Source organism: Carassius carassius, chromosome 1 (genome assembly GCF_963082965.1).
Source record: "Carassius carassius chromosome 1, fCarCar2.1, whole genome shotgun sequence".
In the NCBI taxonomy this organism is placed as follows: domain Eukaryota; kingdom Metazoa; phylum Chordata; class Actinopteri; order Cypriniformes; family Cyprinidae; genus Carassius; species Carassius carassius.
The window spans coordinates 5,592,731-5,664,819 of NC_081755.1; the positions used below are offsets into that span (position 1 = coordinate 5,592,731).

Genomic DNA, 72,089 nt, shown 5'->3' on the forward strand with positions numbered 1-72,089 from the left:
TTTTAATAATTAAGGTGGATGCGTCTTCAACCTAAATCTAAATGAATTTTCATGACTTTTCATTTGTTTTTGTGATTTGCATTTTGGGTTATTAATCAGTACTACAAAAGCTTTTGTTCAGAAACAACTTTTGGTTACTTCTGTTTTATTTAAATAAACAAAGTTACAAAATGATTACTTCACAAATATAAAAAATGTAAAAACAAATTCTCTTTTCAAGTAGCATGTTAAAAAAAAATGTTTCTCCTCTTTAGTGCACTTCTTTTCAGGATTTTTTTTTCTTAAATAAACAAAGTCACAAAGTTTTACTTCACAATAAATATAAAAAATGTAAAACAAATTCTCCTTGTAATATGATATAATGAGAACAAAATAACGTTTCTCCTCTTTACAAAATTCCTGAAGCCGACATCTTCCACTATGGAAAGAGGCTGCAGGTTCTTCACAATCATTTCTGATAGGCGCCTTGTAATATCCACTGCTCTTGGAGAATCAGATATTGATAAAATAATAAATAATAAAAAATAATTAAGTCTTGTGCACATCTACGTGTAGTTTAAATATAGAAACTAGTATCCCTTTCACAGCTAACACAAAAAGGGTAATTATATTCAAATATCAAATATGACTTACATTATATTCAGTATATTTGTTTCAGTTCCAGTAAATGTATTCATTTAAATAACACGCTTCAATGGAATTAATGTATTACTTCTAGGTCTTAGCATAATTCTTAAGTTGACTAAAGTAACAAATGACCAGTTATTAATTATTATTAACTAATGCTGAAGATGACTAAAATATGTCTTTCATCACTCTTATCTACCTGGATATTCTCTGCCAAACTGAAATGCCTCTGGCAGTGACTTCTGCCTCTGAGTCGCGGGTCTGTCGGCGCCAGGGGGTGGGGTAGGGGGATTTTTCTCCTCCTCTCTCCGTTTCTGCAGCTCTGCATTTACTGGTCCGTGATTTTTCATATGTTTGTACAAATTAGTTGTATTGCCACTGTATTTTAAAGACTTTCTAAAAATGGTACAAGTCGCTGTTGTCTCATTTTCGGCCTTAAAATACAGCCATACAACGCTCCTCTTTCTCTCTGCTGCCATTCTCCGCCTCTGACTGACTGCTGTTAGAAATGCACGGCTGAGCGGAGCGCGCGCCTGACTGCTGGTGGTAGTGCTATTGGGTGAGTCACGTGACGGTACAACACAGGAGAGGGGGAGGAGAGCAGTGTCGAGCACGAGCAGCAGTGAGAGCTTGCTCTGCTCTGTGACAGCAGCAGCATTTTGACAAGCACGGCCAGGTCGCAAAACGAGAGAAACTGAAACTTAAATATCGATATTTTCACGTTGGTATCGATCAATACCGATACCAACGTTGGTATCGATATTATCGATATTAGTATCGATCTGCCCACCTCTAACAAGTGAGTTTTGCAACAGAATACCGCAAAAAGAGTAGCAAAAGTCAGAGCGCTAGGATTTGAACTTGTACTTCCAGATCTGAGAGGTTGTAAGTGCCGACTTGACGTTGTGCAGCGAAACTGAAGTAAAGTGCAAAAGTAAATATGTCGTAAACATGTGTGTATGTCATTTTCTTTGTGTGAATGTCATTCTACACATTTGTGACTATTAATCTACAACTTCCAATTCAAAACACGGGTGTTTTGATCATTGTCTGTGTGTGTAAATTGAAAGATTCAGCTTTTCACATCAGAGCTGTGAGTGTAAATTTTAACTTACAAATACAAATATTAATATGACAAGTTCTCACATTCAGATCTTCAACCTCTCGAGTTTTGCTACTGATTTACCTCCATACGGAGCTGTCAGAACGACTAAAAATAATGTATAACCAGTTTCAAATTGGTTAAACATAATCTGACGTGGTATCAGCCATTATTAAATAATATTTAGAAAAAAATCACTTGTGAAAAACTTAAATTAGACTTAAAACATCAGTTAAGCCCTTTAGAAATCCATTAGCCCAACCAATACGCACGCGAAACAACTTGGTATAACGTTACTCGCTGATTAACAAACAGGTGATAGTCATCATACACAACGTAATTTGAAAGTTATTATAAAACCGATCGCTGGCACAACGCGATTAGTTTTAAAATCTACACGTACCTTAAGCAAATCTTCTCTTGCAACTAATCTAGACGTGTATTCTGCACGGCACATGGTTAGGCTGAATGATGCGGGAAGAGCTTTGAGGCGCGCACCCTAAATCACGTGCATAGTTCACGTGCTGTCTCCTTGTTTTTTTTTATGTTGGCGTCCAGCAGCTTAAATTATTTGTTCTTTATGCTATTTAGATAACTTTGTCCGATTTATACAGACGAACCAGATAAAGAAAAAAATATCTAACGTTCATTTCAATGTAAGTATTTTTTACATTTTTGTAATTGTTTCTTATAATATACAGCTTCAGCTATGAGGAACCCCGTCCTTCTGTCTCCAACCGAAGCAGACGCGGAAAAATTTATAAAAGATTTCCTACGCTTGGCCCCAGGGAGGATTTAATTTTTTTTTTGAATGCCTGTATATATGTTACAAATAGTGTATTGTTGTTTGCATAAACTTGTTTTGTATAAATTAAATGTTTTTTTTTGCCGGTTATATATATTTAATAAAATCAACAAATGTATGTTCTTTAGTTGATCGTTTGGTTTATTTGTTCATTATTATGTTTGGTAATTGTAACATGTATGACGGAAGATTATTTAAAACCTCGCAAGAGTATTTTATTAAAATAATTGGAGGGGAAAGTTTTGATAAAAGGACGTCAGTCCTACATCGATCAGACATCAGGCAGACGTATGAACATCTGATTAACATCGTTTAAAGAGCTAATTCTAGACGTTCTAATTCATTTACGTCTGTAACACATCGGCTAGGTGTCATCTTAACAGCTGGCAGGGACGTCTCGGCGACATATGCCAGATGAGCAAACGCCCTAAAATATACATCTGCCAGATGCAAAAGACAACGTCGCACAGACGTCTCCGCGACGTACGTGTGCTATCTGGGTACACCTTTGTTTGAAATGTGAGATTATTGGAAATTTTAATATAGCTTTTGGACCACATTTACACTTTAGATTTATTACATAACCTGGTCTCCCATGCATACTATGAATGCTGACATATTTTCCAGTGTGGCTATAAAGATTGTCTTTGTTGTTGTTTTTGATTATCTGAAGGGTATTCTGTCATACCTGCCATAACCTGAATAAATATGTATTATATATGTCAGTCTTTTTAATAGTTTGAGTTTAATCGTTTGAGAGCTTTACTGTTCCTACATCTCTATTTCCTGTTTGATTCTGGCCATTGTTCAAGTGACGGTTGAAAAGTAGTCACTTCAAAACTGAAAGTACATTATGGGTGTGGTTCCTGAACCAGAGAACAAAACATTGCACGATCTCAGACTGCTTCTAAGGTAAGATTCATCTCCTCAAGAAAAATCTGTTTATTGGAAATATAAGATGTAAGGTATTTCAGGGCCAATGGGTATAGTTGCAAAATGATTTTGAATAACGGTCAATAAAAAAAAATATTTAATTTATTAAGTGATAACAGCAAAAGTGTTATAAATGACTGTTACAAAGAGTTTCTTTTGTTTGAATGATGAATAATGTTATTTGTGAAAATGTTGTTGTGTCAAAAAATTAATGTTACAGCGCGGAATATTATTTAAAATACAAAATTATGAGTAATCACGAGTAATCAACACTTCAAATAACAAACAGATATAATCACCTCCTCCAATCTCTTCTTTTTCAGTTACTTTAAGGGTTGAAATTAAATGTTCTATTCCTCAAAGTATTTAAGTGACAGAAAATATTTGATATTGCTTTGATTACATTTCCTAACATTGTCCAAATTAAGCCTAACACCTAAAAATCTGCATAGATAAGTTGTTTTGAAATGAGTTTGTCATTATAGGTGACAAAACAATTACAAAATATACAAAATATGTAGATCTAACTTTGAGTCTATTATTAAAAACTTTGAACAGGAAGAGGAAAACAACCATATATATTCTTGCTATAGGAGGTATTGTGTCACATTTCTGGTAAAGGGAAGCCACACAAAGATGAAGACTAGCATTTGACATTTAATATAGATCTAGAGATGAAGATGACAGGGTATCCACAAGCTGTTTACACAAATAATACTGGACAACTCAACTGAACAAAGGATAGTCCTTATTTAGGTGACTAGATGAGGGTAGCACATTTGAGAGTTAATGAGCTAATGAGACAAATGAACTAAACAAACTGATGAAATAAACAGAACGTGAACAAAAACATTACATAACATTACTTAAATTTTTCACACACACACATATATATATACACATATATATATGTATTCATTTTGCATGTATACAATGAACAAAATAAATGAAGGGGAAGAGGTGTTCAGGTAGGATGAATCTGGGATGAACATACAAAATGTATAAATACCACATGCAGACTGTGGTATTTTATTATATTTTTAGCTGCATTTTGATAACTTGAATTTCTAGCTAATGTCTTTATTTCAAAATAAGGACAAAAGTGTTGCTGGGATGTGGCTATTTAAAAAAACCAAACAACCCACTCCATCTCCAGGTACAGTGAAACAAATAGGCATAATTCATCTTGATCACTTCAGCAAAATATATATAGTGTAAAACCTACTATATAGAAAAAAATAAAATGATTAAATATAACAAAAATGTAACTGACTAAATATTTGTTTTGATTAAACAGAGTTTCAAAAACCCTGGAGGTCCTTGGACTGGAAGTAAGCTCTGAAAACGACCTTTTCTATTACAACAGAATATGCTGATTGCTCGACTCTTGAATGCTTTATTTTTATTGGGCATTTCATAGCATTACTATATTTTTTTTGCAATGACCATGACCGCTGTCTTAGGCCGGGTTCATACCGCAAGCTGCAGCAGAGCGGAAGCAGCGCGTTAGCAGCAGGTAGGCAGAGCAGAAGCAGCGCGCGCCTATTTTGCTTTCACACCGGCAGCGGAGGCAGCGCGCAACTGAACAGCGGATTTTGGTCAGAGTACTCCATAATGGGTACGTTCGCATTGCTTTATTTCCATTTAAATAAAAAGACTTGGCAAGAAGCTTTTTTAATTAATAATTTCATTGTTACTTTTGTTGCATCTTTGTTTTGCTGTCTTTGTTTTCCGTGCAGTACGTGTTATTGATAGAAGAAAGGCCATCGCGCTATATTTGTTATTAAGGAGACTATGAAAAAGACGCATACTTTGGGTTCATCCCATTAACCGACGAGAGAACATGGTGCATATTACCATCTTGTCACTGGGTTTGTTTGCAATCAAATTTACCAAAGGACACCGTGAAAACCAATTTAATAAACGGTTTTAAATTATGTGTATATTGTAAATGGTTCACAGCCTTGACTTCCTGCTCATCTTGAAATCAGCATTTACTTGTTTATTATATGTATCACCTGCTTTTGTTATTTGTGTGCTTATGTGTAAATTAGAAATTGTAAATAAATGGTTCCAATTGAATCAATTTTTAATCAAATAGGAGTTGTTCGCTCGTGTGCCAGCGAAAGCATCAAAAACACTATAAAATTACTTATCATCTGCAATAAGAGCCGCTGCAACTTCATCCCATGCTTTTTCCTTCTCCTGCTTCTTTGTAAAGTACATTGTGTGGATCATAAACGGGCGTCATGCATTCATGATTTTTGAGGGGGCACATTTTTTGGGGGGGGGGGGGGGGGGGTCGGGGGTATAAGTCATTCTATGAAAGCACTGTATAACTGATATAGGCTTATTTTTTTATTATTTTTTTTCCTTTTTATTCAAAACAATTCCAAACATGCTTAATATATCAGGAAATATCTCGTTTCTCAAATATGTGTAGGTAAACGCGTTTTGCACCTTTATAGATTGTTATTTGATCAATTTATGGAAATGTAGTGTAATCTATTAACTACACATAAAAACCTGACTTTTTACTTAAGTGCCATATCATGCCATAAAATATTTTTAATACGACTGAATTTGCATTTAATGTAAATTTTAATAACAATATTGTAAGATACTTATTTTAACACTTTCATTTTACAGAGAGTAAAGAACATTTACATTATCAAAAAACATTTTCATTCAGTCTAGCCAGAGTTCAGGCACTCTCAAAAACTCCCATTAAAATCACTGAAGCACTTTACATTATGAAACGAATATCTTACTTACATTCGTACGCACATCTACACTTTTTGTTGTTTCTGATGAGAGAATTCGCTAAATAATTCAGTCAGCGAGCAAGTGAACAAAACACCGCGTTTCAGTGATGACTCTTCTGGACGTCTCTGATTGGCCATTGCATCCATAAGCGCAACAGAATAGTTTCTGATTGGTTATCATGAAGCGTTGTACGAACGCGTTTGTCTCTGGCTCAGCGCCAGCCAGCGAACGCAGATTTGAATTTAGCAGCTGATGCTGTGCACTGAACGATCTAATCACACCGCTGTGATTGTATCAAATATATAAAAAATATTATTCTGCAATTTTTTTTTTTCGTTTGGAAGCTGCATTTAAAATCCACTTGGCTCAGAAATCTGAGGGGGCACGTGCCCCCTCACTTCGAATGGGCACGACGCCTCTGATCATAAAGAACTTGATATTTCTCAACTTTCACGATGAGACGAGTGTCGTCCTTTATTGTCTTTCCAGGTGAACTCTGTAGACCACCGCCTGTGACACCACGTGCTGTTGTTTATGATTGTCAGCACGACATCCGTTTTTCTGCCATTAGTTATAAGAATACGACTACTACTAATAATAAATAAATCTCCAAGGCTAAACTAGCAATATAAATTATTTAAAGTTGTTTTTGTATTTGTATTTTGGCAAAAAAAATATTTTTGGATAGAACTGTAAGTACTTTAACAGATTTTGTAAAAAAAAAAAAAAAAAAAAACAATTATAAAATAATAATAAAAATAAAAATTATAATAAAAAATAGAAAAATGTGTTTTTAAATATCATAAATTTTTTATGTAATTTGCTAAAAAACACAGTAGATATCATTAATTAATATTAATCCTTTTTCGTTTCTGTACATGTGTATTTTGGCCATGATCATTGTTACTTTATCTTCTATACATATTTTTTTATATTAATTTTCTTTCCTAACATACTCCAGTTCTTGTTAAAACACCCTATATGTGCTTTTTTGTGCATTTAGAGCACTTTTTGTGTGAAATCATATTTATTTTGTCCATCAAATGTGTACTTTCACTTTAACTGAGTGTCAGCAGCGCAGCAAAAATAGACCCAGCGCCGAAACGATCGCGGCACTGCTGCTTCTGCTCTGCTTCTGCTACGCTCTGCCGCGCAGCCTCTGAGTGCGGTGTGAACGCTCTCATCTGTTAACATAGGCACCGAAAAAAATATGCGCTGCTTCTGCTCTGCTGCAGCTTGCGGTGTGAACCCGGCCTTAGGCAGCAGTTTTCTTACATGCTGGTTTCATGTCTCTCATAGCACAATGAGAGAATTTTTTTTTTTTAAGAGACATTGAGTTTCCAAATTTGGTTAAGATTCAGTGCAATTCTATTGAATTCTTAATCATACATTCATAACATAAATTTCTAAACCTATAGTATAATGTTTCTAATTACTTTTTAAACTCCCTTTCTAGTGAAGATAAACAAAATCTACTGACAGCAATAAAGATCTTCAAACCTACGAACTCAGAAGTTGGCACTCTGAGAATTCTTCTGCATGGGCCACAAGGTGCTGGAAAATCTAGCTTTTACAACTCTGTGTATAGTGCTCTACAGGGCAGAATCACTACCAGAGCCCTGGCACATGCAGTAGAAACTAATCAGAGTTTCACTGTGAAAGTAAGTTTAATCTATGTATCCTTACAGTATAAATATGTAAGTAAGATGATTTTAAATCTTTGCTTTATTCTCAGTCCAAAACATATAAAGTGAAGAAGGACAGCCCTGACTCCTCCTACTTTCCTTTTAATTTCACCGACATTGCTGGAATGCACAAAGAAGATAGAGGAATACGTAGAGACGACATCATCAAATTATTAAACGGTCACATCAAAAGTGGTTACACTGTAAGTGTATTAATACTGAATTTAATTTGAGATCTTTAACCCTTGTGCATTCTTCACTAACCTTTCCTTATGTTCAGGATGAAAACATTCACAAAATTAAACTGCTGTAAAAATGTATCAGATAAATATTTTTTTTCTATCTTTTCTTGCATACATCTATTCATCAACCTCAGTCCTGATCGAACCAACTAAATGTTAAAAAAAAATAAAAAGATTTTTACACTTTAAATGCAAGTTCATAAATGATGTCACTGATTTGGGGGGAAAAACACACAAAATGACTTATTTTCAATATAAAAAGTGGACTGGATATTTTTTACCTTTTAGCGAAGTCTTGAGCATGCCAAAGATTAGTAACAACATTGGCTTTGATGCATTGTTAGTTTTTGTTCAGCAATAGATTTAAAAAAAAAAAAAAACTTCTCCCTCATTTACTGTTTGTGGCTGTTTTTGCCCCATTGACTTCCATTATAATGAAATTTTTTGTTTGCAAAGCCATTACACCATAACGTCATGCATTCTTGAGGTTGGTTGTTGTCCCTGTTGGGAAGAGGTAAAATTGTAAATTTTTACAGTTGATCACTAGGTGGGACCATTAACCCTTTAGACATGCCTGTGCAAAAAAAAGCTTTCAACATTACGTCAGTGACTGACGAAATTGGGATCTTGCTATAGAGATGAATCACCTTCGAGTGTTAACAAAACAAAACCAAACCAAACCAAAACAAGCCAATGAATATTGGTGTGCGAGATTTGCATCGTCCTGCCCCGCAGCGTGGGTATAAAAGGAGATTGCGTGCAGTAGCACACCAGTTGGTTTCAGAGCCGTGACTTCAGCTTCCTGAGCAAAGTGTCATCAAGACAGCCTTTTGACGAGTGTTGGCATTACGCCGCGTTAGCGGGGGTTGCCAGCGCTGCTGCTTTTTCTCAGCGTGCTGCAGCTTCCCATTCTGCAGTCACGCTGCAACTCCTCCTGGGCGCTTCAACACTTCTGTGTTTTTACAAAACTAAAAGAGCAAATTCTAAAAGAACTCCACGAGTGACAGGCTGCCTTTTTAAAGATGTCTTTCCACTTGTGCGTTTCTGGATGTGGTCGCTTCCTGGCACCATCTGATGGTCACAATCGCTGCATCTCATGCCTGGGCCGCTTTCGTGGATGAGTCATGTTCTCCTTGTGGGAACATGACCATCGCAATGTTCCGTTCAAGGCTCCTCTATATAAAATGAGAAGGAGTCCCCTCCCCATGCCCCATTCTATTTCCTCCTTCAAGAGGAGGGCTACTTCAGCTCATGGCCAGGGTGAATTGAGGATTGCAGTGAGGTCTTCCTCGTCAAGCGAGTCTCCACGGGCCCCTCACTCCTCCAGCACATCGTGCCCCCTGGTGTACCGCAATGCGGATGCATTTTTGTTATCACTGCATTGGGGGACAAGCTAGGCTCTGGAAATGAGGATTCGGCTGCGTTGCCTCCTTCTGGGAGAGTGTCGTTGCCCATGTCAGATCCAGAGCTGACTCCTATGCTTGCCTGGGCTGCCGAGACCGCCTGGCTGCCATGGAAGGTACCTACATCTCCCGAACGTTCAAGGCTGCACGCCAATCGTTGGATGCCACCTCTGGTTCCATTCTTCCCGGACGTGCATGTGGAGGTCACTAGAACCTGGAGGGCACCTTTTTCTGCCCGAAACAGATCTAGTGCCTCCTCCGTCCTCACTACCCTCGATGGCGGGGTGGCTAAGGGGTATGTGGAGATCCCCCCAGTTGAGTGCGTTATTGCGATACAGCTTTGCCCGCAAAGCGCTGCTGCCTGGTGGGGTAATCCACGCCTCCGGTCCAGGGCCTGTAAGTTCCGATCCGCACAATCCTGGACCTGCGTGTCCTGAACCGGGCCCTTCACAAGTTCCCTTTCAGGATGTTAATGTAGAACAAAATGTTAACACGACAGCCTGCCCTTCCGGGAGAATGGCGACTTCGGGGATGCTCAGGTAGATCTGTTTACCTACCCGGACAAGTCCCACTGCCAGCTGTTCTACTCCCTGTCCAAGGGGACCCTCGGCACGGATGCACTAGCACACAGCTGGCCTTGGGGTCTACGTAAGTATGCGTTTCCCCCATTGAGCCTTCTCGCACAGACACTGTGCAATATAAGGGAGGAAGTGGAGCAGGTCCTCTTAGTAATGCCATACTGGCCCAGTCGTACTTGGTTCCCAGAACTGATGCGCCTCATGACAACCCCTCCTTGGCGTATACCGCTGAGGATGGATCTCCTTTCACAGAGAGGGGGCACCCTCTGGCACCCATACCCAGACCTGTGGAATCTCACGTGTGGTCTCTGGATGGGTGGCATAGGTTCTAGGTGGTTTACCTCCAGTGGTTGTAAACACTATCACTTCAACTAGAGCACCTTCTACAAGGCACACCTACGTGCTGAAGTGGAACCTGTTTGTTGATTGGTGTTCTTCCTGCCGGGAAGACCCCCGTAGATGCCCGATCATGGTTGTGCTCTCTTTTCCGTTGGGAAGCACGACCTGGTCATCAGGTTCATTAGGGGGGCAAGGAGGTTGAACCCTCCGCGCCTTCAACTGGTACCCTCTTGGGACCTTCCCTTGGTCCTGACAGCCTTGAAGCAGGAGCCCTTCGAGCCTCTGCAGTCAGTAGAGCTTAAGCTTCTTTTGCTGAAAACAGCTCTCCTCACTGCATTGGCTTCAGTCAAGAGGGCCAGGGACCTGCAGGCATTTTCGGTAGACAATACGTGCTTTGAATTCTTTGAAAATTGAAGTTCCTCCCACACCCTTAAGCAGTCAGGCGTGGTGTAGCGCCAGGCACCAGGTCCAGCACTCGTATGTATGCCCAAGGTCAGCCCTTGTGCTGGGCTAGGTGCCCGTGTGTAGTGATTCCTTTGGGTGATCCCACATGTGTATTTTTCCACGGTACAGCTTCCCTCACAGTGAGCCTGTGTCTTTCCCTTGCAGAGATCTCTCTGCCGTCTCTGCTGTGTAGTGATCTCACCCCAGGTGGGCTGAGTCTAGATGTGGATTCTGTAGTGGTCTCTTACTTGGGTACACTTTCCCAATGTTATCCATTTGTAGCGTATCAGACCTGAACCAGAAAAATTAAATAGTCAATCAGGACCATTGTTGAAACATGAGCCGAATTCCTCAGAAAGGCAACAAGATGTTGTAAATCAAGTCCTAGTGCCACAAGTCAGAAGCAAGATAACCAACCAACTAACTCTTTCACAGAACAGCTTTAAACATTAACACCACTAGAACAATTATTGACAATTTCAATTCGGAGAAGAGATTGTCAAATTTGGGGAAAGTAATCAAAGAGATTAACAGTCTGACCCTCACATGTAAAGCAATGAAAGTAAACAAGATTGTTGGATTGACTTCCCCCCGCCTAGCAGAACTATACTGGAATTCCTAAGGGGACCTTTTAACCTCTGGTCCCCACAGAACAGCTTTATGTCAGAGAATGGCACAAGAACTTCTTTTAATGAACTCAAAAAGACTTTTAAATTAATATCAGTCCATTGGTTAGCTCCATATTAATTTATATGTAACCCACACATTTGAATATCATGTTTATAATCACTTATTGTGTATGTCTTTTAATAACTATTGGATAGCTTAAGGATTCATATGTATGTGTTTCAATCTGCTCACTTGAAATGTTTCTGACGATCAGTTAATTGTCAAATGTATCATATTCTTTTTATGGGAATCATGTCCAAAATTATACCCTGCAAGAGCGGGAAAATTTGGACCACGTGCTTGATAAGATAACATATGATTAATGATACCCCGATCAAAGACAATATCTAATTGGTCAAGACAACATTTGAGTTGTGGCCAAAAAGCCAGTTTAAATACTCAGGACACCATCAAATTCTGCTTTTAGCATTTGCTTTTCAGCTGCTGCTTTTAATCATCACTGTTAGCGTTCTTTGAGCACTGTTCCAGCGTGCTTTGGCCTGCTCGCCTGCTGCTACTTCGCCAAGATGAGAAGAAACACCACCTAGTCTCGTCAAACTTTACTTCTGTTCTTTTACTTTCGTTTCTTTTCTTTTCCGTTTGAGAGTTTCGTGTTCTGAGTTTTGTAATGCCGTGTTTCCGAGTCTGACCTTGAGTGACCGTTCAACTTCAACCAGCCCACACAACTCCGCATGTTCAGACGACGCCCAACCACGGGCTTCCCAAGACATCACTTAAACGACTACTGAACGTCCAGCCAATCAGCAACCTCGGGAAACCCCCTTTTCAACGACAACAAAGGGAACCCCCCTTTACACAGGAGACGCAAGTAACTACCTCCAGACTCACATTTGTACTGGTGTATCTGAGGTTAAAATTATATTCAATGAATCGCTGGCCGTTTCAGTGATCAGCCGTGAAACAGTGATTCTGTCCAAATTCCCTTTAAAATCTTAAATGATTCCCTTTGAGCTAAATTTACCTGTTTCCCTTACACAATTCTCACTGTATGGAACAGCAGTGCGGGTTCCTCTGCCTAAGAACTGTCCTATCTTTCACCCCAACTGGTGTGGGGGACTTGCCGGCTTTCGCAGGGCACTGAAGGGGTCAGCAATAGTGGCGTTTTCCATACGGATCCCAATTTCGTCAATCACTATAACGTTGAACGTGACCGACTGAAAGGGAACATCTCAGTTACATATATAACCCTCGTTCCCTGAAAGAGGGAAAGTTCCCAACACACCTTTCAGGGATCAGGTGGTGAACTTGCAAGCACTGCCCTGGGAGGAGACAGACCCAGCATTTACGTGGACCGCACGCAGAGCTTCAGGACCTCAAACCAGCTCTTTGTCTGCTTCGGAGGAGAGTAGAAGGGAAAGGCTAGTAGTGATTATGATGCACTTTGTGTCATGATGATTTATGACTTTGACCTTTTGAACTTCCGGTGACCTTATGATGGATGGGTTGAACTTCCGGAATGAGTTCATGGGTTAACCTTTGACCATTTCCCACGCATCGATCATGTAATTTTGACAAAAAGTTTTACCCTATTGACCTAGTTAGTTCTAAATCATGGTTTTGTGATGGGTAGTTTAAACGGTATAGGAAACCCTCCCCTACGCTGTTTGAACTTTGTGTCAGTTAGCTTGTTTGAAGTTTGTGCCAGTTAGCTTGTTTGAAGTTTGTGTCAGTTAGCTTGTTTGAAGTTTATCCCAGTTATACGGTTATGTGTGTGTGTGTGTGTGTGTGTGTCTCCCCCTCCCATTACATTCCTGAGCAGTGTATAAATGGGATCGGTGTGTTCTACATTTATATAAAACATTCATATATAAAACATAATCTAAAACAATTAAAGGTTGAAAAACATTTCAGTTATATAATTTATATAATATAATAATTATCATGATAAAGTTGAAAAAAAAACATTTAAGTTATTTCACATTTATATATAAAACATTCTATAATTTATATAATATTTATATAATTTATATAATATAATTAATTATCATGCTAAATGTTGATGCGGTTGGTGCGTGGCTACCAGCTCCTGTAACGTTACCCCTCTCTCTCCCTCTCCCTCTCATTCATTCATTCGTCTCCAAGTCTTATTTTCTTCTTTTAATGAATATAAACACATTATACATTCGCAAACAATATAAAACAAAACATTTACATTAGTTTTAGTCATCAATAAAAATATACATTTTACCAGGATCGGGGAAAAAATATATAATTGAGCAGAATGAAGAATATGGTCTAATTTTTTACAGTCTATGTTACGGTGTCTTTAAACCATATTACATTTCATTCCTGTAATTTTCTTCATCTTATGCAGATTATGCAGTCATCTGCTGATAGAGATATTTTTTAACACTATTTTCATAAAGTATGTGTTATTTGACTTAATATCAACGCGTCTAATGTCCCATCCACCGCAACAGTGTTAGTATGAAAAAATACTTTTATTTTGAAAATATGAGGATATCCTGTTGAAAATACTTTTATTTTTGAAAATATGAGGATATCCTGTTGAAAATATGACGATGTCCTGTTGACATGTGCTTAGCTTTAGCTTGACAAATTCAGTTTACTATGTATATGATTTCAGAAAAACAATTCTGCTCCGTTAAATTGACGTTTTGCCACCGCGTTATCCGTTTGTCATCTATGAACGCGACATCGCGGGGGTGGAAGCGCTCCCGGTTAGGAATGCACGGTTCTACCGGTCTTAGTGAAACGGCTTCCTCCTGTGGAATTCGTACGCACGGCATATTAATGATTATTGTATCAGCCCTAAACACTGTATTCTGATAAACCATATAAACAAGCGGACATACGCATGAACATATCAAGTTAAAAAGAGACTTATCTCTATTTTAAACAATATGAAAAAAATAAATAAAATATAAAATTATATATGACAACGTGTTACTAAACCAGAACATACGTTTTAAACAAGTATTCATCATGTTTATAAAACACATCGCAGTAACAGACATGTTACTAAACCAAACCAAATCATTTATCATACATTTTTAATCATGTATTCAACATATACTTATACAACATATACAAACACATTTTAAACATATTTTAAATAAAAACTAATCATAAACGCCGCCTTCTCAAAATTACAGACATGTACAATCATGCTGATCACATATTATGGATATTCAGACTTTTAGCCATTAATACGTTTTAGGATAATGAAAAAAAACCAACGTCTGGGGGCTGCCAAAATATCTCCAGTCCCCCAAAACCCACTCAGACTCCAGGGGTTAAAGAATATGGAAAAAATAATTATATAATGACATCATCATCCTAAAGCAATTCATTAAGCAAAAAAAAGTATAACTTAAAAAAAAAAAGATAACTTATTTTAAATGTGTTAGCATAGTATATAAAATAAACATTTCTGATGATACATATAAAAAAAATCCCTTACATTTTTTAGACCGGTGAGAGATGTCCAAACATGAATGAAATATCCCCAAAATAAAATAATACGACTTAAAAAATAAAGTAAAATGTTTAAATCATAAACAGAATCTCACAGGTCCTAGTCCGGGTATTCTCCTGTATGTGAGACCTGAGGGGGTGCTTCAGACCGCATGATCTAAGCCAGAGGGGTACATTATTTCAAAGTTAACATTAATGTAATGTTTGAATAATCAGTACCCTCACTACATCTGATGTAATTCATTACATCTGTTTAAATGTTTCTTAATTCAACAAAATGATGATATATATTACCTAAAATATTTATATTTTTATATAATATTATATAATAAATAATTATTTATATCATATCATATATATAATTATATTATATTATATTAGATGCGTTATGCATTAATCACTTTAGATTCTTTAAATTTCTTATTTTTTCACGATCTTCAAAGTTTTTAATACCATCTTTCTCTCTCCCTCTCCCTCTCTCTCACACGCACACGCACACACACACACACAGACAATGAAACATGATGCCAAAGTCTTTCTGTATGTTTTAAAAATAAAGGTAAAAATATTGATTTTGCTTTAAATGTATGCTACATTTGTTTGTCACAGCATAGACTGTGAAGTTTAGATGAAGTTGATTGATCTTTTAGAAGAATTCTTTCAGAGAAAGACCCTCGATCGTATTCACCCATTAAAGATGGTTCAGGAGAGATGGGTTTCTGGACCCACGCATCCTAGAGATGTAATTTATGCGCGTAGCTACGTTCGTAAACCTTTCACATATCTACGGTACTTTCAGACACAGAACAGGAAAGACATTTGCAGGGCCTCTGTTTAACCGTTCCAAAATACCTCCATTTAAAAGCAAAATTAAAATATAAAAATGACCGCCTGTACATCTAACGGCTTTAAAAGTATCCTTACTATCCATATTATATTCTTTATTTAAAACGATATATTTAACCGGCAGTATCCCCCAACGTGTGTTTTCCATCAGTTGTTTTGCCTTCGGGATTTTTACGTAGTGCTTTTCAGTTACTGTAAGATCGCTTTACACTAGTGTAATGAAAGTTAACTTTTCTTAAAGTTTATAGTTGTATTTTACTGTATCCGCATCCTTCTATCCTGTAGATTGTATGTGTACTGTAAAATAACAAATATACATTTTGCTTAAAGTCAGTAAAATAATTACACATACAATTTGAAACCTGTTTAAACACATTGTGTGTCACTAAAGCAAGGCACAGCGTCTATCGTCTTATTTTTTAAATAACCTGATGACCGGCATCGTCTCTTCATATAATTTATGCACCCGAGTGCTTTTCTCACACGAGTAGAAAACCCTTTCTCTTTGGATGTGTTTGGCAGAAACATAATTTCTACATCAGAATTTTTTTTTTTTAATGTACGACTGAACTTTTCTCGTTCGACAGAAATACTATTTTCAAATTATTTACCCGGCCTATGACACTCGGTGTAAATGTTCTTACCTAGAACAGAAAACATACGCTTTGACTATTTTGTAGGCATTGTGTAATGTTAAATAGTTTACTAAAAAAAATTAAAGCACCGGCAGCTGTGATTTTCAAAATGAAGGAAATGTACGAGCTAAGGATGTGTCAACTATTATCATCATTTCCTTTTGACCCAGATAAACCGGTAATTCATTTTCTATGCGAGTGACACAATATACAGTTCTCATACTATTGGTGTAAATAGCCGTGCTAAAACATTTATGACTATTTTGCAGGCCAGCAGATCATGTCAAGGGTGTTTCACATCTAAGAGTCACAATGTTTTGTAAATGACATTTTTCTTACACCTCGAGATTTAACCGTATCAAGATTTTGGACGGCCGTTCGCAATTTGTTTGCCGGACCGTCCGTTTTTAGGCCATCTTTGTGCGGCGTCATCGTAATAGGAATAAATGAAAATTAAGAAATTAAGTTACAGTTTTTCTCTTCGAGATATTTCTTTTAGCGCAACTTTGTGTCTGTCCAAAAAGTGTGATCGCATTAAGCATCGACGCAAAAATGAAGTCTAGCTGTTTTACACTTAAAACTATTACAACATCAAACGGTACACTCATTTAAGTTTGAGCGTGTTAAAGTTTCCACACTCTTGTTGAGATACATTTTTTATCCATAACCTTTCGTGTATTCGAGCGACCAAATCACTAAGAAAGACAGTATAGCGAAACTAACGTTAACAACGCATATAGAATTCAGAATACAATTGTTAAAGTTTTTTTTTTTTTTTTTGTTAAATGTTGATTTGTAAATTAAATTTTTATTACTCCGTTAGATTTAGTCATTGTGTTCGGATAGCTGAGGACACAATTCGCATTTTGTTTTAAGACTCCTGTAAGTTCATGCTAACTCTCGCGTGGGAAAGAGAGCGGGGTGAGCGCATTCTATTCATTTAAGAAAAAATATTAAACATTTGCCCAAACTTTTTTTATTATTTTGACAAAACACAACTCGATGACATTAAAGAATGTTATCAGTTCCTACGGTCATCTTCTTTGATTCAAATAAAGCAACATCTCTGGTGTACGTGTGTATGTGCTAAACATCTTTGCTTCTCCACTTCTCCAGATTTGTTAGATGGGCTACCGTTGTAATACAATCACATTTGAGAACTACGATGTTCTCACTTATGTAACGGTTATAGAAAAATGCCGTACACACTTTTGCATTTCATAATTCAGTGATTTTAGCTGTAATGAGCACATGAGACAAAAATTGTCAATGTGTGACTCGTAAACATGAATAATTTTATTTATTTATTTATTTTTACCAGAGATAGTCGACCGATCTGTTGACACATTGTTTTGCAGTTTTCTGATGAAGTTTTCTCTGACTGCGGTCAAACATACACTGCCTGTTCATAGGAATTTTTACAGCATAACTACGGCATAAAAATGTCGCCCCTACATCTAGAGCTCTTGTTCATATAGCTGATGACGACGTTCACATTTTACTCGTCGTACTTGTTTCAACATTTCCGCTTGACATTAAAGAGTAGACCTATGCGTACTCCCGTTCGGTCGTAAGCATTATCATCTACCGTGTGCTGAGATTTTTCTGCTTTGTCCACTTTTGACGGATTTGCTAGAGGGACTTTGTCACCTTGTTGTAACGTGATTACGTTTAAGATCCATAAGATTGCACTACATTCACCTGAAAAGGTTATAGACATAGTCTTTTATACAGGAAACGTGTATCAGAATAACAAATACCTAATAGCGAAATCCTCTCTTCTAAACTATTGTGAAAACTTTTAATGCAACTCTGTAAATAGCTTTTTTATTTTATTTATTTATTTTTTTCTACTACTGTATACATTATTGTTTGGTTGTCTTTGTACAGTATTTCAATAAATAAACCGGTGTTGATAAGTTGTTCATTTAAGTGAGAGGCGGGATGATTTTGACTGTTTTAGTCATTCATCGTGCTTAAGGTCTGATCCGGAAACCGCACTACAACTGGAACTGCGCTTTGTCGCGTCTAAATAACCCGTTCTTCTTTAAGAAAACACGAGCAGTGTCTGACATCTAGTAATTCACTTCATTTTTTCACCACCTCAAATGTTTTGTTTAGCATACATATTAGTTTTAGTCAGTTACATAGGTGTCACGCATGAAGTTTATAGTTATTTTAAATAATTATGATAGAGTTACAGTTTTAGGTTAGTGGGGTGGATGTAAGCGGTGAAAACTTCGAGCATCAGAGACACGGTGCTACTCAAACAGCCCATAGCGTTATCTTTTAACAAACTATTGTATTGCGCGTTACTAAGACAAAATCTGTAACAGCGTTCATTTAACATGTTGAAATGGAAATAAACATACAAAACTTTATAATGACCGTGAGTTCAATATAGCCTAACACCGCATAGACAAATGTTTTTTCTAACGCTTTCGCCCTAAAATTGCGAGATTTCTTGACTTCACCGTGTTTAATGGACGCTAGATCTCATCACGCCGCAGCGAACTGTAAACCACACACTTTCTCATCGCATTACGCTAAGAAACTGCACATGGTTAAAGCTATAACACCATAAACTGTCTAAAGTTGTCAATGTAAAAGCAAAGTAAACTATTTCTACAAAAAATATCATTGCACTACTGTTTTTTTTTGGGGTTTTTTGCGTATAATACATCGTTCAACAATACTTTTGCACACTCATTCGACTGTATTTATTACCGCCGTTCTCACGTTCCTGCTGTTCATAATGTATATATAATCCTTCATTGCTCTGTTCATAATGTACATACAATCCCTACATTGCATTCATATTTATATTCTGTATATACTCTGATCAATATTGTACGTATATAGCAACTCCACTGTATATTCTGTATATCATAGCTTTACTTACTCTGCACTTTTATGTATATAAAACACTATATTCTTGCACTTAATATTGCACTAAACAGAAAGAATGAGCAAAGTCCTCGAAGCGTATGATTGTACTTGTTTAGATTAGATTAGATTCAACTTTATTGTCATTATGCAGAGTACAAGTACAGAGCTAATGAAATGCAGTTAGCATCTAACCAGAAGTGCAAGAATATAGTGTTTTATATACATAAAAGTGCAGAGTAAGTAAAGCTATGATATACAGAATATACAGTGGAGTTGCTATATACGTACAATATTGATCAGAGTATATACAGAATATAAATATGAATGCAATGTAGGGATTGTATGTACATTATGAACAGAGCAATGAAGGATTTTATATACATTATGAACAGCAGGAACGTGAGAACGGCGGTAATAAATACAGTCGAATGAGTGTGCAAAAGTATTGTTGAACGATGTATTATACGCAAAAAACCCCCCCAAAAAACAGTAGTGCAATGATATTTTTTGTAGAAATAGTTTACTTTGCTTTTACATTAACAACTTTAGACAGTTTATGGTGTAATAGCTTTAACCATGTGCAGTTTCTTAGCGTAATGCGATGAGATAGTGTGTGGTTTACAGTTCGCTGCGGCGTGATGAGATCTAGCGTCCATTAAACACGGTGAAGTCAAGAAATCTCGCAATTTTAGGGCGAAAGCGTTAGAAAAAACATTTGTCTATGCGGTGTTAGGCTATATTGAACTCACGGTCATTATAAAGTTTTGTATGTTTATTTCCATTTCAACATGTTAAATGAACGCTGTTACAGATTTTGTCTTAGTAACGCGCAATACAATAGTTTGTTAAAAGATAACGCTATGGGCTGTTTGAGTAGCACCGTGTCTCTGATGCTCGAAGTTTTCACCGCTTACATCCACCCCACTAACCTAAAACTGTAACTCTATCATAATTATTTAAAATAAGTATAAACTTCATGCGTGACACCTATGTAACTGACTAAAACTAATATGTATGCTAAACAAAACATTTGCGGTGGTGAAAAAATGAAGTGAATTACTAGATGTCAGAAACTGCTCACCTCGTGTTTTCTTAAAGAAGAACGGGTTATTTAGACGCGACAAAGCGCAGTTCCAGTCGTAGCGCGGTTTCCGGATCAGACCTTAAGCACGATGAATGACTAAAACAGTCAAAATCATCCCGCCTCTCACTTAAATGAACAACTTATCAACACCGGTTTATTTATTGAAATACTGTACAAAGACAACCAAACAATAATGTATACAGTAGTAGAAAAAAATAAATAAATAAAATAAAAAAGCTATTTACAGAGTTGCATTAAAAGTTTTCACAATAGTTTAGAAGAGAGGATTTCGCTATTAGGTATTTGTTATTCTGATACACGTTTCCTGTATAAAAGACTATGTCTATAACCTTTTCAGGTGAATGTAGTGCAATCTTATGGATCTTAAACGTAATCACGTTACAACAAGGTGACAAAGTCCCTCTAGCAAATCCGTCAAAAGTGGACAAAGCAGAAAAATCTCAGCACACGGTAGATGATAATGCTTACGACCGAACGGGAGTACGCATAGGTCTACTCTTTAATGTCAAGCGGAAATGTTGAAACAAGTACGACGAGTAAAATGTGAACGTCGTCATCAGCTATATGAACAAGAGCTCTAGATGTAGGGGCAACATTTTTATGCCGTAGTTATGCTGTAAAAATTCCTATGAACAGGCAGTGTATGTTTGACCGCAGTCAGAGAAAACTTCATCAGAAAACTGCAAAACAATGTGTCAACAGATCGGTCGACTATCTCTGGTAAAAATAAATAAATAAATAAAATTATTCATGTTTACGAGTCACACATTGACAATTTTTGTCTCATGTGCTCATTACAGCTAAAATCACTGAATTATGAAATGCAAAAGTGTGTACGGCATTTTTCTATAACCGTTACAAAAGTGAGAACATCGTAGTTCTCAAATGTGATTGTATTACAACGGTAGCCCATCTAACAAATCTGGAGAAGTGGAGAAGCAAAGATGTTTAGCACATACACACGTACACCAGAGATGTTGCTTTATTTGAATCAAAGAAGATGACCGTAGGAACTGATAACATTCTTTAATGTCATCGTGTTGTGTTTTGTCAAAATAATAAAAAAAGTTTGGGCAAATGTTTAATATTTTTTCTTAAATGAATAGAATGCGCTCACCCCGCTCTCTTTCCCACGCGAGAGTTAGCATGAACTTACAGGAGTCTTAAAACAAAATGCGAATTGTGTCCTCAGCTATCCGAACACAATGACTAAATCTAACGGAGTAATAAAAATTTAATTTACAAATCAACATTTAACAAAAAAAAAAAAAAAAACTTTAACAATTGTATTCTGAATTCTATATGCGTTGTTAACGTTAGTTTTCTCGCTATACTGTCTTTCTTAGTGATTTGGTCGCTCGAATACACGAAAGGTTATGGATAGAAAATGTATCTCAACAAGAGTGTGGAAACTTTAACACGCTCAAACTTAAATGAGTGTACCGTTTGATGTTGTAATAGTTTTAAGTGTAAAACAGCTAGACTTCATTTTTGCGTCGATGCTTCATGCGATCACACTTTTTGGACAGACACAAAGTTGCGCTAAAATAAATATCTCGAAGAGAAAAACTGTAACTTAATTTCTTAATTTTCATTTATTCCTATTACGATGACGCCGCACAAAGATGGCCTAAAAACGGACGGTCCGGCAAACAAATTGCGAATGGCCGTCCAAAATCTTGATACGGTTAAATCTCGAGGTGTAAGAAAAATGTCATTTACAAAACATTGTGACTCTTAGATGTGAAACACCCTTGACATGATCTGCTGGCCTGCAAAATAGTCATAAATGTTTTAGCACGGCTATTTACACCAATAGTATGAGAACTGTATATTGTGTCACTCGCATAGAAAATGAATTACCGGTTTATCTGGGTCAAAAGGAAATGATGATAATAGTTGACACATCCTTAGCTCGTACATTTCCTTCATTTTGAAACAAGCTGCCGGTGCTTTAATTTTTTTTAGTAAAATATTTAACATTACACAATGCCTACAAAATAGTCAAAGCGTATGTTTTCTGTTCTAGGTAAGAACATTTACACCGAGTGTCATAGGCCGGGTAAATAATTTGAAAATAGTATTTCTGTCGAATGAGAAAAGTTCAGTCGTACATTAAAAAAAAAAAATTCTGATGTAGAAATTATGTTTCTGCCAAACACATCCAAAGAGAAAGGGTTTTCTACTCGTGTGAGAAAAGCACTCGGGTGCATAAATTATATGAAGAGACGATGCCGGTCATCAGGTTATTTAAAAAATAAGACGATAGACGCTGTGCCTTGCTTTAGTGACACACAATGTGTTTAAACAGGTTTCAAATTGTATGTGTAATTATTTTACTGACTTTAAGCAAAATGTATATTTGTTATTTTACAGTACACATACAATCTACAGGATAGAAGGATGCGGATACAGTAAAATACAACTATAAACTTTAAGAAAAGTTAACTTTCATTACACTAGTGTAAAGCGATCTTACAGTAACTGAAAAGCACTACGTAAAAATCCCGAAGGCAAAACAACTGATGGAAAACACACGTTGGGGGATACTGCCGGTTAAATATATCGTTTTAAATAAAGAATATAATATGGATAGTAAGGATACTTTTAAAGCCATTAGATGTACAGGCGGTCATTTTTATATTTTAATTTTGCTTTTAAATGGAGGTATTTTGGAACGGTTAAACAGAGGCCCTGCAAATGTCTTTCCTGTTCTGTGTCTGAAAGTACCGTAGATATGTGAAAGGTTTACGAACGTAGCTACGCGCATAAATTACATCTCTAGGATGCGTGGGTCCAGAAACCCATCTCTCCTGAACCATCTTTAATGGGTGAATACGATCGAGGGTCTTTCTCTGAAAGAATTCTTCTAAAAAATCAATCAACTTCATCTAAACTTCACAGTCTATGCTGTGACAAACAAATGTAGCATACATTTAAAGCAAAATCAATATTTTTACCTTTATTTTTAAAACATACAGAAAGACTTTGGCATCATGTTTCATTGTCTGTGTGTGTGTGTGTGCGTGTGCGTGTGAGAGAGAGGGAGAGGGAGAGAGAAAGATGGTATTAAAAACTTTGAAGATCGTGAAAAAATAAGAAATTTAAAGAATCTAAAGTGATTAATGCATAACGCATCTAATATAATATAATATAATTATATATATGATATGATATAAATAATTATTTATTATATAATATTATATAAAAATATAAATATTTTAGGTAATATATATCATCATTTTGTTGAATTAAGAAACATTTAAACAGATGTAATGAATTACATCAGATGTAGTGAGGGTACTGATTATTCAAACATTACATTAATGTTAACTTTGAAATAATGTACCCCTCTGGCTTAGATCATGCGGTCTGAAGCACCCCCTCAGGTCTCACATACAGGAGAATACCCGGACTAGGACCTGTGAGATTCTGTTTATGATTTAAACATTTTACTTTATTTTTTAAGTCGTATTATTTTATTTTGGGGATATTTCATTCATGTTTGGACATCTCTCACCGGTCTAAAAAATGTAAGGGATTTTTTTTATATGTATCATCAGAAATGTTTATTTTATATACTATGCTAACACATTTAAAATAAGTTATCTTTTTTTTTTTAAGTTATACTTTTTTTTGCTTAATGAATTGCTTTAGGATGATGATGTCATTATATAATTATTTATTTCCATATTCTTTAACCCCTGGAGTCTGAGTGGGTTTTGGGGGACTGGAGATATTTTGGCAGCCCCCAGACGTTGGTTTTTTTTCATTATCCTAAAACGTATTAATGGCTAAAAGTCTGAATATCCATAATATGTGATCAGCATGATTGTACATGTCTGTAATTTTGAGAAGGCGGCGTTTATGATTAGTTTTTATTTAAAATATGTTTAAAATGTGTTTGTATATGTTGTATAAGTATATGTTGAATACATGATTAAAAATGTATGATAAATGATTTGGTTTGGTTTAGTAACATGTCTGTTACTGCGATGTGTTTTATAAACATGATGAATACTTGTTTAAAACGTATGTTCTGGTTTAGTAACACATTGTCATATATAATTTTATATTTTATTTATTTTTTTCATATTGTTTAAAATAGAGATAAGTCTCTTTTTAACTTGATATGTTCATGCGTATGTCCGCTTGTTTATATGGTTTATCAGAATACAGTGTTTAGGGCTGATACAATAATCATTAATATGCCGTGCGTACGAATTCCACAGGAGGAAGCCGTTTCACTAAGACCGGTAGAACCGTGCATTCCTAACCGGGAGCGCTTCCACCCCCGCGATGTCGCGTTCATAGATGACAAACGTATAACTGAAATCATATACATATACATATACATGGTAAACTGAATTTGTCAAGCTAAAGCTAAGCACATGTCAACAGGACATCGACATATTTTCAACAGGATATCCTCATATTTTCAAAAATAAAAGTATTTTCAACAGGATATCCTCATATTTTCAAAATAAAAATATTTTTTCATACTAACACTGTTGCGGTGGTTGGGACATTAGACGCGTTGATATTAAGTCAAATAACACATACTTTATGAAAATAGTGTTAAAAATATCTCTATCAGCAGATGCATAATCTGCATAAGATGAAGAAAATTACAGGAATGAAATGTAATATGGTTTAAAGACACCGTAACATAGACTGTAAAACATTAGACCATATTCTTCATTCTGTTCAATTATATATTTTTTCCCCCGATCCTGGTAAAATGTATATTTTTATTGATGACTAAAACTAATGTAAATGTTTTGTTTTATATTGTTTGCGAATGTATAATGTGTTTATATTCATTAAAAAAAGAAAATAAGACTTGGAGACGAATGAATGAATGAGAGGGAGAGGGAGAGAGAGGGGTAACGTTACAGGAGCTGGTAGCCACGCACCAACCGTAATTCATAGGTGAACCGTCAGAAAACTGCCAAAAACATGGTACTCCCGCGTGAGATACGTTTTGTTTTAATAAAAAAATGGCTTTCAAGATATTATGATTGGTTAGTAAATTCCGACGAGTGTGCACTGTAGCGTGCAGACGCAGACGCTGGGAGCACTGTGGGTCAGGATCAAAGGCGATGTGAAAACAGCTCCTTCAGCTCTCTAAAAAAAAAAAAAAAAAACTTTTTGGAGATGGATCTTGTTTTATCTGAAACCGTCGGTTTCAGTATATTTTTTAAAAGAACAGAATATTTTTCAACCTTTAGCATGATAATTAATTATATTATACAAATTCTATAAATATTATATAAATTATAGAATGTTTTATATATAAATGTGAAATAACTGAAATGTTTTTTTCAACTTTATCATGATAATTATTATATTATATAAATTATATAACTGAAATGTTTTTCAACCTTTAATTGTTTTAGATTATGTTTTATATTTGAATGTTTTATATAAATGTAGAACAGACCGATACCATTTATACACTGCTTAGGAATGTAATGGGACACACACACATAACCGTATAACTGGGATAAACTTCAAACAAGCTAACTGACACAAACTTCAAACAAGCTAACTGGCACAAACTTCAAACAAGCTAACTGACACAAAGTTCAAACAGCGTAGGGGAGGGTTTCCTATACCGTTTAAACTACCCGTCACAAAACCATGATTTAGAACTAACTAGGTCAATAGGGTAAAACTTTGTCAAAACCACATGATCGATGCGTGGGAAAGGGTCATAGGTTAACCCATGAACTCATTCCGGAAGTTCAACCCATCCATCATAAGGTCACCGGAAGTTCAACCTGTCAAAAGGTCAAAGGTCAAAGTCATAAATCATCATGACACAAAGTGCATCATAATCACTACTAAGGCTGTCTCCAAACAAAGACTTGCCCACTGGATAGTGGAGGCTATAGTCTTAGCATATCAGGCCCGTCGCTTACTGTGCCCCCTTGGAGTGAGAGCACACTCTACAAGAGCTGTGGCTTCCTCCTGGGCTTTGGCAATTTCTTGGTTACGTATGTAACCCTCGTTCCCTGAAAAGAGGGAACAGAGACGTTACATTCTGTTGCCACAGTTGCTGTACCACCATGGTACGGCCGGGGGACACCGTCTCGGCTCCTCAGCGAAAAACTGAATGTGCGACTGCACGCGATCTCCTATTATACCCGCGCTGCAGGTAAGGTGCACGATGCAAATCTCGCATGTCATTATTCATTGGCTTGTTTTGTTAACACTCGAAGGTGATTCATCTCTCTAGTGAGATCCCAGTTTCATCAGTCACTGACGTGATGTCTCCATTCCCTGCTTCAGGGAACGAGGGTTACATACGTAACCGACACGTTTCTGGCTTGGATATTGAGTTATATGGAGTATAACAGCATATTATAGTGTGTGTGTGTGTGTGTGAGAGAGAGAGTGAGAGAGACCTTTGCACACTTACCTTTATGTATTTATACCTATTTATGATATATACACACTCTCTGAGGCAGACGTCTCTGAACTCATCCTTTCTAATCATCCTACTACTTGATCCTATTTCATCTCATCTCCTTCAAGCCATTTCTCCTGCAGTTGTACCTGCACTCACATCATTAACACATTCCCTCATCATTTAGACAGGCTCGTATAACTCCACTACTTAAGAAACCCACCCTCAAGCCATCTCTTTTAAAGAACTACATACAAGTTTCCCTTCTTCCTTTCATTGCAAAAACACTTTAACGAGCTCTGTTCATCCAAGTCTCTGCATTTCTCACACAGAACAACCTCCTTGACAGCAACCAATCTGGCTTCAGAAGTGGACATTCAATTGAGACTGCCTTGCTCTCGGTTGTTAAAGCCCTAAGACTGGCAAGAGCGGAATCCAAATCTTCAGTATTATCCTGCCTTATCTGTCCGCTGCTTTTCACCAGATCCTCGCATCAACCCTACTGGCAAAGGGCATCTCAGGAACCGCACTTCAGTGATTTGACTCTAACCTATCAGATAGATTCTTCAAAGTATCTTGGAGAGGTTAGGTGTCGAAGTCACAACATCTAACTACTGGGGTGCCTCAAGGCTCAGTTCTTAGACCATTTCTCTTCTCTGTCTACATGGCATCATTAGTTTCTATCATTCAGCAACATGGCCTTTCATACCACTGCTATGCTAATTACATTCAACTCTACCTCTCATTCCATCCTGATGATCCGACGGTAGCTACTCGCATCTCAGCTGGATGAAGGACCTTCAACTCAACCTTGGCAAGACAGAACTGTTTGTGGTTCCAACAAACCCATAGTTTCATCACAATTTCACCATCAAGTTAGGCACATCAACCTTAACTCCTTCAAAAACAACCAGAAGCCTTGGAGTTATGATTGATTGTCAGACCATACTGCAAAACTGTTCGGTCCTGCAGATTTGCTTTATTCAACATCAAGAAGATCAGGCCCTTTCTTTCAGAACATGCTGCATAACTACTTGTTCAAGCGCTTGTTCTGTCCAGGCTGGATTATTGCAATGCTCTCTTGGCAGGTCTTCCAGCCAGTTCTATCAAACCTTTACAATTAACCCAGAACGCAGCAGCAAGATACATTTTTAATGAGGCGAAAAGAATACACGTCACACCTCTGTTTATCAATTTGCACTGGCTATCTATAGCTGCTCGCATAAATTTCAAGACATTGATGTTTGCCTACAAAACTACCACTGGCTCTGCACCCATTTACCTACATTTATTACTTCAGACTTATGTGCCCTCTAGAAGCTTGCGTTCTGCAAGTGAACGTCACTTTATTGTGCCATCCCAAAGAAGGACAAAGTCACTTTTACGGACTTTTAAATTAAATGTTCCCTCCTGGTGGAATGACCTCCCTAACTTAATCCGAGCAGCTGAGTCCTTAGTCATCTTCAAGAATCAGCTTAAAACCCATCTCTTCCATCTGTTTTCTTTTTATTTATTATATTATTTAAAAGCCCTTGCTACGTTTACTGTGTTTAAGCTAACTGAAATTTGTTATAGCACTTATATATCATTGCTCTTTTTGTTGTTTTAGATTGCTTCCACTGTTCTCATTTGTAAGTCTCTTTGGATAAAAGCACCTGCTAAATGACTAAATGTAAATGTAAAATGTAAATATATTTGAGAAAATCTAAATATACACCACAGCTCTCAGAACTACATGGGGTAAACAAAAACAAAGTAAGTGGTGAAAAGAGCAGCAAGCAAGAACACAAGAAAGGGCTTGACTAGTACCAAAGTTTTAGAAATGACTATGCAGCCAATGCGCTGAACGCTTTTTTTGCACAGGCCTATCTAAAGGGTTAATGATCCCCTCTAGACGTGCCGGTATTCGGTAATGCGATATATTGGGGTGATTAATATGCACAATATTGTTATCGTGGGCACTTCTAAATACCGTGAATAAATATACATTACAAATTATTCAGAATTTGTAATGCATTTTAAGAATATTATTCCCATCAGCTGCTCAAAATGCACAACACCCCTGTATGCTGCTTGAAAGAGCGTGTGCGCTCTTATGTAAACAAGTATGCATGAGAAGCACATGGAGGAACACGTGAGACACGGGCTGAATGAAAGCACATTCACTCTCTGACAGCAGATGGCGCTAAAATGCAGCCCTTACCCTGTAAACCCTGTAAATAAAGCAGCTGCTACTTTCTAAACCTTATTTAAATAATTTTGAATAGCCATTCAGATTTGTGTATTCCCTATGGTGTTTATTACAGAGCCAACTACTGAAATATTTAGACTTAATAGGCTATTATCTTCAAACATTTTTTTATTATCTGGACTACAAATGCCCTAGATATTTTTTTAAAGTGTTTTACATTATGGCTTCATTAGTTAACATAAACTGCCAATGAAAAATTCTTCTGAACATTCATTAATCTTAGGTATTCCAATATTTAATAACATGTTGTTAAAATTGAAAGTTGCAACTGTTATTTAATGAGCTAACATAAACTAAGACTTGTATTTTTTAACAAAGATTAATAACTTCTATAGCAAATGTAGCTATTGCTCATTGTTTAGCCGTGCACTCACTCTTTTACTTTCTTTTATGTAAAGCACTTTGAATTACCATTGTGTACGAAATGTGCTATATAAATAAACTTGCCTTGCCTTGTCTTGAATGTTAATGCATTAACTAAGGTTAACTAATGAGGTCTTATTGTAAAGTGATACCTATTGGTCTTTATAGTTCTTTCACTTTTATATATTTTTCTGTATTGTTTTATTGTTTTAAATGTTTAGTTATTTTTGTTATTAGAAAAAAAGATGTTATACTGTATTATGACCAATAAAAATTTCAATACCGTGATAATACCGTATATACCGTGATAAAAGCATTATCAATTAACCGCAACGGGAAACTTTGATGCCAGCATATCCCTAATCCCATCTAGTGATCAACTGTAAAAATTTAAGATTTTTCTTCTTCCCAACAGGGAAAACCACCAACAATCAAGAATGCATGATTATATGGTGTCATGGCTTTTGCAATCAAAAAATGTCATTATAACAGTAGTAAATGGTGCAAAAACATCCATGAACAGTAAATGAGGGAGATTTTTTTTAAATCTAATGCTGAACAAAAACTAACAATGCATCAAAGCCAATGTTGTTAATAATCTTTGACATGCCCAAGACTGTGATGAAAGGTACAAAATTATCCAGTCCACACTCATTTTTTATATCGAAAATAGGTCATTTTGTGTGTTTTCCTCCCAAATCAGTGACATAATTTCTGAACTTGGTAATTAAAGAGTTAAAATCGTACTCGGTTCTCTCTAGAAGAGGGAACGAGTACTGCGTCTTAGCTAAGACGCTACGGGAAAAGTCTCTTTTCACAAAATACTGAAGCAAAAAATTGTCCTTAATTTTGAATTATTGTAAAGCGCATTTGCAGCAGCACACAGCCATAGGCGAGACGGCTCGCTCGCTCATTGGCTGCTCTGCGGCAACTGCACAAGCCCATCGAGCGCAGGCTGATGCAACATCAGACCAATGCGCCCTCCATGCCACTTCCCTCCGAAATGGGTGTGGCCTAGCCCTATAAAGGGAGCTCGAAAAGGCTGACTCACCTGATTTATTTCATCGCCGAAGCGAACCAGAGTGAATCGTACGCACGGCAGAGAACGCAGTACTCGTTCCCTCTTCTAGAGAGAACCGAGGTTACGTTTGTAACCGAGTACGTTCTCTTACGAGAGTTCTCTCGTACTGCGTCTTAGCTAAGACGCTACGGGAACCCCATGTAAAGCGACGTGCGCTTATGCAATACTGCCCATATAACAGTCGGCAGAGCATAGCGCTCGCGATCTCAGGGTTCCAATCAGGGCCCTGATTCGACTATACTGACAGCAGCCCTGCTTGCAGGGCGGGAACCTCCAGGTTATAGAACCTGATAAATGTAGACGGCGAGGCCCATCCTGCCGCCATACATATATCCTGTAAGGAGATCCCACTAGACCACGCCCACGACGAGGCGACGCCTCTTGTGGAGCGTGCTCTGACGCCCAGTGGGCACTGAAGCGCTATGGCGTCAACTATCCATCTGGATAGGTTCTGTGTCGAAACAGCCATTCCCTTGGAACGTCCACTGAACGAGACAAACAGCTGCTCAGTCTGTCTAAAGACAGCGGCGCGAGACAATAAAGCTCTTAAAGCCCTAACGGGGCAAAGAAGACTCGAGTCTCCATCCTCTCCTGACACCGACAGGGCAGACAGGGAAATAACCTGAGCCCGAAACGGCGTGTTGAGGGATTCCGGCACATAACCGTGCCTAGGATTGAGTATGACCCTTGAGTCATTAGGCCCAAACTCCAAGCACGTCGGGCTCACCGAGAGCGCGTGCAGGTCACCCACACGCTTCACTGAAGCGAGAGCCAACAAGAACACTGTCTTGAATGACAGATGTTTGAGGCTAATCGTTCGGATAGGCTCGAAAGGGGAACCTTTCATGGCCTCCAAAACCGTCGAGAGGTCCCATACAGGGACTGACGGAGGTCTGGGAGGATTCAGCCTCCTAGCTCCTCTAAGGAAGCGGATGACCAAATCGTTCCTTCCTGTTGACTGACCGAGCGTTGTCTCAGAAAACGCTGCGATAGCCGCCACATAAACTTTGAGCGTGGAGGGGGCTCTGCCCTTATCCAACAGCTCCTGTAGGAAGGAGAGAACCTCCGTCACCTCACAACTAAGGGGTGAACGTCCCCGAGCTGTGCACCAGCTGGAGAATACTGACCACTTTGAGGCATATAGCCGTCGAGTCGACGGAGCTCTAGCCTGAGTGATAGTATTTAGCACTCCCACTGAGAGATCAGCGAGTAACCATTGAGCGCCCACATATGGAGGGACCACAACTCCGGTTGAGGGTGCCAAATCGAGCCCCTGGCCTGCGAGAGGAGGTCCCTCCTCAACGGCACTGGCCACGGGGCGGTGTCTGCTAACTGCATCAAATCTGGAAACCATGGTTGGTTCTTCCAAAGTGGTGCTACAAGCAGTACTGAGCATCTTGTTTCCCTCACCCGTTCTATCACCTGCGGAAGGAGGGAGACGGGGGGAAAAGCATAGAGCGGGCAGCGCGACCACCTTTGTGACAGCGCGCTTTCGCTCTTGGAAAAGAACGCGGGGCAGTGAGCGTTTTCGTGGGACGCGAAGAGGTCCACTTCCGCCCTGCCAAATCTCTCCCACAACAGCTGGACTGTCTGTGGGTGTAGAGACCATTCGCCCGTGGGAATGTTGTTTCTGGACAGTCTGTCTGGACCCAGATTCTGTAGCTCAGGCACATGAACTGCTCTCAGCGAGCGCACGTTGCGCTGAGCCCAAACCAGGAGGCGTTCCGCCAACCTGTACAGGTTTTGGGACCTGAGACCGCCCTGGCGATTTATGTAGGACACCGCAGACATGTTGTCCAAACGGACTAAGACGTGGTGGCCCTTGATTCGGAGACAAAAGCGCGTCAGCGCGTTCTCTACTGCCAGTATTTGAAGTGTGAGTGAAGTGACATTCAGCCAAGTATGGTGACCCATACTCAGAATTTGTGCTCTGCATTTAACCATCCGAAATGCACACACACAGAGCAGTGAACACACACACACCCTGTGAGCACACACCCAGAGCAGTGGGCAGCCATTTATGCTGCGGCGCCCGGGGAGCAGTTGGGGGTTCGATGCCTTGCTCAAGGGCACCTAAGTCGTGGTATTGAAGGTGGATTTCCAGACAGTTGATATGTTGGAGCTTTCCCCGTTCTGACCACAGGCCAAAGAACGGTCTGCCCTCGAGCAGCACTCCCCATCCCAAAGTGGAGGCGTCCGTCGACACCATTTTCACTTTCGAGGAAGTCCCCAGGCTTACACCTGATTGGTACCAGTCGTTCGCTGTCCAGGGTTTCAAGGCTGTAGCACAGCTCTGATTGACCTTGAGACGCAACTGACCGGATATCCATGCTCTGCGCGGTACTCTCGCTTTCAGCCAGAACTGCAAGGGGCGCATGTGGAGCAGGCCCAACTGAAGAACTGGTGATGCTGAGGCCATGAAACCTAGCATCTTCTGAAATTCTCTGAGCGAGAAGGTCGCGCTGCAGCAGAGAGCGCTCGCTGCGCGCTGAATGCCCAACGCGCGCTGTGGCGACAGCCGCACCGTCATGGAGCGTGAGTCCAGAGCTATACCCAAAAACAGTATAGTCTGACTGGGGTTCAGCGAACTCTTCATCCAGTTGACACTGAGACCAAGTTTCTCGAGGTGATCGAGTAAAATGGCCCTGTGTTCCACGAGCTCTGATCGTGACTGAGCCAGAATCAGCCAGTCGTCCAAATAGTTCAGCACTCGCATGCCTCTGAGTCTGAGAGGAGCGAGCGCTGCGTCCATGCACTTCGTAAACGTACGAGGAGCCATGGACGAGCCGACCGGCAGGACTGTATGTCTGGCCCTCGAAGGCGAATCTCAAGTATCGCCTGTGACGTGACGCTATCTGTATTTGAAAATACGCGTCCTTCAGATCTATCGACATGAACCAGTCTCCTCTGCAAATATGCGCAAGGAGTATGCTCCTGGTTGTAAGCATTTTGAAACTGCGTTTTGCCAATGCTTTGCTGTACAGCCCCCCTTCGCTTTGAGCTTGAGATACAGGCTCCATAGCCCCTCTGCTCAACAGTTTTGATATTTCGGCTCGAAGTAGGTGTGCTACTTCTGTTTTGACCGTAGTTTCGATGCGCGCTAAAAAGCACGGAGGGTGTCGAAAAAACTGTAGTGAATAGCCTCCCTTTATAATGTCTAGCACCCAATCCGAAACCCCTGAAAGCGCTGACCATGCGTCTGCATGAATGGCTAGGGGTTGGATGCGAAGCGCGCTCTGTTGGCTGGGCAACGGCAGCGCTTCGATGTGCTGTAACATGGGCGTTAAGCCTGTGACATTTGAGGCGGGGAGCGCGCTGATCACAGCGGGCAGATCGCTCGTCCTTGACCCCTCCACGGTGCTTAACCGAGCGAGGGAGGGCTGAGCGGGTCCCGTGGGACTTGTGCTGTCCGTGAGTAATTGTGGGCTGTAAGCGTGCACATTTACTGCTTTTGACTCGCTGTCTGCCTGGGCAGAACGAACGTGCACGGGTTTCGTTTTTACAGAAACCACATGACGTGTGTGACATAGTGTTTATGGGCACTGAGGAGTGGGTACGTTTAGTATGTAGTGCGCACGATGGACCTGAGTCGCTTTTATGGGCGCGAGCCCTGTGTGAAGGGCTGTGCTTATATGTGGAGATGGGCACTGAGCAGTGGGCATCGTCACTACATTTATAGCACCATAGGCCGTGGCCGGGACACCAGAAATTACACCTTTTTCGGGAAATATCTGGGTAGCCATGATAACGGTTTTTGTATGCAGGCAAGCGGGCAACTGTACAGGCTTGCGCATTGCAAAAGACGTTGAGACAGTCACAATCCCTGGAACAGCGGCGCGCTTGGGTGAGAGTTCGGCCGCGGCGGGACTTGTACACCGGCGCTTTCCTAGGAATGCTAGGATGGCTTCGGGGCTTCCGGCCTCACCGTAATCCTCTGCCGTGGTCCCTGCAGCGCGGGGCAACGGCCGGTAGAGCGAGAACGTGGTCTCGAGCTGCGTTGCTGACGCTGTTGCGATGAAGCAGCAGGAGGCAGGGGTGTGGCTGAGAGCTTTGCGGGGCCGGTCTAGCACGACTCGCTGCAGAACCGGAGCGCTTGCCATGTCTGAGAGCGTCAGCCATAGATGCCTCTCAGCCACCGTAGCGGAAGCCATAACTTGTCCCATGGCCTGTGCAGCGGATTTTAGTAGCGAAGCACTCCTCAAATCTGCGAGACAGATTGCCACAGGTCCCATCTCGTCCAGCTTACGGAGGAGATCACCCTGGAATATCTGCAGCCATCGTGTGTAGTGCAGACGCAGCCTGCCCAACAGCAGAAAAGATCCGCGCGAGCAGAGATGACGTCATGCGGCAGGCTTTAGATGGCAACACCGCTTTCGTCCGCCGTCCAACAGAGGGCGGGCAAAGGTGCGTCGCTATCGCCTGTTCCACCGGCGGAAGTGACTGGTAGTTCCTGTTTTTAGCATCATCCAGTGCGGAGAATGCTAGTGAGACAGACGAACGAGTTCGCGCTGAATATGGAGCGTTCCAAGCCTTTGCCACCTCTTCGTGAAGCTCAGGAAGAAATGAGGTGGGCTTTGAGTTTGGAGAAGTATGCTCATCCGAAAGGAAACTACCATCCAGCCGGGAACGAGGGGGGGGGGCGCTGGTGCAGACCACTCGAGGCCGAGGCTAGTCGCGGCCAGCGTGAGCACTCGCATCGGCTAATTCTCGATGTCAGCTCATCTGCTGGGCTTCTGAGCAGAAGGCGCGAGATCCCCGGAGCTCGCCCAGCCCGTACTGCCCGAAGCTAGCAGAGAGCACGTGTCCTCTTCCCCCGACGCGGCCCTGAGATCGACTTCCTCGGAAGACGCGGCGGCAGACAGCAGGGGAGGGCGGTGAAGCAGGGCGAACCGGCGAGCTCGGTTGAGCTGAAGACGGTTCCGGAATCCGCTGGAAGCGGCGCTTTTTACGGCGCCTCAGCACAGCGGAGAATGCAGGCTCAGAGAAAAAAGCCAAGCGAGTCCTCAGAGTCACCATTGGCAACAGCTCGCAGTGAGGGCATCTGCCATCAGCGAGCACGAGCGCTGCATGATCTTCACCCAGGTAGGAGACACAGATGATGTAACGGTCTCCCTCGCTGAGTGGGGCTCTGCACGAGCCACAAGAAGGCATCTTAAAAAAGACGCAAGATCTTTTACGAGTGTGTGTCGCAGGGCGAACACACACACACAGTTGGATAAAATAGAATTGAAAAGGATGTGGGCGCCGAAACACACAGCAGGAACGGCAGTGGAAGGAGGCGTTGGCCAGCGGCTTCAGGAATAGCTCGTCCCGCTGAGATGCTTGCTTCTTCTCGTGATCCAACGATGCGTGAGCTTCGCTGAAGAGATGAAAAATCAGGTGAGTCAGCCTTTTCGAGCTCCCTTTATAGGGCTAGGCCACACCCGTTTCGGCGGGAAGTGGCATGGAGGGTGCTTTACAATAATTCAAAATCAAGGATAATTTTTTGCTTCAGTATTTCGTGAAAAGAGACTTTTCCCGTAGCGTCTTAGCTAAGACGCAGTACGAGAGAACTCTCGTAAGAGAACTTGGATTTTTTCAAATGCAAATATTTTTTTTAATTTGATATAAAAATACATGAAATCAGTTCTGGAGCAATCTAGAAAAGTAATGGGTTGAAAGTGACGTCTCATGAGTTTCTATTTCAAATCTGAAGAAGATACCATGAAGAAAATTTTTTTTTTAGATTATGTCTGCCCCCCCCTCCCCACAAAATATAAAAAATATTTACCAACTGTATTGATTGTTACATCGGATTGGAGTAAGAGGCGTTCGGATCCATGTGCAGAAACTTTATTAAGAGAATGTTCATACAGGCAGAAATCAGGAATGGCGTCAGGTATGTTAGGGATAAACGGTAACAAGCAGAGATCAGGGCAGGCAGCAAAGAATCAGAGTCAGTTTAAACAATCCAAGATCATACACAGGGAGAACAAACACTAGGAGAAATTGGCTGATGAATGAGGTGCAGGTGTGGCAATGTGATTGTGATGCAGTGACTCATGGGAAATGTAGTTCGGGTGTGGTGCAACAGTATGAGAGGTGCTAGTGTCCAAGTGATGCTATGGTGACATCTGGTGGTTGATGGGTGGAATGGTCCTGAGTGGAGTGCCCTCTACTAAAGTTCATGGGGCACTCCATCTAATGATTGTGACAATTGAAGGGTTCTACAAACTATTTAGTCATTAAACATACCACTGCAGTTTTTTTTCAATTATAAAACACTAGAAAGAAACTTAGACATCATGTGATTTATTTAAGCAGTAGAAAATACAATAAGAATAATTTGAGTAAGAAAAATAAAAAAGTTTTAACTTTGTATGCCAATTACAGAACATCAATGAGATGGCTAGAAATGCAGCATTATCTTCCGCTTTTCTTTCACTTTTTTTGTGTATCATCTCATTCTGTTTGTGACACTGTACACTACAAAACCATGACGGGAGTTGATGACGCCCGCATTGGGGTGCAGGCTAACAGGCTAAGCAAATAATGTAAACAAAGATTTTTCATAATTTTCTTTACTATAGGAATGTCATGGTTGAAAAACTAAATTTCAACCGATCTATAACAGTTCAAACCTTGTTCCCTTCCATACATTCTTATAATTTATTGTGTGCATTTGTCTGTTCAGTTTAACCCATTAAAACCAATTACCGAAGAAGACCCAAAGTATAACAAGAACCCCACTCTGAAAGACAGGATTCACTGTCTGGTTGCTGTTCTTCCTGCTCACACTGTTTCTTTGATGGATGACAGTATAATTGAGCAAATGAGTGATGTTCGTAAGGAAGCAAGAGACTTGGGTAAGTCATATAGAATACATAGATATTATATAAAATGGTACAGATGAGTGCATATAAAGATAAAAGATCAGATTTGGAATATTATTTAGTATTGCACTTAAGAAATTACATTATCCTACAGTATCTGATTATTCTGTTTAAACAGTTAACATCCACTCAGCTTTTAATATCGTGTTTTGTCTTCTTCAGCATTAGTGAATGTTTGCACCTTTCGTCTCTATACAAATAATTATCTTAAACGCTTTAACTTTTGGAACATTTGTTTAAACTTAGGCATTGTTTTGAATTATGGCATATCTGTAATCATTGTTCATGGTACCACAGGCATTCCTCAAGTCATAATCATGACCAAGGTTGATGAATTATGTCCACTAGTCAAAGATGATCTGAAAAGGATCTACACAAGCAAAATAATAAAACAAAAGGTATTGTGCTTTAAATTTCTTACCATGGTAAATATAATAATGATTAAATTTAGCATTGTATTACTGTTTCTTGTACTTAGAAGGTTTTGTATATGATATTAGATGATCAGTGTGGGATTCTAACTCGCTTTATATCCCGTGTGGCAGATTAGGTGTGACCTATATTATTTGTCTATTTATTTTCTGTTGTCTATACATTTTCAAATACATTGTTAATAAAGAAGTACATATATCTATCTATCTATCTATCTATCTATCTATCTATCTATCTATCTATGCTCTTTGCAGATGCAAGTGTGTTCTGCCAAGCTGGGAATTCCTGTGAACTGCATTTATCCGGTGAAGAACTACCATGAGGAACGTACAATTGATGACACGATAGATATTCTGACTTTAGACGCATTGAAGAATATGATCAACTTTGCTGATGAAAATTTGGAAGATCAAGTAGACAGGGATTAATTGCCCCTTGAATCTGTAATGGGGCATTCATATCAGGTGTGAATTTGCATCATGGAAGGGGCTTCTGCCAGTTGAGTTCACGCAGCATTTTGATTTCAACCACCATTTATTCTGATAATTAAAAAAAAAATTACTGTTATAGTATCATGAAATGTAGTTTTAAAAGTATTTCAGGCAAGAATGTAGTTTCAAACCAAAATCTGTGGTTTATTTAAAAAGACAGCGCCTATTTAAAAATGTGTTTAGCTGATTTCGGAGACGACAAGTGGGAGCTCAGTGATTATGTATCTGCCTAGAGCAGTCTCAACTCTGTCTAATCACTCACAGGATGTCTATTCACGTCTTTGCATTGACTTAACGTAAATAATTTGTGTGTAACGCTTCATTCACATCTGGTGTGAAGGCACCATAACAGTTTTGAATGACCGGTTGTGTAGGATGTTTTTCTGATGGGACAATTTATGCATACAATTAAATATTAAATATATATATATATATATATATATATATATATAGAAGTATAGAAAACTATGGTAGCCAATCTGTTGTTAGCGGTAGTTCATATCTGTATAATAATACATTATTTTATTATTACTTAGCAAGAAAGATAAAGGTATTTAAATAGTGTTTTAATGATAATTATGTAGCTCATAATCAGGATATACTGTTACGTGTATAAAAGAATAGTGTCAGTGCTCTCTGGGTGAGGTATGCCATTGAACCTGAAATAGTGCCACATATTTGCATTTTATGTCATTGAGTCATTGTTTATGTTAGTTTTTTGCATTATTGTTTTAGTAGATTGTGTAAATTACAGGGGTCACGTGATGCTTTTTTTTATTTTATTTGGTGTAACAGAATATGTTGACATGCTTTAATGTTCAAAAAACACATAAAATTTTCAATAATGTACATTATTGTAGGTCCTCTATGACCCGCCTCTCTCAAATGCATTTTCTATAAAGTCCCTCCTTCTGATAAGCGCAGTCAGCTCTGATTGGCTAACTGACCCAATGCATTGTGATTAGCCGAACACCGCAAGCACTCATTGGAAATGTAACTCCCCTTTCCATAATCGCGAGTGTCATCTTTCAAAATAAATTTGAAGAGTTAATAATGTCCTAAGTTTTACCATCAGTTCAAGCCTGAAAGGGCAACAGAGGAGCGTGACAGACAGTGATGAAGCTTGTATGTGTTTTTAGTACAAAAAGCCATGGACGGTTAAGACTCCACTGTGTGACCAGGTCTCTCTCTCTCACACACACACACACACACACACACACACACGCACACACAACTCAGCATTTGATCAGAATTACCTCCTCTCCTAGGTTCACGAAACAGTCGTCCATAAACTGCGTTGCTGTTCTGTTGTAAGTAATCTTAAAGATTCCTAAATGCATCGACTTATGGAAGGCTGAATAAACTGCTTTTGCTTTCACCTAGAAACACAGCATCTCCCTGAAATGGCTGCTTCAACATTAACTGTGGTTACTAAAACCATGTCTTCTTTCTTACTGTGAACATTTGGGCAGCATTACATAAACATTTCCACATAGTGACGTAGACGTGGGGGTGTGTTTGAATGAACCATTTTAGGGGTGTGTGGCAGAGTCTTAACTTTGATAAAGAATATTTCTTTAGATTTGAGACTTTAGTCTTTGCAACTTTACAGATCTTCTTTATACACCAAGAGCTTGTAACACTCCAAAGAGAAAGGAAAAATTGAAGTTGCATCATGTGACCCCTCTAATGTTAATCAAACAACAAAAGATTTTAAATATATGCATACATGTTAAAAAAATATACTGTTTTTGAAAAAAAAAAAAGTATTTTCATCATCTTTAACATATTTGTCTTATGGTTTATAATTAGCATCTTTGTTCTTTTTATATATAAAAAAACCAATCCCAACAAAATTACTCATATTGTTGCCATATCACCACTTGCCCACCCATCCCTTATTCCACTATGAGAAATATGGTTACTCTAGGCAAAGTTAAACTCTGCATCCCTGCCAATGATTGTGCACACTGTGGACAGACAAAAATATGAAATATTTGTAAAATTAAATATATTAAAATAAACTGTGAAATGTAAACCTGAGAAAGATTTTATAGCAGGCAATGACGTGTCCTGAGTTGGTAAGTTGATTGACTACCCTGCCTTCTGAGTATATGGTGATTCCAAGCATCCTTAAAGATGCTAAGGTGTCTCTGTATTTGCACTCCGAGCATTTAATAATCACTCAAATCCAGCTCCACTTCAGGTTTACCATTTCCCACTCCTGCTCCACTCCACACTCACTGATATTTGAAACACCGCTCCGCCTTCGCTCCGTGTCTGAAGTATTTTCGGTATAGACTATTTGAAATAGCACAGTTGTTCATAAGGTATATTAAAAAATAAAATAAATAAAATAAATTTTAATTTTTTTCAAAGTGGCTTATTGGAACACTAGTGTGAAAACTTTTTTCCTATAACATGACAAGTTAATAACATGATTGTCAGCATTAAAAGGTATAATTGCTGCTATTTGTAGTGCAAATATCGTTTGAGAAGAAAATAACTGTTTTATTCAGTTATTTTACCTATGGATCAATGCTTTTCTTACAGATTTCTGCTCATTCAAAATCGATACAGATGAATAGCACTGTTATATTTGTTTGAATGCATTATTGACAGAGCGATTGCATGTGAATAAGTGTTGTAGTACTTGTTTAAATCATGCTTTCAGCTGAAAATATCTATCTAGACGAAACAAACTAATTCCTTGAGAACTATATTGGCATCATCATATTCTTTACATTGTTTCTGATTTGAGTGATCCTCCTCTGTCAAGCTAGATGTTTAACGTGAATTCTTGCTAAATATACAGTTATATCACGGGCTGTTGGCATAAATTGTATTCATGATGGAGCAGGTGGAGCGGTCTTGGAGTTAGTGAAAACCACGACGCTCCATCTGACAGGAAACATCTTAGAAACGTACTGCAGATGAACAAGCACTCTTAAAAATACATCTTGCATATGTAAATGCAGACATTAGATGTCTCCGAGATACATGTGTGATTAGGGTGAGTGGTTTATCGTCAGGTTCTGGAGCCATCTTCTGTAGAACTTAACAGGGCATTAAAAAGTATTAAAAAGTAATAAAGTGCTGGCCTTCTAAAATTTGTGTGGATTTATTTATATTTTGAGAGTAGGACCTGAGCGATATTATGTGAGGTGTTCGTTCGCGCACACGCTGAAACAAGCTGTGTACCCGGCTGGCTTGCTGTCAAACATGTACGCGTGCTCGCTTCCATTTAGTAATTAAAACATGGAGAAATGCAAGTTTTCGGAGCAGTTTTTGCAAAAGATCGCACATTTTCTTAAATGCCACAAAATGTCCAGAGAATTTCGGGGTTAGAAGCATCCCGTGACGTCATCGCAATGCGCAGTTAAAGAAAGGCCTTGCGTTTTCATCAGGAACGATGCTACTAGTTCGGGCTGCGCAGACCATTTTATTTTGAGCAGGAGCTGCAACACCATTTTACACAGCGCTGGGAGATAAAGTGTAGAAAGCAGTCGAATTCCCCACAGAATCAATAACATCTCTGTGAAATCTTGCGAGAAGCTTTCAAATTCAGCAAAGAATTCATTTAAAGCTGATATCAGAACAAACACCACTGATGTGGAAACCAGGAAAAACATTGTTCAATAAAGTACATTTAGGCCATTTCCACTCCCTAATATAGCCTATATATTTATGTATTTATTAAATTACATTTAGACATTATGAATTATGGTAATAAAAGTACATTTTATCAGATGATATTGTATTTATTTCCTCTGTAAGATGTCTGCTAAAGATATGGGAATCATCTGCTGTGTACTCTGATAAAGGTCTTAAAAGCAGTGTTACATGTTTTTTTTGTTGTTGCTATTTTGTGTTTATTTTGCTCTTTCATTTCAGTACAATCACAACACAATATATTTCAGTTTACATAATGCTCATTACGATCACATATTGTTTTAACAAATGCAGGTATGAGCAATTACTTGCTGTGTTTTAAGTATGACTTGAACTTTAGGTTTGTTCGATTGTTTCAAAATATAGTTTCTTTTCCTCTTACAATTTTTTATAAATAATAATGATACAAAAAAACAAGGGCAAAAAAAAAATATAGAAACTATATACATCCAGGGAAAGAACATGTGTCTTAGTTAAACTCAATCCTTAACAACCTCAGATGGCTTATTCTATTCTCAAATGACTTATGGAAATGATTATTACATACACATACAAACATATATTATTAACATATACATTATATATTAATCTTGATCTATTTAAGTATAGAAGCAAAATCTGATCTTCTTTCGTATACATATGCAACCCAATTCCTCCATTTTTCCAGAAAAACATCTCTCTTTAAGTTAATAAAAAAGGTAATCTTTTCTATCATATAAATCTCTATGGTCACATCTATCCAGTCATCTAATGTCGGTCTCTCTTGTTGCAACCATTTGCGAGTGATTGCCTTCTTAATGGCTGCTAAAAGGACGCCCATCAGATATTTGTTATGTACTGCAATAGTTTCTAAGCTAACACAACCAAAACACAGAAGTTTGAATTCTAGAGGTATGTCTCTTCTAAAAATATGTTCAAGAGCATCCTGTAATTCTTTCCAATATTCCTGAATATGTAGGCATTCCCAAAATACATGATAATGGTTTGCTTCATTGCATCCACAGTTTCGCCAACATTTTGAAGTGTTATTACTGTATTTGGCTGTTTGTATTGGTGTTATAAAATATCTAATAATGTTTTTCCAACAATACTCCTTCCAATTTAGTGACCTAGTTGATTTCCACTGAAATTTCCATACGGTTGACCATTCTTCATCAGAAAAAAACACTTTCCTGAGCGATATTATTATATCCACTTTCTGTCATCCATTTCTCTTTGATATAACTTGTAGAGTGTTTTTCCATATTTATTAAGCTCTTGTATATCTGAGAGACTATCTTATATCTAATACCTGATGTATATGCTTTTTTAGTAATTCTATTAGTGGATTAAGATTATCTTTGAATTTTCCTTTCCTTATTTTTTTTCATAACTTCGAGCCTGAAGGTATCTGTAAAAATCTTGATTTTCCAGTGAGATATTTTCCTTCAATACTTGAAAGCTTAGGATTGTGCAAAAATAAGTTATTCCCTTATTTGTCCACAACTTGAATCTATTATCCGACTGATTTGAAGTGAAGTCTGAATCATAAGAAATCCATTTAAGAATGGAAGTATATTCCAATAATTTAAATTCTTTTATCACAGATGCCCAAACATTTAAAGTAAGCTTTGTCCATGGGTCTTCTAGCGTATCTATATATTGTCTTAAATTATTATCTGCTAATATTGCTTGTACAGGGATATTCTTTGTAGTATAGTTTTCCATATCCTTCCAAGGAGCATTATAATGTGGGTCACACCAATTCACCACTGTCCTAATTTGCGCTGCTGTATAATAATCTTTTAATGAGGGAAGAGCCCACCCTCCTTTATCCTTTGGGAGCTGCAATGTTTTAAAGCGTACTCTGGGCTTTTTCCCTTGCCAAATAAAACGTGAAAGCAATTTATCCCACTCTATGAATTGTTTTCTGGTTATTTCTACAGGTAGGCATTGGAATAGGTAGAGATATTTTGGTAATACATTCATTTTAATTGCTTCAAACCTTGAGCTAAAACTAAAAAAGGGAATTAGATTCTATCTGGCTAAATCTTCTCTAATTTTTTTTTTGTCAAATGGATACCTAAATATTTAAATGACTTTGTATGCCATTTTAACAAATATGTATTTTTTTTATATTTACAGGGGGATTATAATTATATGATATTATTTCAGTTTTATCAATATTTAATTTATATCCAGAAAGAGGGCCAGAACTCTGACATTGTTTCATTAGTTGAGGCAAAGACTTAGTTGGATCTCCAAGATAAATCAGTATATCATCTGCATAGCAGGCTATTTTGTGTTCCACTCCTTTTATACTGATACCTTGGAATGTTTTATCCTGTCTGATGCTTTGTACTAAGGGTTCTAAATATAGTGCAAATAGTTGAGGGGACCATGGACATCCCTGTCTAGTGCCCCGTTCCAATGTAAATGATTTTGATAAATAACCATTAATCTTTATTTTTGCAGTTGGTGTATCATAGAGTGCCTGTATGCTTCTAATTATATCTTTGTGAAAGCCAAATTTTTGTAGAACCTTATAGAGATAAGTCCAATTGACTGAATCAAAGGCTTTTTCAGCATCTAGACTTAGAATCATTGATTTTAATTTATTTTTCTTGATATAGGAATCGAATGGGTAAACCTCTCTGGCTGAAGGACGGAAAAGGTTGTCCGGCCGGGAGGCTCTTACCTTCGGCCGACAGGAGCTTAGCTCCCGGAATCGAACGGTTAAGCCTCGCTGGCCAAAGGACAGAAAAGGTAAGGTTGTCTAGCCGGGAAGCTCTCACCTACATTCAATGGGAGCCCTGACCTCATGCATTGGATGGGTAAACCTCTCCGTACGTAAGACAGAATGGCAAAACAGGTAGCCGGGGGCTTTTATCTACAACCGAAGGGAGTGTGAGCTTCTGGCAACGAACGGGTAAGCCTTGTTGGCCGCAGAATGGAAAAGGTGAGGTTGTCTGGCCAGGAGGCTCTCGTCAGCATCCGATGGGAGCTCGAGCTCCTGTCATCGAAGAGAGAAGCCTCGCTGGTCATGGGATAGAAAAGGTAAGGTTGTCTGGCCGGCAGTCTGCGGCTGGCATCGGCGGTATTGATTATAAATGATAGTAAAGAATTAAACATTTTTTTTTCTTTTTCCGTGCGATGTACTCGTTGGTATTCAATAAGAATGTGTCGCTGGCTGGTATATTTTTATTTATTTTATTTTTATGTGGCCGATGAGGGTTTGGTGGGCTTTCTTAATGTGGAACTGGTTTATTCTGATGTAACTTTGGTATGCTTCTGAGGACCATCTTCCGAGAGTTTGGATCTGCTGATTAGAGAGGCCTTTTTGTGCTGCTGAAGTTGCTGCCCCGATGCGAAACGAATGGGTGGAGAAATTGTTTGCTGGGATGCCTGATAATTGCAGGACGCATTTGAGGTGTTTTTGGAACCAGAAACGAGTGACTGGTTTTTTAGACTCGTCGATAAATAGAGGTTCGTGCGGGGACTTTGCCTGGGAATTCCTATGGTGTAAAAATGCGAGGATGGATTGGTAAGGCTGGATTGGGGAGGGGAGATTGAAAATGTATATAAAATGGCCTTTGTTGGCTTGGTCTGTTTTGCTTTGTTTGATTAAATAAGCGATTGTTTCGTCATCTAGGATGGTTAGGTCTGATACGGTGGGGTTGATTTTTGGATTGAATTTAGAAGAGATCGTAAGCTCCGAGCACCTAAGAAAACTGAAAAAGGCTAGGATGAACATGGCGTCGAGCGTGTGGGCGATGCTGAGGGGTTGGTAATTTGTGCGGAGGGTGTGGATACATTTTGTGAGGATATCTAGCGTTATGGGTTTCCTGGTGTCTGAATGGGTGGGCTGGGATTGCTGGATCCCTTTAATTAGGAGGGAGGTTTGTGAATTGTTTATTTCGGGTGAGGGAGCGCCGGTCATCAGTTTGTGAAAAAACTGGACTCCGCTCAGGTAGCTTTTAATGGATCCGACTTGAAGACCCTTGGCGCCATTGACGAACGAAATGAAAGAGGTGATGGAGAGTAGGGCAAAATCAGGGAAAGGGATGTTATGAGTGAGGTGAAATGACTTAAAGCATCTCCACGCAGTCACGTATGACTGGAGGGTTCTGGGAGAGACTGCTTGGAGAATAGAGTCGAGCGATGCTTCGAGGAGTGGTTTTAGAGGGTGGGTTACGGGAATATTAATTCTGAATAGTGAGGAACCGGAGTGGGGAATTGGTCCACCTCTGGAGCCAGCATCCTGAATTTCTGAAACAGAAAACGAGACAGGGAGTCAGCAATTTGGTTTTCTGTACCTGGAACGTGCTTTGTGATAATTATAAATTGGTCGCATGCTGCGATCCATATTAGAAGTCTAAGGAGAGGCATGAGGGCGGGGGAGTGAGAACAGCCTTTGTTTATGCACTGAAATATGGCTTCGTTGTCGCAGTGCATTAAGATGCTTTTTGATGTACAGTGGTTTCCCCACAGGAAGGCTGCTACTACGAGGTAGAGCTCGAAAAAAGCTGAGGACTGGTTCGATTCCTGCATCTGGGGGGGCCATGTGGACGCGAACCAATGGCCTTGGTAGAAACCTCCGAAACCGATTGAGGGAGCTGCGTCTGTAAACAGCTGTAAGTCGATGGGAGACGAAATTAAATTGTTATAAAAAAAGAAAGCCCGTTCCATTGTCTAAGGAGCAGGATCCATAATTTAAGTTCGTCGCGGCATGCGTGGGTTAGGGGGATGAGGTCCTCGAGCGCGTGAACTGACAATGCGAGTGTTAGGAGATGCGCAATGAATGGGCGTCCTTGGGGAATTATGCGCATGGCGAAATTTAGATGCCCGAGCAGAGAAAGAAGTTCGCGTTTAGAACAACATGAGCTGTCGAGGAGGGTGGAGGAGACGAGGATTATTCTATCAATCTTTTCCTTTGGCAGGGAGAGCTGAAATTTAGCTGAGTCGAGGTTGATGCCGAGGAACTCTAGGGTTGTGGCGGGACCCATGGTTTTTTCCTGAGCGATGGGAATCCCGAGCTTGGAAAAATTTTTTTGGACGGTGAGGATATGGGCGGCTGGGATTGCCTTGGGCGAAAAAATGGATAATATGTGGGATTGCATAATTGTTGGAAAGGATCCAGCAAACGGCTTCGGATAGCATATCGAAAATTTTGGGGCTGCTTTTGCATCCGAAGGTTAACCGGACGGCGAAATAGTATTTCTCGAGCCATCGTATCCCGAACAGGTGCCAGAAGTCCGGATGGATAGGCATCACTTTGAAAGCAGAAGTGATGTCTATTTTTGCTAGCCAGGCTCCTCGGCCCGTGATTTTTATCAGTTCGACTGCCTGATCTATGTCTTGGTATTTGAGTGAAAATTCGTTGAGAGGTATCAAACTATTGATGCTCGGGACTGTGGATTTATGCGGAGATGACAGGTCTACTATTAAGCGTTTCTTACCTGAAAATTTCCTAGTAGCCACTCCGATTGGGCTGACTCTGAACGTTTTGAAGGGGGGTTTATTGAAGGGCCCGATCATAAAGCCTGACTCGACTTCTTTTTTGATAAGGTTAACTACTATGTCGGGCTCTGCGAGGGCGGATTGGAGATTATGGCAGACCGTGTTTTGGGAAAGCTCGCAAACGACGCCCGGGTTAAAACCGTGTCTGAGGCCAGACAGGAGATAATTAGTAAATTCTTTGTCGGGATGGTGTGCCAGTTCGATGGTCATGCGAAAGATATTCACAGGAGTTGATAGATAATTTTTAGATTTTTTATTTACGGCTTTAGACACGGGGCAAACTATGCGTGCGTGAGCACCGCCACAGAACTTGCAGGAGTGTAGGTAGCGGCAGTGCTGTCTGATGCATTTCCCGCTGTTGAAAGCGATGCATAGCTGTGTGCTTTCTGCTCCTGGTTGGGCTAGATGTGAGTTTGCTGAGGTTGCTGATCTTGGGACGTAGCTGGTGGATTTTGCCGGGGGAGTATCAGAGTGTTGGGTTGCGTCCGGATTTATTTGTGGGCAGGATGTGGTTGAGTGAGCCACGGACCTGCAGACTGCGCACGAAATGCTCCTACAGCCTAGGAATACGCGGCTGTGCTAGTCGGAGTCGATCGCTCCCCAATAAGGGCACTGGTTCCACTGAGCGATTCGGATGCGCATTTAGCTGAAAAAAGCTTGTGGTAAGTGTAAAAGTGCCCCCCTCCATAGGACAACGCGAGTTCGGCTATTATCGACAAATAGTCGTTGAGTTCGCATCGCCTGTGGGGGAAGGCTGAGCAGATTATCTCGGTGAAACGGTTAAATGCAATGGTGAATTCGGGGAAGGAGAGTAATTGAGATGAAAGGGGATTTGGGTTTTTTAGCGTGACTGAGAAATCCCCGCAGTCTATTTGGCGGTTTGAATCTGTAGTGGGCAGGAGAGAAAGGAGAGACGAGAGATCTACATCCGCACCTGCTAATATCTGTGCTCGGATGCTGTGAGTCACTTGGGGAGGTTCGAGGGCGACGGCGTTTGATGGGACGGGCATAGGTGTAGCCAAGAAGAGTGAATGGGGGGATTTCGCTTGGAGGAGGGTGGTGGCGACAGCTGGGGGCGGGGCTGTGTTTGGCAGAGATTGCGGCCAAGCGCTTGCTTGAGCCGCGGGCCCGGAGTTGAAAGACGCGGGTTGCGGGGCTGTGTTGGGCGGCCAGTATGGCCAGGCGTTTGCTTGGGCCGTGGGCCCGAAGCTGGGATGGGCGAGAGTCGGGGCTGTGTTAGGCGGCCAGTTCGGCGTGAGCGGCGGGCTCGGAGCTTGGAGGAGCAGGAGGCGGGGCATTATGTGACAGCCAGTTCGACCAAGCGCTAGCTTGAGCCTCGGGCCCCGAAGCTGGAAGAAGCGAGAGGCGGCGCTGTATTTGGCGAACTGTTCGGCCAAGAGCTTGCCTGGGCTGTGGGGACAGTATTAAAAGTTCCGTACGATGGGGCTGAGATGGGTGGAGGCGGCGGCCAGGAGCCTCCTTGAGCTTCAGCGCCCAGTGTTGTTGGGATTGAAGCCGCGGTGGGAGGCTGGGCTCCAGCCGACATAGCGGGTACCCCGGCGGTCGGGATCGGGGCGCGGCCCAGGCTTGCTGAAGGCCTCTTGTCGCGGCTTGATAGCCGCTGGGAGCTAGGTCTTGCGGCGGAGGATGGTGGAGTGCTTTGAGGCGTATTTTGAGGTACTCCTTTCTTTTTTCCTTTCTTTGGTATTGGGGTTGACTAAAGAGAAATGTTATTATTTAGAGAGTTTGCGTACAAGTCGTAAAGTTCGGATTTATTCAACTTGCTTGAAGGTATGACGTCAGTTTTGGACAGGGCCTGCCTCAGACTCGACACGGTCCATTTATCGTTTGGCGGAATCGTAGGCCTAGCCGAGCGGTAGGAGGACGTGGGGGAGACGGCCGCGGTTCTCGCCGGAGGCGGCGAAGGTAGGCCTAGGCGTCTTGGGAGGCGAGTGGCTGCTCGCGCCGTACCGCGCCCGCGGGTTGGAGCCTGGGGCTCGATTTGGTTGCCACGCCGGGAAAGGGTGGCCTTGGAGCCGGCTGGCTGCGGTGATGGGGCTAGAGAAGAGCTGGATGAGTCTTCGGACGAGGAATCTCGGTTTTGGGACATGATGCTATGCGTGTGGACCAAAATGATGATAAACCGTCAATGGTTAGAGGTAAGTCAGCGATATTTATACTATGGGATTGATTACTTGATTATGGTCCACCTGTGTTGATTAGGCTAAGTATCTGACGTGCTCCTCCCGAATCTTATTAATAAAATTACATTCAATATTGATAAAGGTCTATACGATCCACATTTTATCTTATCTTTGCCTTCTTTTGGAATAATAGATATAACTGCATCCTTCCAGGATGGAGGAGCTATTGCATTCTTTAAAACCCAATTAAAAGTACGGACCAGAATAGGTATTAATTCCTTTTCGAATACTTTATACCACTCTCCAGTAAATCCGTCCAGTCCTGGAGATTTATTAGATTTTAGTTTAGTAATAGCCCCTTTTACTTCATTTGCTGTTATTTCTGCTATCAGTGTTTTATTTTGCTCATCAGTAAGGGTAGGTAACTCCAATGTATCTAAAAAACAATCAATCTCCTGGTTTCTATCTTCTGGCATTTTAGAATATAATTTTTTATAATATCTTTCAAAAGTGTCGTGAATATTTTCTTGTTTGGTTTGTATTGTATTGGTAATAGGATCCTTGACTTTGTATATAGTTTGATCTGCTTGTTGTTTTTTTAATTTCCATGCCAATATTTTCATAAATTTAGATCCATTTTCGTAATATTTTTGCTTAGAAAACAATTTTTTTCTCTATTTCTTGAGTATACAGCATATTAATTTCGTTTCTTGTTTTCTTTATTTGTTCTAGTATTTTTGGGGTTTGCTTGTCCTTATGTTCTTTTTCTAATAAATTTAATAGATGCTTTAATTTTTTTATATCCTGTTATCAAGTTTTTTTTTAAGTGAGGCTAGTGCTATAATTTTACCTCTTAATACTGCCTTTGCAGCATCCCACAGCACGGGGGGGAGTGACCTCTTTATTATCATTAGTTTTTAAATAAGAATGAATCTCATTTTTAATACATATTTTATAAGAAGGTTCATTAAGAAGATTCAAGTTAAATTTCCACAAAGTATCCTTAGACCTATTATCTAGTTTTACTGTTATGTAGATTGGGGCATGATCACTAATATCTATCGTTCCAATATCACAGCTTGTCACCCTGGTCCTATCTCTATTAAACATGAGGTAATAGTCTATCCTGGTGTAGACATTATGTGGAGGAGAAAAATGTGTATAATCCTTAGTATTCGGGTATAGATCTCTCCATACATCAATTATGCCAATATCATCAATGTGTTAATTTTCTGATGGATGGGTTTAGAAAAAATAACTATTTTGTTTGAAGAGTCAAGCTCAGGCTGTAAATGTACATTCAAATCACCTCCACAGATCAATATACCTTGTGTTTCAGAGGATATAATCTGAAAAATCTTTTGAAAAAAGGTGACATTACTACCTGGTGGGGCATACATGTTAAATAAAGTAATATATGGCTACGTTCACACTGCAGGCTGAAACGACCCAATTCCGATTTTTTTGCCCCTATGCGACCTGTATCTGATCTTTTCATGACAGTCTGAACGACACAGATCCGATCTTTTCAAATGTGACCCAGGCCACTTGGGTATGTAGTCCTGAATCCGATACGTATCCGATCTTTTGAAATGCGACCTCCGTCTGAACGGCCAGGCCACATGTATCCGACCCGTACGTTATTGATACGCTACAAACGTCATACGTCTGCGTTGAAGTAGGCGGGAACGAGAAAATAAACTGATGAATTCTCTATTAGTGAAGCCTCTCACATCAGTATCCCACCACTCCTGGCTGTGACTCCGCACCCACACATTTCTCTGTACCGACGTTGCTAACACTGCTCCACAAAACGCCATGGCCAAAAACCTTGCTCTCCTCCTTCTTTTTAATTTTCTTCTTAAAACGAGAATATTGTAATTGTGCTGGCTCCGTTGGGAAAATAACTTTAATATTGCAAAAAGAGTACACTGTTGTTGACATCCATGTTTAACGTTAGCTACTTCCGCAAACAACAAGTGACGTCGTTGAGTGTTGAGTACTCTTCTGCGCATGCGGGTCATTTCACGTTCACACAGGAGATCACAAAACGTCGCATTTAATTGGAAATGTGAACGGCCTTCAAAAAAATTGAATTTTAAAAAAAAAAACGGAATTGAGCATTAAGCCTTGCAGTGTGAACGTAGCCTATGTTCCATTCATCACTCTGTGAACAAAAATAAATCGGCCCTTTATCAGAATACTCATATTTCTTTTTAAAAATAATCTTGTTGGATATCAAAATAATAACTCCTCTTCTATGCCCTGTATGATATGAAGAATAATAGATCTGGGTAAATCCCATTCTTTTAAATTTTTCATGCTCAGTGTTACTCAGATGCGTCTCTTGTAGATATACCATATGAGCATTTCCTTTTTTCCTTTTAATTGGGTTAAGCAAACCATTCACATTGAAAGAAATTACTTTTACTTCGTTATTTGCCATGTCTGTTCAATATAACATTGCAATCTAACGGATGATAGAAGGTGTCCACACCTATGCATAACATGTTTCCATATTTTTTCTAACATCCACCAGGGCTGTTGTTTTTTTTAATTATTTTTTATTTATGTTGTTACAGTAGATTAATGGAATTAGTTCATGCATTTTCATTGTACTGCTTTATGTTATGTAAAAAAAAAAAAAAAAAAAAAAATATTATGATAGAAGGTGAGGCACAGTCCCTGGAGAAACAATAAAAAACAAACATAATGTGCTTCCAAGATAGGAGTCAGGAACATACGACCCTGTAACAAGTTAGTAGTGGCATCTGGCATGGAGGGAGAACCTTCTCTTCCATAGTGGTGATTGGGGCCCTCCTGTTCACCGTCTTTACATGAGATATAAGAGAACATAACTCACGTGTCCGACGTTACGACGTAGATATGTGCTGTCATTCAATAATACGAAAAGAGAAATTAAATTAAGATCTATCTAACGAATCAAGGTCCAAAAACAGCCTTTTTCCTCTCTTTTTTTAAATCGTCAGCTTCGCATTATCTTCTATATGTCTGTAGACGTTCTCTGATGTCTGTCGATCTCGGTGCCTTTCTACCTCTTGTTTTTCGTTGTGAAACCGTCTCCCAAGAAGTGCGCTCTAGTTTCTCAGCGAGTGATTCAGTCAGCGATGTTTTCTCCACATTGAACCCTCTTTTCTTCAGATCCATATACGCTTCGTCAGCTGTGTTGTAGATTTGGGTTCCATCCTCATAGAACACACGTAGCCTGGCCAGATAAGGGGTCTGGAATCTAATCTTCTTTTAGCGCTTTTTTTACCTCCGTTTATTCCTTTCTTTTTTGAAGAACAGCAGGAGGATAATCATGATCGAAGTAGATTTTTTGTTGACTCACAAATATATCCTTTTTCATTCATGATTTCCGGATCACTTCTTCTTTCATTTTGTACCTGAGGAATTTCACTACAATCGACCTGGGTCTCGTGTTCACTCCAGGCTTGGGTGCAAGTGCTCGGTGTGCTCTCTCCACATGCAGTTCTGCCTCCGGAGGAAAATCCAACGCGTCTCGCAGAAGTTGTTCAATGTAGTCAGTCATGGGATTTTTCTCTGCGCCTTCTGGCACGTTGTATATCCTTATATTATATCTTCTCCATCTACCTTCTTGGTCAATCTGTTTGCTTTCCAAATGCGATTGCATTTTTATCATTTTTTGCATTATCTCTTCCATGTTTTGCATTCGTGTTTCAGCTTCTTCAATGCGATCTTCTGCATGACTAATTCTTTGGTTTGTCTTGTTTAATTCAGTCTTAATTTCATACAGCTGATGATTATTCTATTTGCGAAAGTTTTGAATCTCCTCAAAAATTCGTTCCAGATTGGTTTGCATGTTATCTGAGGGAGCTTGCTGACGGTTAGCATCTTGCTTTTGAGCTAACGCTAACGTATGTGTTGCGTCAGCTACTTCTTGCTGTCTACCTTCGGTTTCTGGCACCTCCGTGCATTTGTACAATGCTACAAATGCTTAAAGCAACTGTGATTGTAAAGGGGGAAGCATACACCCCTAGCAGCAGTAGTCTGATACGATGGCAGTTGTATATTATCCAATTTTATGTATCTACCATGCTGTAAAAATCACAAAGGGGGAAGCGTCACCCCAAGTTAAGCAATTGAGGATGTGCAACAAGCATGTTTCTTAAAATGCTTAAATCTCATGCCAATCCCGAGTACCCACAGAGCATTACTGAATCTCCATCTCCAGCCTTGTTATATCTGCAAGACAAAAATTCAGCTTCCAATCCTCTCTGGAAAACCAAGCTCCTGTAGGCATGCTGTGGGCGAAGCTATAATACTGATGTTTCGTGTTGTTTTCATAACATATATTCTCTTACCTGCATGTTTTCATAGCAAACGATGTGCAAATCTAGCATCAACCTGGTCTTGTTTATAAAACATTCATCACTGAAATGACGAGAACACAAACACACTTGCTACACTCCATTGCTGCCCCGGAAAAAGCAAACTGCATCCACGGTTGTGTAATGCTAGGTTCTTTGAGAAGCTGAACATGGTAAACTTTCCCTCACATCGAAAACACACTTATTTGGAGACATTCTCTAACAAATCCTATGCAGCGCTGCCAACGATTTCCTGATGAATTGGATTTATGGGCAAGGTCTCGCTCTCCTCTGGTCAACATGTGCGCAAGCGTGCTCTCCCGAGAGAAATGCTCATAAGGAGTTCCACCATCATCTACGTCATTAGATCAATGATTGAAAAAACTACCAAAACTTGTACCACCCAGAAGTAAGATTTTTGGCACAGAATCTCCATTCATCCAATTTGGCCATGTTTAGCATGTAAATCCAACTCTGAATCCATGAAACACCATTGTATCCCCCCTTTAAGCAAATGGGTGATACATATGACCCCTTGCTGTGGCATGAGGAGTATGTAATATGCATTAAAGCTGTAAGTTGCATAATGGAGGGTGGTAGTCCAACAGAGGAAGTATACACCCTTCGGAAACTTAGGATGACGCCCAGTCTGAAAGAAAATGCTCCATATAAATACCTCAGTCAGAATAAAATTGCCCAAACCGAAATGGTAATCTGTTGAGAGGGGTGGGATAACCTTCTATAACCAAACTAAATTAATATTCTGCCATGTTAACCGATTACTTGTATCTATGTAACCACATCAATAGTCGTAGTCATCAGAATGGGAACGTGATGTTGGCAACACTGTGCATTCAGTGATTAGTAGACACTGACATTACAGTAGAGACAGAAAAATAGTGGACGAAAAAGCTAAAATTCCAATTATATAATAATACATATTAGAATGGAATCTGGAATCTCATGACCAAAGCAGAAAGATGATGTAATAATTGAAGCACAATTTACTGCTTTTCAGCTTAGAAACAACACTATGATAGTGAATAGCTCAATGAAAACACTGGACCAAAATGAGCCTGTTATTGTATGAATTATACAGATTCATAACCCATTTGTTAATGTTGTGCGTTAGCTCGTTGCAAGCACTATCTGCGTTCATAAGCCGCCCCCTCATGATTAATTGTTTAACGAAACTTGTTGAGAAATCGTGTATTTTTCTATCAGAATATTATTCATTTCAGAGCTGCATTCTAGAAGGTCTTAGGCTGCGGCTATTTCCCTTTGCTGAATTGACATGCCTATGTTGGCGTTTTTCAGTTTACGCTTCATGCAGTTAACATTGTTGTGGATGTTTTCAGCCACCATTACTACAGAACCTTAATGTTCTCATGTGTCACACGATATGACAGTGTCAATAATTCTGTGTCACATCTGAATGGATGAAGCGGATTATCACTTTACATTGTTGCGCAAATGCAGCGCTGTGCGGGAGACTTTGCTCTTGCGTGCAGCTGGTGGATGGAGTGTGTAGCGCCACTTCACAATTTTTTGGCAGTTTGATGTAATTTAGAAACAGTGCCTACTGTGAGGGAGGTTTCTCTCGCTTCGGTGATCAGCTCAAGGTTCGAATATTAGTCTTAATTCCAAGCAAGTGCGAGCAGTTCTTAAAAATATTAATGCAACCGTGAGTTTTTTTTTTTTTTTTCTCTGGTAATTTGCATATCATCGTAGGCCACTTAGTATGTCCCAAATCGAAAGCATGAGCACATGTAAACACCAAATCGGATTAGATAACGTCTCATGTAAACAGTCCACCGAATCTTTAAATCTGAATGAAAAGATAAAATACATGTAAACGTGGCTATTGAGATCACGTTCTTATAAGCCTATGTATAGAAGCCATAAAGCGATAAATGCGTGCTTTCGAAGCTGCGTGCATCTGAAACACTCACACAGCGAATGTGACATGAACCTTAGAAATAAACACCAGTGACAGAGATTTTGCCGCTAATACAGCAAACCCCAGTTGAAACGCTTACACGAGAATGCTGGTCTCATTTAACCCCATTCTCATGACCTTATCAGTGTGTTCTTAGAGCGATTGCATGCTCTAGCTGCATATTGCTCCAGGTCTATGAACACAGATGTATAAATGCTGCTGCAAATATGCTTAATATTCGTTCCTGCAAGCAATGCAAAACTATGTTAACCACCAGGCAACATACACAGCGATATGGATTAAAAGAGCATTCACTTATCTTAGATGTGGATTTCAGATGTTCTGAAACAAACTGCAACAGTTTGATTTGCAAGCAGCGATGCGATCAGTTAATTGCAAGCAGCGATGCGATGGAAGAGACACTGAAGAATGGGAATTTAAATAGACCGCAGGTGATAGGTGTCAAGACTGGATTGGTACACGTCAGGAACAGCTGTCTGATGCAAGCGTGACTAACGCGGCCTGACTGAACTAACGCGATGCTCGATTTCATCTAAATTGCCCAAGAAACTACCCTTCTGCATTCTACTTTAGTGGCAGATGAGTTGTCCTAACACACTGAAATGTATTTGTCTATCCTCCGTCAAGCAATCAGTTTTCACATGTAAACACTGTGACCCAAAATTCCACTTGCACGTTCTCCTTTGCTACAAAAAGGTAGACCATCTTACTTTTTGACTGGGATGGTTAACTTTGGAGTGTGTTCCAAGTTGCCATTTGAAGGGGTAGGCCTTGCTTTGGGCAATGACCTAGCAGGTGGCCAGGTTTTTCCCAGACCTATTGTGGTGAGCAAGGGGAGTAATGTATTCACTGAGTCTGTCCACCTTTCCTGCATGTGCAGTGGCCCACCAGCAGGTGAACATGTTGGAGAGCATGTGGACCCTACTGACTTTCCCTGGCAACCCCTCTCTGAATCTCCCAGATGTGAGCAGATGACCAAGCCTAGCATTAGATAGAACTGATGAGAGTAAAAACATACTTGAATTACGTTGCTGAAGCTCTGTTAAGTGGTGTGCAGAAAACAGACCTTTCTTTTGGTCCGTGTTCTGATGTACTGTCAACTTCTTGGCCAGTGCCTGAGGACAGAACTGATTCTGGGATAATGGTGTGCTTACAAAGTGGAAGCCTATTTGTGATTGTTTCTCTGATTATAGAAGCCAACAAGTAGTACAGACCTCAAATATTGTGACATTGTGAAATTGTATAGATAGTTTTACAAAACATAAGCCCCCTGATTCCACTTGTCCAGTGTCCAAACATTATAGTTAATGCACTGTTAAAAATGTGATGTAATATTTTGATCATGTGAATTAACTTGCATTTGTTTTCTTGTAATTTTGTGAAATGCCAAGACAAATTCTATTGGTGGGGGTGTTACGTCCATAGGGAAACTTGTTTACTGTTTTTCATAATTATATTACTTGTAGAAAAACTTTAAACACAATTGTAAATTACTATAAAGAATGGCACTGGTTTTATTTTTAGTGATAAAAAGTGTTTTTTGTTTTATTTAGTTTTTTAGCATATTTTTGTGTTTTGCTTTGGTACCGAAATTGGTACCGAGAACCGTGGATTTTCACTGGTATCGGTACCAAATACTGAAATTTTGGACAACCGTGCCAGTTGTTTTGAATACTTTTATTTTATGTTTGGTGTGTCTGGTTTCATTTTGAGCTTCGAATGCAGCATTAAATGGCACGGAATCCCATTCATTGTATTCAAATTTAATATATTGATTTGAAGATTTAAATGACATATTTTTATTTATTTTTTTCACATTCTGTGGAAAACTGATGTTGTTAAAAATAAAATGCAAAGAAAACACAAATCTAATGACTGTTAGATGCCACTTTTATATAGAGTTGGAAAGCATAAAAACAAGACATCCAGTTAATATGTTCCTTTGTGTAACAAAGCTTAAGTATTTCAAAGTATTCTAAAGTTACTAAACCTGAGTAATCTAACGAAATACATTACTGATTACTTTTTAAAGCTTGTTGTAACAATGTCCGTTGTGTAGGAAGGAAGACGGCAGGGTCGGCTGTTACTACTGACTGCTTTATTGGAATCAAAATAATAACAAAACAAAAGGGCACGGAAAAATAACCACAACATAAATTCCGTGGTCCAAGAGTGCAGCAGCCAGCAGTCCTTCTCTCTCTGTTTTATACTCTCCACGCCAATTACTGCAAGCAGAGACAGGTGTTCGTTATTTGTGCTTAACCCACTCACTCACCGTGCGTCTCCTGACACTCTCTCCCGCTGCAGGGTTCGCTAAACCACGCCGCCACTGCCACACTTGTATTTTGTAAGGCCAGCCGTTATTATTTCTAAATGTAATAAAATGCAACTTATACATGACTTAAATATTTTTTTCCCGCGTTAAAAAAAAATTGCAGCAAATGAAGGTAGGCGATTTATCCGTTCAAATGTATTATATAGTTAGGAACAGAGTCTGTGCCTTATCTAGGCTATCCAGTTTTTTTTTTTTTTTTTTTTTTTCATTGCATCTGAAAATGCCACAGCCATCTGAACACCCGGCCTATGGACCACCTTGAACTTAAAAGGCTGAAGAGCTAGATACCAATGAGTGATCCGCGCGTTGGTATCCTTCATGCGGTGGAGCCACTGCAGGGGAGCGTGGTCCGAACAGAGGGTGAATTCCCGTCCCAGGAGATAATAGCGGAGGGTGAGGACAGCCCACCTAATGGCCAGACACTCCTTCTCCACGGTGCTGTACTTAGTCTCTCTCTTAGAGGGCTTGCGACTAATGTACAGCACCGGCCGTTCCTCCCCCTCTATCTCCTGGGCCAGGACAGCACCCAGCCCCCTGTCCGACGCGTCCGTCTGCAACAAAAAAGGGAGAGAGAAATCAGGAGAGTGAAGCAACGGCCCACCACATAGAGCAGCCTTCACCTGGGTAAATGCCTGCTGGCATGGCTCCGTCCACTGAACCGTATCTGGTGCTTCCCTTTTAGTGAGATCAGTCAAGGGGCTGGTGAGGTCCGAATAATTAGGCAAAAACCTTCTATAATATCCCGCCAGCCCCAAGAACTGTCTCACCTCCTTTTTGGTCTTGGGACGCGGACAGGTCACAACTGCTGCAGTTTTATCAATTTGGGGACGCACCTGCCCATGTCCCAAGTGAAAATCCAGATACTTTACCTCCACGCACCCAATCGCACACTTCTTCGGGTTGGCCGTGAGCCCAGCCCCTCTCAGCGACCTCAGTACCGCCCTCACATGCTGCGTATGCCACTGCCAGTCTAAATTGCCATTTTTATTTATTTTTTTCACAGAAATTCTGTGGAAAACTGATGTTGTTAAAAATAAAATGCAAAGAAAACACAAATCTAATGACTGTTAGATGTCACTTTTATATAGAGTTGGAAAGCATAAAAACAAGACATCCAGTTAATATGTTCCTTTGTGTAACAAAGCTTAAGTATTTCAAAGTATTCTAAAGTTACTAAACCTGAGTAATCTAACGAAATACATTACTGATTACTTTTTAAAGCTTGTTGTAACAATGTTCGTTGTGTAGGAAGGAAGACAGCAGGGTCGGCTGTTACTACTGACTGCTTTATTGGAATCAAAATAATAACAAAACAAAAGGGCACAGAAAAATAACCACAACATAAATTCCGTGGTCCAAGAGTGCAGCAGCCAGCAGTCCTTTTCTCTCTCCCCCGCTCCTGTTTCTCCAGGTGTTTTATACTCTCCACGCCAATTACTGCAAGCAGAGACGGGTGTTCGTTATTTGTGCTTAACCCATTCACTCACCGCACGTCTCCTTATGCTCTCTCCAGCTGCAGGGTTCGCTAAACCACGCCGCCCCTGCCACATACCCCCAACGCCCGACTCAGGCCGGGGAGCCATCCGGCCTGCAGCCCCCCCCCTCCATTCCTGGAGAGGAAATCGGCCACAGCCATCTGAACACCCGGCCTATGGACCACCTTGAACTTAAATGGCTGAAGAGCTAGATACCAACGAGTGATCCGCGCGTTGGTATCCTTCATGCGGTGGAGCCACTGCAGGGGAGCGTGGTCCGAACAGAGGGTGAATTCATAGAGCAGCCTTCACCTGGGTAAATGCCTGCTGGCATGGCTCCGTCCACTGAACCGTATCTGGTGCTTCCCTTTTAGTGAGATCAGTCAAGGGGCTGGTGAGGTCCGAATAATTAGGCAAAAACCTTCTATAATATCCCGCCAGCCTCAAGAACTGTCTCACCTCCTTTTTGGTCTTGGGACGCGGACAGGTCACAACTGCTGCAGTTTTATCGATTTGGGGACGCACCTGCCCATGTCCCAAGTGAAAACCCAGTTACTTTACCTCCACGCACCCAATCGCACACTTCTTCGGGTTGGCCGTGAGCCCACCCCCTCTCAGCAACCTCAGTACCGCCCTCACATGCTGCGTATGCCGCTGCCAGTCATTACTAAATATAATGATATCATCTAGATAGGCAGCAGCATATGCACCATGGGGCCGCAACACCCTGTCCATCAGTCGCTGAAACGTAGCTGGCGCGCCGAACAGCCCGAACGGGAGTGTATCAAATTGGTGTAATCCAAACGGCGTCGTGAAAGCATTTTTTTCTCTGGATAATGGAGACAAGGGGATCTGCCAATAACCCTTTGTCCAATGTCGAAAAAAAAACGAGCCGTACCAAGCCGGTCAAACAATTCGTCAACCTGTGGCATTGGATATGCGTCGAATTTCGATACAGCATTCACCTTGCGAAAATCCACACAGAACCGCACTGAGCCGTCCGTCTTAGGAACCAAAACTATCGGGCTCGCCCAGTTACTGTTGGATTCTTATATTACCCCCATTTCAAACATCGCACCTAATTCTTCCTGAACTATTTTTTTCTTGTTTTCAGGCAAGCGATATGGCTGGCTGCGAACCACCACGCCGCGCTCTGTCTCGATATGGTGCTGAATGAGATGTGTACGGCCAGGTAGGGGAGAAAACAAGTCAGCAAACTCCGCCTGTAATGTAGTCAAATCAATGAGCTGGGAGGGCGAGAGATGATCTCCCCCTGGGGCCAGAGCGAGAGATTGTTTTTTTTATATTCGCTTCTGGTCCAAGATCATCCTCTCCACTAATCACCGTCGCCAGCATCACTGATTCTCCCTTATTCCATTTTTTTAGGAGATTGAGGTGATAAATTTTACGCGCTCCTCTCCTATCTGAGCGTATTACCTCATAATCGAGCTCTCCAACTTGCCGTGTGACCTCAAACGGTCCTTGCCACTTTGCAAGTAATTTTGAACTTGACGTTGGGAGTAATACAAGCACTTTATCTCCCGGTGCAAATTTACGCAAATTGGTTCCCCTGTTATACAGCTAGCTCTGTTTGTCTTGGGCCTGTAACAAATTCTCCATGGAGAGCCGCCCCAAAGTGTGGAGTTTTGTTCTCAGGTCCATCACAAACTGAATTTCGTTTTTAGATTGAGAAGGTCCGTCCTCCCAAGTCTCTCTTATGACGTCCAGCACCCCCCTGGGCTGGCGACCATAGAGCAACTCGAAGGGGGAAAACCCCGTGGAGGCTTGCGGGACCTCTCGCACAGCGTACAACAGGGGTTCCAACCATCTGTCCCAATTTTTGGCGTCTTCCTAAACGAATTTACGAATCATTGTCTTAAGCGTGCGATTAAAACGTTCGACCAGCCCATCCGTTTGTGGGTGAAAGATGCTGGTTCGAATGGAATTAAAACCCAATAATTCGTAAAGTTCGCGTAATGTCTGTGACATAAACGCCGTGCCCTGATCAGTGAGGATTTCCTTAGGAATCCCCACTCGGGAGTTTAAAGAAAACAGTGCGTCAACAACACTCTTAGTGGAAATGCTGCGGAGAGGCACTGCTTCTGGATATCGTGTTGCATAATCCACAATGACTAATGCAAAACGATGTCCTCGTGCTGATCGCTCTAATGGCCGATGAGGTCCATGCCAATTCTCTCGAAGAGGACCTGCATTAATGGGAGGGGGCGAAAAGGTGCTTTTGGGGTGGCCGGTGGGTTTACCAACTGACATACACGACAAGCCGCGTACCACCTGCGCACATTCTCGTGAATGCCAGGCCAAAAAAAACGGGTCATGAGGCGATTTAGTGTCGTTCCTTGTCCTAAATGACCAGCCATTGGATCCTGAGACTGCTCCAGGGGAAAATCATCGCACTACGAGAGAATAATTCTCTCGATTTCACTCTGTTCCCCTGAGGCAGTACTCAGTGGTCCAGGTTCAGTCTCTTTCGCCTGCACACTCGCATCCCCCTCTGGTGCATTCTTTCCCCAAGAGGCATCCGTGCATAAAGCCCCCAATAATTCTTTAAACGCTGGCCAATTCGTCCCCAAAATTAACGGATGCTGGAGGTGCGGATTAACTGCCACCTCAACACTATGGTTTTGTCCCCTAAATTTGATAATGACTGGCAAAATAGGATACTCAACCACATCCCCGTGTACACACCGTACTTTAACCATGCGGCTCATATCCAATGCCCCGGATTGTATCAAACTTTGATGGATTGAGGTTTGGTTACATCCTGAATCCACCAATGCCTGATAGGTACCCCCCTTGATACTCACAGGTATTTGGTACCACCCAGCCTGACCGGGGGCAGCCTGCGGGACGTCCGGGACCCGGATCATTGTCCCCATCTCCATAACGGGACACCCGGGCAAGCTCAAATTTTACAAACCTCTGGCGAGGGGAGCATCACCTGAGGCAGCATATACAATAAGACTTCTGTAACTGCCACCTCCACTTCCCACTGGATGCGTCAGCACCCCCTAAGCGGCCAGGAGAAACCTCGGGGTGACCTGGCCGGACATCCATGTAATTCCCTGCAGTGCTGTGCCAGGCCTGATGATCAAGGAGGCTCCCACAGAAACCTGTGATCTCAGCCACCTAATACCGGAACATGAAGCCGGATGGCTGGTGCTGACGAGTGTTTAGTAAACACTGTAACTGAGCACTGCAAAGGAAACTCACAGAGTTTATTAGTAGACACATTACTACCAGCCATTTAATACACATAATTATATACAGAAAGGGTTACATACTCACCCACCCTCTTGCGCTCGAGCCCCGCTCAAGGGGCGCCTCCTTTTAGTCCGGACCATCAGTAAGGTGGTTTCTATGAACATAGAATCAGCCAAAAACATTATAGGTCCAGTATAGGAGACTGTTATACAAAAGGTTTCCACCTAACCTTGATCAGATGGAGAGCTGGTGGTTACAGGGGAATTAGGAAGAGGAGAATAAAAGCAGAAGTAAAAAATCCTTAAAGGGAACATGTAGATATCTAGGTATTCGCTCTGATTCGGACAAGAATGCTGCCTTGTCCGGATCACATCCCATAGGTTCTGCTTACCTCCTTGTGACCCACGATTCCTCTTACCCCTGCCCGCAGGTGGGGGAGGAGCATGAGTCCCGACACTAGCCTTCTGTGCCAGTCTTTGATCCTCAGATCGAGACAGGTCAGGACTCCTATGTTGTTTGGGCTCAGACCTGGACCTTCGGATCTGAAAGCACGATCTGAGAGCACGCCTCCATCTCCCTGAACTCCTCGATCACGTGTCAACGTAAATACTGAAATGTTCAGAAGGTGAAACCCGAGCATCGAGAAGAAAGCCTTTTCTTTCTTGCCTATATCTGTCAGGTTCATCCACAGATGTCTCTCCACTACCACCATGGCTGCCATTGTCCTTCCCATGGCGGAGGCGGTCTGCTTGGTAGCTTGAAGAGAGATCTGTGGTGCGGCACAGCTTGGCTACCTAATCAGGAGAATGGCCCTTTTCACTCTTAAGCACTAAGATCATTCGTGATCGGGGAACCCGGTCCAGAACTTTACACACAGGCAAACACGGCATGTGTAACACAGGAAAGCGCCTTCCTATAGTCTAGTAAAGTAGTGTAGTTATCAATATTATTACTGTAATGCATTACTTTACTTCATTACCCAAAAAAGTTATATAGTTACTGTAATCCGTTACTTTGTAACTCGTCAACCCCAACACTGGTGTCAAGACACGGTTGAACAACAGACAGCATCAGAAGTGTCTCTCAGACAAAATGGACTGGACTCCTGCTGAGTGGTCCAAAGATATGTTCTCTGATGAAAGTAAATTTTGCATTTCCTTTGGAAATCAGGGTCCCAGAGTCTGGAGAAAGAGAGGAGAGACACACAATCCACGTTGATTTAGTTCCAGTGTATTTTTCCAGTGAGTGATGGTTTGGGGTGCCATGTCGTCTGCTGGTGTTGGTTCACTGTGTTTTCTGAGGTCCAAGGTCAACACAGCCGTATACCAGGAAGTTTTAGAGCACTTCATGCTTCCAAGCTGCTGACCAACTTTATGGAGATGCAGATTTCATTTTCCAACAGGACTTGGCACCTGCACACAGTGCCAAAGCTACCAGCACCTTGTTTAAGGACCATGGTATACCTGTTCTTAATAGGCCAGCAAACTCGCCTGAACTTAACCCCACAGAAAATCTATAGGGTATTGTGAAGAGGAAGATGCTATATGCCAGACCCAAGAATGTAGAAGAGCTGAAGGCCACTATCAGAGCAACCTGGTTTCTCATAACACCTGAGCAGTGCCACAGACTGATCGACTCCATGCCACACCACATTGCAGCAGTAATTAAGGCAAAAGGAGCCCCAACTAAGTATTGATTGCTGTACTTGCTCATACTTTTTATGTTCATACTTTTCAGTTGGCCAAGATTTCTAAAAATCTTTTCTATGTATTGGTTTTAACTAATATTCTAATTTTCTGAGATACTGAATTTGGGATTTTTCTTAGTTGTCAGTTATAATCAATAAAATTTAAATAAAATGTTTAAAGAAATAAACATTTGAAATATATCAGTCTGTGTTTAATGAATGATTCTAATATACAAGTTTAACTTTTTGAATGGAATTAGTGAAATAAATCAACTTTTTGATGATGTTCTAATTATATGACCAGCACCTGTAAATATTTTATTACCAATAGAATATAGATACCATATCAAATGTTATGCCAAATATTGGCTCATTTTGGATTTTATGAGAGCTACACATTCCAAAAAAGTTGGGACAGGTAGAAGAAAGATGCCGGAAAAGTTAACTGTACATATTATTATTATAACCTTTATTTAAACAGGAAAAGTCCCATTGAGACACAGTCTCTTTTACAAGGGAGTCCTGTATAGCACGTGCAATCATAGGTTACAAGACAATAAATTAAAATATAAAATACAATGCAGATTTGCACAAAATTTACAATATATTTGCATGTGAAGATGCAGTGACTTTAAAATATATAAACAAACAAAAATAGTGGCTAGAAGTCAATATCCACCCACCATTAATTAAAGCAATTACACATGTCCGTCCGCATATCCAATATTCTTTTTTTAAAAGCAGCTAATGAAATCAGCGCACCAATCTTTAGTCTAGACTGTAGTTCATTCCAGGACGAAGGACCATAGAATGACAGACCCCTCTTTCCAGCTTCAGTCCTCATTCTTGGTACATTAAAAAGTAGTACATCACTAGATCTTAATCGATATGTACTTTGGATACGAACAAATTTTAAACAAATATAAGACGGCAAAATACCTAAAATCGCTTTATAAATAAAAATGTACCAATGTCGCATCCTGCGCGATTTAAGTGACGGCCAATTTACCATATTGTATAAGATGCAATGATGTGTCTGATAGCCAGCATTTGTAATGAACCTGAGAGCCGCATGATAAAGAGGGTCTAGTATTGAAAGAGTAGATGGACAAGCAAATTGATAGATGATATCCCCATAATCTATCTGAGACATGAATAATCCTGCAACGAGTCTTTTTCTTATAGTCCTAAAAAAGCAAGATTTTAATCTATATAAGAATGCCAGAGTGAACTTAAGTTTCATAGCTAGAGCTTCAATGTGTTTTTTAAAGGTAAAACCTTTATCAAGCCAGATACCCAAATACTTGTAAGTATCAACAAGTTCAATAGCTTCATCTTGAAGTGTCTTAATAGCAAGAACTGGGACTTTAGTACCTACGGGGGCAAAAACCATTGCCTTTGTCTTTTTTGCATTTAAAAGTAGCTTCAAATCAAACAAGGCGGATTGTAGTGAGGTGAAATCTGACTGCAAATTTGCACAGGCAGCCTCAGGTGTAGAGGCACAAGAATACATAATTGTGTCATCGGCATACAAATGATACTGTGAAAATTTAAATTCACTACAAACATTATTTATATAGATAATAAAAAGCAAAGGACCTAAAACTGAACCTTGTGGGACACCCTTTTTTACAATAACAGGGTCAGATGTTACATTCCCATGTCTTAAAATTTGCATCCGTTCAGAGAGATAGCTTTGAAACCAATTTACAGCTCTATGACCCACACCAATATTCAACAAGGTTTTGATTAGCATGAAGTGGTCCACTGTGTCAAATGCCTTAGTAAGGTCAATGAACACAGCCATACAGAATAACTTTTCATCAATTGCCGCTTTTATATCGTCGATAACTTTTAAGCAGGCAGAAACTGTGCTGTGGCCAGATCTAAAACCAGATTGCATGTTGTTAAGAATATTTTGTGAAACCAAAAAAGTTTTTAATTGATCAGACACTAAAATCTCCAAAACCTTAGCTAAAACCGAAAGATTTGAGATAGGTCTGTAATTATTTGCATCACATGGATCCCCAGATATTAGGAACAGCTGGAGGACCAATTTGCAACTTATTAGGTCAATTGGCAACATGATTGGGTTTATAAAGAGCCTCTCAGAGTGGCAGTGTCTCTAAAAATTAAAGATGGGCAGATGATCACCAATTCCCCTAATTCTGCGGCAAATAATAGTGTAGCAATATCAGAAAGGAGTTTCTCAGAAAAAATTGCAAAGAGTTTGAATTTATCATCTACAGTGCATAATATCATCCAAAGATTCAGAGAATCTGGAACAATCTCTGTGCGTAAGGGTCAAGGCCGGAAAACCATACTGGATGCCTGTGATCTTCGGGCCCTTAGACAGCACTGCATCACATACAGGAATGCTACTGTAATGGAAATCACAAAATGGGCTCAGGAATACTTCCAGAAAACATTGTTGGTGAACACAGTCAACCGTGCCATTTGCCGTTGCTGGCTTAAACTCTAGAAGCGCAGGCCTTTTCTCTAGGCCAAGGCTCATTTAAAATTATCTGTGGCAAAGTGGAAAACTGTTCTGTGGTCAGACAAATTCAAATTTGAAGTTCTTTTTGGAAAACATGTCAATGTCATCCGGACTAAAGAGGACAAGGAACCCAAGTTGTTATCAGCACTCAGCTCAGAAGCCTGCATCTCTGATGGTATGGGGTTGCATGAGTGTGTGTGGCATGGGCAGCTTACACATCTGGAAAGGCACCATCAATGCTGAAAGGTATATCCAAGTTCTAGAACAACATATGCTCCCATCCAGACGTCATCTCTTTCAGGGAAGACCTTGCATTTTCCAACATGACAATGCCAGACCACATACTGCATCAGTTACAGCATCATGACTGTGTAGAAGAAGGATCCGGGTACTGAAATGGCCAGCCTGGAGTCCAGATCTTTCACCCAAAGAAAACATTTGGCCCATCATAAAGAGGAAGATGTGATAAAGAAGACCTAAGGCAGTTGAGCAAGTAGAAGCCTGTATTAGACAAGAATGGGACAACATTCCTATTTCTAAAATTCTGTTTTTATTCACAATTTGTACAGTGTCCCAACTTTTGGAATCAGGTTTGTAATCTCAAACTTTAGCTTGCAGTGTTTTTGAATGGAAATATTGATTAAAAACCTGTAGAAGAGCAATCCAAATACAATCATATTTAAATGATTTAAAAAAATAAACTGCATATTTTGCACTGCACATAATCTGTGCACAAAAGAAACCCTTGTTCTTTTATGAATGAAACCAGCTGATCTTTTATTTTGGTGGAAAACGTCTCAGGTTACGAATGTAACCATGGTTCCCTGAGTAGGGAACGAGACACTGCATCCTCTAGGGGGCACTATGGGGAATACCTCACCGTGACCTGTGTCCGAAGCATGGCAGGGAGCTAGAGGACACAGTGTCTCATTCCCTACTCAGGGAATGTCACTGTCTCTGTGACAGTACCCCTTACGGCCAAAGCCCTTAGCTACATACCCAGTTTTCATTTGTAAGGGGCCTCAGCCCGGGGTAGAGCTAAAGGCTTGGAATCAGGAAGGATTCCTTTAAAGGGATACAGCTAAGAAACCAGTATTTATACAAGGTCTTGCTTGTCACACAGGGGTTACCACTTGCTCTCGCATGAACTTGCTGAAGGAGCTGTCTCAACAGATCCCTAGTAGCAACACCCTGTTCAGATAGGTATCCGAGGATACATAAATGGAGTGGTGAAAAAGTTTTAGGAGTGAGACGTGGAAGGTAGGGTGAATTTTGTACTGATGTGGGAGTTGGAGTATGTAAGTGACTGGGTTGATTTGTTCCTGGATGGTAAAAAGGCAGCTGAATCTGCCACCTTCTGTCTGCACACTGCCCATTGGAGCTGATGGTGCGTCTCGTCCCAGACTCTCTCGCTCTCCGGGAACCAATAGTCAACTGCAGGAACAGAGGGGTCTCCTGATCAAGGGAAGACAGGGGGCTGGTAACCGAGCATGCACTGAAATGGTGTAATGCAAGGCAAGTTTATTTATAAAGCACATTTCATACACAATGGTAATTCAAAGTGAGTGAAGTGAGTGAATTGAGTGAAAGTGACATACAGCTTAATATGGTGACCCATACTAGGAATTCGTGCTCTGCTTTTAACCCATCCAAAGTGCACACACACAGCAGTGAACACACACCCGGAATTTTATGTATGTGTAACCCTTCTCACAATTCCATTTTTTTTTTAGGATTTATCATGTGCATGGGGAAACGAATTGGTGAGAGGTTACTAGAATTTAAAATCAGGATTTACATATAACAACTAAACTTCGGGCATGAAACGCTGACTAAAGTGTAGAGAGGCCTGGATAGCGGAAATAAAGCTAGGCTATACTGTGTTCGTTTGTTTTCACTGTGAGCATAAACTCCCATACACATATATATTTAACTTAGCCACTATAACCCTTATTTGCAAAAAAACATAAATAAACTGAAATCACACAAATCACATTTCACTCACACACACTTAAATATCAGACCACAAAGATTTAAAGTTAAACTCAAACTGTGTTTATATAGTTTCTTCAGAACTTGGTGAGTTAACCTTTCAAAATGTTCTCATGTTCAAATGGAATGACAGTTAAGAATACCCCGGGGTTTTTTCTCTACTAAATGTCTCAGTTTAGTGACACCACAACGTTGGCGCGCTTGTTGGAGCTCAGTTGAAAAAAAATATTGTCTGTACTCACAGTTCCTCTGTGACAGGAAAATTAACATGACCAGTCTGGTTCAAACCGTTTGATCCAGTGGTGAGATACACGATGAAGAAAACCCGTCCTGAAACTCTGTCCGTCTGTGTGAAAAAACACAGACATCTCTGGCCTGTAGCACGAATCCCGAGCACATCTATTGCAGCAACATGGATGGCAGTCTCTGATGCACATCAGAACTCGGTGGCAAAATGGGTTTCAGGCAGTTCACACGTGCCTATGCGCGTCGCAGTTCACACGTGCTAAGCAGTAGTTTCACTTCATCCGAATCTCCGTGCAGTCTCCAACAGCTCCAAACTAACACTCACTTTCCCGTTTTAACAGTGTAGCTCCTTCACAAAACTCAAGAAGAATACCCCACTGGTTCTCAACATCGATGAACAGCAATTGTATGAATCACACAGAACTTACAGCTAGATCGTATTGATCTCTCTGGCTTTCTTTCTCGTACTTTTCCCCGCTCTGTTTTTAGTCCCGCCCCCTCAACAATCCGGTAGGCTGTTACACTGCTCTATGGATGGAACTGATTGGATAACTAATGAAACTGACACCTGGCCATCCAATAAGAAATAAAGTGCCAGAGGGTTCAAAGGTTACTCACAAAAGAAAAATAATATTTTAACACCTCTATTTATAACTGAATTAACACACGAAATAATACAAAAATGTATTACACAACAGGGCAATTGAACTGGCCCATATTTCAAGATATACTTATTAACAGAACACAAAATAAACAATATATAATTTTAGCAGGGTGCTACATATGATTTTACATAAAAAAAAAAAAAAAATTTAAATATAGTGCAATCAGTTCGGACATGGCACAGTGCTCATTCAATAAATGCACCGCTAAACAGATTTTTAAAGTCTAGATTTAATTGTGACTAGTGTTTTACCACATCTGATCTCATCTGGAAGCTGATTCCAACTGCGGGCTGCATAGTAACTAAAGGCGGACTCCCCTAGTTTTGTGTGAACCCTTGGTATTTCTAACTGACTTGATCCTAATGATCTGAGTGGTCTGTTAGGTTTATATTCAGTGAGCATATCTGCAATATATTTCGGTCCTTGATCATTTATTGACTGAAAGATTAATAAAAGTATTTTAAAATCAATCCTAAATGTAACTGGAAGCCAGTGTAAGGACCTGAGGACTGGTGTCATATGCTCAGATTTTCTGGTTCTAGTCAGAATCCTGGCAGCAGCGTTCTGGATGAGCTGCAGCTGTCTAATTGTCTTTTTGGGAAGGCCGGTGAGGAGCCCATTACAATAGTCCACCCTGCTGGTGATAAAGGCATGAACAAGTTTCTCCAAGTCTTGACTGGAAACAAAACATCTAATTCTTGCAATGTTTTTTAAATGATAGTATGCTGATTTAGTTACTGCTTTGACATTACTACTGAAACTAAGGTCTGTCTCCAGAATCACACCAAGATTCCTGACTTGATTTTTAGTTGTTTGACCCCTGGAATCAAGATATGCATTCACCTTGAAAACTTCATCTTTGTTTCCAAAAGTTCTGTCACATCCAACTATTAATTTCATCGATGCATTGGCAGAGGGAGTCAATCGGTCTGTAGTCATTTGGAGATAAGGCTAGGTAAATCTGGGTATCATCAGCATAGCTGTGATAGGCAATTTGGTTCTTTCTCATTATTTGACTTAGTGGGAGCATATACAGGCTAAACAAGAGCGGTGCAAGAATTGGCCCTTGTGGGACTCCGCATGTCATGGACGTCCACTTAGACTTATGCTCTCCTATACTCACATAATAGCCTCTCCCTTCTAATTATGACCTGAACCATTTGAGTACCATCCCAGAAAGCCCGACCCAGTTTTCCAGTCTCTCTAGTAGTATGTTATGATCGACAGTATCAAACGCAACACTGAGATCTAGCAATACCAGCACCGATATTTTGCCAGAGTCACAATTTAAGCGAATATAATTTTTTATCTTAATGAGTGCTGTCTCTGTGCTGTGATGCCATCGAAAACCAGATTGAAAATTGTCCAGGTATCCATTTGAGTTTAAGTATTTGTTAAGCTGATTAAAAACGACCATTTCTATAATTTTGCCTATAAAAGGATGATTAGATATTGGTCTAAAATTGCTCAAAATGGTGTTATCAAGATTGCTCTTTTTCAGGAGGGGCTTAACAACTGCAGTTTTTAAGGAGTTTGGAAATGTCCCAGAAAGAAGTGAGGCGTTCACCACTTCTAAAAGATCTGCTTCTAAGCAGTTAAGCACACTTTTGAAAGTGTGTCAAGACAGCAGGTTGATGATTTTAGGTGCTGCACTATGTCTTCCAGAATTTTGCTATCAATTGCATAAAAAATAGACATAGTATCTTTTTGATATTGTGGCCTAATCTGTCTGACCTCTGCATTACCTGAGGATGTGCTAATCGCCTTCCTGATATTGATGATCTTCTCAGAAAAGAAGGATGCAAACTCATTGCATTTGCTGTCTGAGAGCATTTCACTGGGAATCTGACTTGGGGGGTTTGTCAGTCTCTCAATAGTGGCAAAAAGAGTACGAGTGTTATTTAAGTTACTGTT

General features: G+C 40.2%; 1 protein-coding gene across 1 annotated transcript; it reads left to right on the top strand.

Annotated features, from left to right (window-relative positions):
• The first annotated feature begins 4,767 nt into the window (after nucleotides 1-4,767).
• On the top strand, nucleotides 4,768-38,681 carry LOC132103917 (interferon-induced protein 44-like). Its single transcript, XM_059509038.1, has 6 exons — nucleotides 4,768-4,798; nucleotides 7,690-7,894; nucleotides 7,969-8,121; nucleotides 37,308-37,479; nucleotides 37,804-37,904; nucleotides 38,193-38,681. The coding sequence occupies exons 3-6, from the start codon at nucleotides 8,044-8,046 to the stop codon at nucleotides 38,364-38,366; spliced, it is 525 nt and encodes a 174-aa protein (XP_059365021.1). The 5' UTR covers nucleotides 4,768-4,798; nucleotides 7,690-7,894; nucleotides 7,969-8,043; the 3' UTR covers nucleotides 38,367-38,681.
• The last annotated feature ends 33,408 nt before the right edge of the window (nucleotides 38,682-72,089 follow it).

Excerpts from the sequence above, each read along its gene's own strand:
- LOC132103917 (XM_059509038.1), top strand. The coding sequence starts at position 8,044 with ATGCACAAAGAAGATAGAGGAATACGTAGAGACGACATCATCAAATTA. Across the intron at positions 8,122-37,307 it reads ACATCAAAAGTGGTTACACT|TTTAACCCATTAAAACCAAT; the intron begins GTAAGTGTATTA and ends TTGTCTGTTCAG. Across the intron at positions 37,480-37,803 it reads TAAGGAAGCAAGAGACTTGG|GCATTCCTCAAGTCATAATC; the intron begins GTAAGTCATATA and ends ATGGTACCACAG.